Source organism: Pleurodeles waltl, chromosome 6, assembly GCF_031143425.1.
Source record: "Pleurodeles waltl isolate 20211129_DDA chromosome 6, aPleWal1.hap1.20221129, whole genome shotgun sequence".
Lineage (NCBI taxonomy): Eukaryota > Metazoa > Chordata > Amphibia > Caudata > Salamandridae > Pleurodeles > Pleurodeles waltl.
The window spans coordinates 523,640,666-523,711,286 of NC_090445.1; positions in this window are offsets into that span (position 1 = coordinate 523,640,666).

The following is a 70,621-nucleotide window of genomic DNA, read 5'->3' on the forward strand; positions in this document are numbered from 1 at the left end:
GTAGGTTTCCCTAGGTGCCGGTTGAGCTAGAGGCCAAAATCTACAGGTAGGCACTTTGCAAAAAACACCTTTGTTTTCTTCCAAAAAGTTGGATCTGTCCACGTTGCGCTTTGGGGCGTTTCCTGTCGCGGGCGCTAGGCCTACCCACACAAGTGAGGTATCATTTTTATCGGGAGACTTGGGGGAATGCTGGGTGGAAAGAAATTTGTGGCTCCTCTCGGATTCCAGAACTTTCTGCCACAGAAATGTGAGGAACATGTGTTTTTTTAGCCAAATTTTGAGGATTGCAAAGGATTCTGGGTAACTGAACCTGGTCCGAGCCCCACAAGTCACCCCATCTTGGATTCCGCTACGTCTCTAGTTTTCAGAAATGCACAGGTTTGGTAGGTTTCCCTAGGTGCCGGCTGAGCTAGAGGCCAAAATCTACAGGTAGGCACTTCGCAAAAAACACCTCTGTTTTCTTGCAAAAATTTGGATGTGTCCACGTTGCGCTTTGGGGTGTTTCCTGTCGCGGGCGCTAGGCCTACCCACACAAGTGAGTTATCATTTTTATCGGGAGACTTGGGGGAACTCTGGGTGGGAGGAAATTTGTGGCTCCTCTCAGATTCCAGAACTTTCTGCCACATAAATGTGAGGAACATGTGTTTTTTTAGCCAAATTTTGAGGTTTGCAAAGGATTCTGGGAAACAGAACCTGGTCCAAGCCCCGCAAGTCACCCCATCTTGGATTCCCCTAGGTCTCTAGTTTTCAGAAATGCACACGTTTGGTAGGTTTCCCTAGGTGCCGGCTGAGCTAGAGGCCAAAATCTACAGGTAGGCACTTCGCAAAAAACACCTCTGTTTTCTTCCAAAAATTTGGATGTGTCCACGTTGCGCTTTGGGGCGTTTCCTGTCGCGGGCGGTAGGCCTACCCACACAAGTGAGGTATCATTTTTATCGGGAGACTTGGGGGAACGCTGGGTGGGAGGAAATTTGTGGCTCCTCTCAGATTCCAGAACTTTCTGCCACATAAATGTGAGGAACATGTGTTTTTTTAGCCAAATTTTGAGGTTTGCAAAGGATTCTGGGTAACAGAACCTGGTCCGAGCCCCGCAAGTCACCCCATCTTGGATTCCCCTACGTCTCTAGTTTTCAGAAATGCACAGGTTTGGTAGGTTTCCCTAGGTGCCGGTTGAGCTAGAGGCCAAAATCTACAGGTAGGCACTTCGCAAAAAACACCTTTGTTTTCTTCCAAAAAGTTGGATCTGTCCACGTTGCGCTTTGGGGCGTTTCCTGTCGCGGGCGCTAGGCCTACCCACACAAGTGAGGTATCATTTTTATCGGGAGACTTGGGGGAACGCTGGGTGGAAATAAATTTGTGGCACCTCTAAGATTCCAGAACTTTCTGCCACAGAAATGTGAGGAACATGTGTTTTTTTAGCAAAATTTTGAGGTTTGCAAAGGATTCTGGGTAACAGAACCTGGTCCGAGCCCCGCAAGTCACCCCTCCTTAGATTCCCCTAGGTCTCTAGTTTTCAGAAATGCACAGGTTTGGTAGGTATCCCTAGGTGCCGGTTGAGCTAGAGGCCAAAATCTACAGGTAGGCACTTCGCAAAAAACACCTCTGTTTTCTTCCAAAATTTGGATGTGTCCACGTTGCGCTTTGGGGCGTTTCCTGTCGCGGGCGCTAGGCCTACCCACACAAGTGAGGTATCATTTTTATCGGGAGACTTGTGGGAACGCTGGGTGGGAGTAAATTTGTGGCTCCTCTCAGATTCCAGAACTTTCTGCCACATAAATGTGAGGAACATGTGTTTTTTAGCCAAATTTTGAGGTTTGCAAAGGATTCTGGGTAACAGAACCTGGTCCGAGCCCCGCAAGTCACCCCATTCTTGGATTCCCCTAGGTCTCTAGTTTTCAGAAATGCACAGGTTTGGTAGGTTTCCCTAGGTGCCGGTTAAGCTAGAGGGCCAAAATCTACAGGTATGCACTTCGCAAAAAACACCTTTGTTTTCTTCCAAAAAGTTGGATCTGTCCACGTTGCGCTTTGGGGCGTTTCCTGTCGCGGGCGCTAGGCCTACCCACACAAGTGAGGTATCATTTTTATCGGGAGACTTGGGGGAACGGTGGGTGGAATGAAATTTGTGGCTCCTCTCAGATTCCAGAACTTTCTGCCACAGAAATGTGAGGAACATGTGTTTTTTTAGCCAAATTTTGAGGTTTGCAAAGGATTCTAGGTAACAGAACCTTGTCCGAGCCCCGCAAGTCACCCCTCCTTCGATTTCTCTACGTCTCTAGTTTTCAGAAATGCACAGGTTTGGTAGGTTTCCCTAGGTGCCGGCTGAGCTAGAGGCCACAATCTACAGGTAGGCACTTCGCAAAAAACACCTCTGTTTTCTTCCAAAAATGTGGATGTGTCCACGTTGCGCTTTGGGGCATTTCCTGTCGCGGGCGCTGGGCCTACCCACACAAATGAGGTACCATTTTTATCGGGAGAGTTGGGGGAACGCGGGGTAGAAGGAAATTTGTGGCTACCTCTCAGATTCCAGAACTTTCTGCCACAGAAATGTGAGTAACATGAGTTTTTTTAGCCAAATTTTGAGGTTTGCAAAGGAATCTGGGTAACTGAACCTGGTCCGAGCCCCACAAGTCACCCCATCTTGGATTCCGCTACGTCTCTAGTTTTCAGAAATGCACAGGTTTGGTAGGTTTCCCTAGGTGCCGGCTGAGCTAGAGGCCAAAATCTACAGGTAGGCACTTCGCAAAAAACACCTCTGTTTTCTTCCAAAAATTTGGATGTGTCCACGTTGCGCTTTGGGGCGTTTCCTGTCGCGGGCGGTAGGCCTACCCACACAAGTGAGGTATCATTTTTATCGGGAGACTTGGGGGAACGCTGGGTGGGAGGAAATTTGTGGCTCCTCTCAGATTCCAGAACTTTCTGCCACATAAATGTGAGGAACATGTGTTTTTTTAGCCAAATTTTGAGGTTTGCAAAGGATTCTGGGTAACAGAACCTGGTCCGAGCCCCGCAAGTCACCCCATCTTGGATTCCCCTACGTCTCTAGTTTTCAGAAATGCACAGGTTTGGTAGGTTTCCCTAGGTGCCGGTTGAGCTAGAGGCCAAAATCTACAGGTAGGCACTTTGCAAAAAACACCTTTGTTTTCTTCCAAAAAGTTGGATCTGTCCACGTTGCGCTTTGGGGCGTTTCCTGTCGCGGGCGCTAGGCCTACCCACACAAGTGAGGTATCATTTTTATCGGGAGACTTGGGGGAATGCTGGGTGGAAAGAAATTTGTGGCTCCTCTCGGATTCCAGAACTTTCTGCCACAGAAATGTGAGGAACATGTGTTTTTTTAGCCAAATTTTGAGGATTGCAAAGGATTCTGGGTAACTGAACCTGGTCCGAGCCCCACAAGTCACCCCATCTTGGATTCCGCTACGTCTCTAGTTTTCAGAAATGCACAGGTTTGGTAGGTTTCCCTAGGTGCCGGCTGAGCTAGAGGCCAAAATCTACAGGTAGGCACTTCGCAAAAACACCTCTGTTTTCTTGCAAAAATTTGGATGTGTCCACGTTGCGCTTTGGGGTGTTTCCTGTCGCGGGCGCTAGGCCTACCCACACAAGTGAGTTATCATTTTTATCGGGAGACTTGGGGGAACTCTGGGTGGGAGGAAATTTGTGGCTCCTCTCAGATTCCAGAACTTTCTGCCACATAAATGTGAGGAACATGTGTTTTTTTAGCCAAATTTTGAGGTTTGCAAAAGGATTCTGGGAAACAGAACCTGGTCCAAGCCCCGCAAGTCACCCCATCTTGGATTCCCCTAGGTCTCTAGTTTTCAGAAATGCACACGTTTGGTAGGTTTCCCTAGGTGCCGGCTGAGCTAGAGGCCAAAATCTACAGGTAGGCACTTCGCAAAAAACACCTCTGTTTTCTTCCAAAAATTTGGATGTGTCCACGTTGCGCTTTGGGGCGTTTCCTGTCGCGGGCGGTAGGCCTACCCACACAAGTGAGGTATCATTTTTATCGGGAGACTTGGGGGAACGCTGGGTGGGAGGAAATTTGTGGCTCCTCTCAGATTCCAGAACTTTCTGCCACATAAATGTGAGGAACATGTGTTTTTTTAGCCAAATTTTGAGGTTTGCAAAGGATTCTGGGTAACAGAACCTGGTCCGAGCCCCGCAAGTCACCCCATCTTGGATTCCCCTACGTCTCTAGTTTTCAGAAATGCACAGGTTTGGTAGGTTTCCCTAGGTGCCGGTTGAGCTAGAGGCCAAAATCTACAGGTAGGCACTTCGCAAAAAACACCTTTGTTTTCTTCCAAAAAGTTGGATCTGTCCACGTTGCGCTTTGGGGCGTTTCCTGTCGCGGGCGCTAGGCCTACCCACACAAGTGAGGTATCATTTTTATCGGGAGACTTGGGGGAACGCTGGGTGGAAATAAATTTGTGGCACCTCTAAGATTCCAGAACTTTCTGCCACAGAAATGTGAGGAACATGTGTTTTTTTAGCAAAATTTTGAGGTTTGCAAAGGATTCTGGGTAACAGAACCTGGTCCGAGCCCCGCAAGTCACCCCTCCTTAGATTCCCCTAGGTCTCTAGTTTTCAGAAATGCACAGGTTTGGTAGGTATCCCTAGGTGCCGGTTGAGCTAGAGGCCAAAATCTACAGGTAGGCACTTCGCAAAAAACACCTCTGTTTTCTTCCAAAAATTTGGATGTGTCCACGTTGCGCTTTGGGGCGTTTCCTGTCGCGGGCGCTAGGCCTACCCACACAAGTGATGTATCATTTTTATCAGGAGACTTGGGGGAATGCTGGGTGGAAAGAAATTTGTGGCTCCTCTCAGATTCCAGAACTTTCTGCCACAGAAATGTGAGGAACATGTGTTTTTTTAGCCAAATTTTGAGGTTTGCAAAGGATTCTGGGTAACAGAACCTGGTCCGAGCCCCACAAGTCACCCCTTCTTGGATTCCCCTAGGTCTCTAGTTTTCAGAAATGCACAGGTTTGGTCGGTTTCCCTAGGTGCCGGCTGAGCTAGAGGCCAAAATCTACAGGTAGGCACTTCGCAAAAAACACCTCTGTTTTCTTCCAAAAATTTGGATGTGTCCACGTTGAGCTTTGGGGCGTTTCCTGACGCGGGCGCTAGGCCTACCCACACAAGTGAGGTATCATTTTTATCAGGAGACTTGGGGGAACGCTGGGTGGAAAGAAATTTGTGGCTCCTCTCAGATTCCAGAACTTTCTGCCACAGAAATGTGAGGAACATGTGTTTTTTTAGCCAAATTTTGAGGTTTGCAAAGGATTATGGGTAACAGAACCTGGTCCGAGCCCCGCAAGTCACCCCTCCTTAGATTCCCCTAGGTCTCTAGTTTTCAGAAATGCACAGGTTTGGTAGGTATCCCTAGGTGCCGGCTGAGCTAGAGGCCAAAATCTACAGGTAGGCACTTTGCAAAAAACACCTATGTTTTCTTCCAAAAATTTGGATGTGTCCACGTTGCGCTTTGGGGCGTTTCCTGTCGCGGGCGCTAGGCCTACCCACACAAGTGAGGTATCATTTTTATCGGGAGACTTGGGGGAATGCTGGGTGGAAGGAAATGTGTGGCTCCTCTCAGATTCCAGAACTTTCTGCCACATAAATGTGAGGAACATGTGTTTTTTTAGCCAAATTTTGAGGTTTGCAAAGGATTCTGGGTAACAGAACCTGGTCCGAGCCCCGCAAGTCACCCCATCTTGGATTCCCCTAGGTCTCTAGTTTTCAGAAATGCACAGGTTTGGTAGGTTTCCCTAGGTGCCGGTTGAGCTAGAGGCCAAAATCTACAGGTAGGCACTACGCAAAAAACACCTCTGTTTTCTTCCAAAAATGTGGATGTGTCCACGTTGCGCTTTGGGGCGTTTCCTGTCGCGGGCGCTAAGCCTACCCACACAAGTGAGGTATCATTTTTATCGGGAGACTTGGGGGAACGCTGGGTGGAAAGAAATTTGTGGCTCCTCTCAGATTCCAGAACTTTCTGCCACAGAAATGTGAGGAACATGTGTTTTTTTAGCCAAATTTTGAGGTTTGCAAAGGATTCTGGGTAACAGAACCTGGTCCGAGCCCCGCAAGTCACCCCTCCTTGGATTCCCCTAGGTCTCTAGTTTTCAGAAATGCACAGGTTTGGTCGGTTTCCCTAGGTGCCGGCTGAGCTAGAGGCCAAAATCTACAGGTAGGCACTTCGCAAAAAACACCTCTGTTTTCTTCCAAAAATTTGGATGTGTCCACGTTGAGCTTTGGGGCGTTTCCTGACGCGGGCGCTAGGCCTACCCACACAAGTGAGGTATCATTTTTATCAGGAGACTTGGGGGAACGCTGGGTGGAAAGAAATTTGTGGCTCCTCTCAGATTCCAGAACTTTCTGCCACAGAAATGTGAGGAACATGTGTTTTTTTAGCCAAATTTTGAGGTTTGCAAAGGATTCTGGGTAACAGAACCTGGTCCGAGCCCCGCAAGTCACCCCTCCTTAGATTCCCCTAGGTCTCTAGTTTTTAGAAATGCACAGGTTTGGTAGGTATCCCTAGGTGCCGGCTGAGCTAGAGGCCAAAATCTACAGGTAGGCACTTTGCAAAAAACACCTATGTTTTCTTCCCAAAATTTGGATGTGTCCACGTTGCGCTTTGGGGCGTCTCCTGTCGCGGGCGCTAGGCCTACCCACACAAGTGAGGTATCATTTTTATCGGGAGACTTGGGGGAATGCTGGGTGGAAGGAAATGTGTGGCTCCTCTCAGATTCCAGAACTTTCTGCCACATAAATGTGAGGAACATGTGTTTTTTTAGCCAAATTTTGAGGTTTGCAAAGGATTCTGGGTAACAGAACCTGGTCCGAGCCCCGCAAGTCACCCCATCTTGGATTCCCCTAGGTCTCTAGTTTTCAGAAATGCACAGGTTTGGTAGGTTTCCCTAGGTGCCGGTTGAGCTAGAGGCCAAAATCTACAGGTAGGCACTTCGCAAAAAACACCTCTGTATTCTTCCAAAAATTTGGATGTGTCCACGTTGCGCTTTGGGGCGTTTCCTGTCGCGGGCGCTAGGCCTACCCACACAAGTGAGGTATCATTTTTATCGGGAGACTTGGGGGAACGCTGGGTGGAAAGAAATTTGTGGCTCCTCTAAGATTCCAGAACTTTCTGCCACAGAAATGTGAGGAACATGTGTTTTTTTAGCCAAATTTTGAGGTTTGCAAAGGATTCTGGGTAACAGAACCTGGTCCGAGCCCCGCAAGTCACCCCTCCTTGGATTCCCCTAGGTCTCTAGTTTTCAGAAATGCACAGGTTTGGTCGGTTTCCCTAGGTGCCGGCTGAGCTAGAGGCCAAAATCTACAGGTAGGCACTTCGCAAAAAACACCTCTGTTTTCTTCCAAAAATTTGGATGTGTCCATGTTGCGCTTTGGGGCGTTTCCTGTCGCGGGCGCTAGGCCTACCCACACAAGTGAGGTATCATTTTTATCGTGAGACTTGGGGGAACGCTGGGTGGAAGGAAATTTGTGTCTCCTCTCAGATTCCAGAACTTTCTGCCACAGAAATGTGAGGAACATGTGTTTTTTTAGCCAAATTTTGAGGTTTGCAAAGGATTCTGGGTAACAGAACCTGGTCCGAGCCCCGCAAGTCACCCCTCCTTGGATTCCCCTAGGTCTCTAGTTTTCAGAAATGCACAGGTTTGGTCGGTTTCCCTAGGTGCCGGCTGAGCTAGAGGCCAAAATCTACAGGTAGGCACTTCGCAAAAAACACCTCTGTTTTCTTCCAAAAATTTGGATGTGTCCACGTTGAGCTTTGGGGCGTTTCCTGACGCGGGCGCTAGGCCTACCCACACAAGTGAGGTATCATTTTTATCAGGAGACTTGGGGGAACGCTGGGTGGAAAGAAATTTGTGGCTCCTCTCAGATTCCAGAACTTTCTGCCACAGAAATGTGAGGAACATGTGTTTTTTTAGCCAAATTTTGAGGTTTGCAAAGGATTCTGGGTAACAGAACCTGGTCCGAGCCCCGCAAGTCACCCCTCCTTAGATTCCCCTAGGTCTCTAGTTTTTAGAAATGCACAGGTTTGGTAGGTATCCCTAGGTGCCGGCTGAGCTAGAGGCCAAAATCTACAGGTAGGCACTTTGCAAAAAACACCTATGTTTTCTTCCCAAAATTTGGATGTGTCCACGTTGCGCTTTGGGGCGTCTCCTGTCGCGGGCGCTAGGCCTACCCACACAAGTGAGGTATCATTTTTATCGGGAGACTTGGGGGAATGCTGGGTGGAAGGAAATGTGTGGCTCCTCTCAGATTCCAGAACTTTCTGCCACATAAATGTGAGGAACATGTGTTTTTTTAGCCAAATTTTGAGGTTTGCAAAGGATTCTGGGTAACAGAACCTGGTCCGAGCCCCGCAAGTCACCCCATCTTGGATTCCCCTAGGTCTCTAGTTTTCAGAAATGCACAGGTTTGGTAGGTTTCCCTAGGTGCCGGTTGAGCTAGAGGCCAAAATCTACAGGTAGGCACTTCGCAAAAAACACCTCTGTTTTCTTCCAAAAATTTGGATGTGTCCACGTTGCGCTTTGGGGCGTTTCCTGTCGCGGGCGCTAGGCCTACCCACACAAGTGAGGTATCATTTTTATCGGGAGACTTGGGGGAACGCTGGGTGGAAAGAAATTTGTGGCTCCTCTAAGATTCCAGAACTTTCTGCCACAGAAATGTGAGGAACATGTGTTTTTTTAGCCAAATTTTGAGGTTTGCAAAGGATTCTGGGTAACAGAACCTGGTCCGAGCCCCGCAAGTCACCCCTCCTTGGATTCCCCTAGGTCTCTAGTTTTCAGAAATGCACAGGTTTGGTCGGTTTCCCTAGGTGCCGGCTGAGCTAGAGGCCAAAATCTACAGGTAGGCACTTCGCAAAAAACACCTCTGTTTTCTTCCAAAAATTTGGATGTGTCCATGTTGCGCTTTGGGGCGTTTCCTGTCGCGAGCGCTAGGCCTACCCACACAAGTGAGGTATCATTTTTATCGTGAGACTTGGGGGAACGCTGGGTGGAAGGAAATTTGTGTCTCCTCTCAGATTCCAGAACTTTCTGCCACAGAAATGTGAGGAACATGTGTTTTTTTAGCCAAATTTTGAGGTTTGCAAAGGATTCTGGGTAACAGAACCTGGTCCGAGCCCCGCAAGTCACCCCTCCTTGGATTCCCCTAGGTCTCTAGTTTTCAGAAATGTACAGGTTTGGTCGGTTTCCCTAGGTGCCGGCTGAGCTAGAGGCCAAAATCTACAGGTAGGCACTTTGCAAAAAACACCTATGTTTTCTTCCAAAAATTTGGATGTGTCCACGTTGCGCTTTGGGGCGTTTCCTGTCGCGGGCGCTAGGCCTACCCACACAAGTGAGGTATCATTTTTATCGGGAGACTTGGGGGAATGCTGGGTGGAAGGAAATGTGTGGCTCCTCTCAGATTCCAGAACTTTGTGCCACATAAATGTGAGGAACATGTGTTTTTTTAGCCAAATTTTTAGGTTTGCAAATGATTCTGGGTAACAGAACCTGGTCCGAGCCCCGCAAGTCACCCCATCTTGGATTCCCCTAGGTCTCTAGTTTTCAGAAATGCACAGGTTTGGTAGGTTTCCCTAGGTGCCGGTTGAGCTAGAGGCCAAAATCTACAGATAGGCACTTTGCAAAAAACACCTCTGTTTTCTTCCAAAAATTTGGATGTGTCCACGTTGCGCTTTGGGGCGTTTCCTGTCGCGGGCGCTAGGCCTACCCACACAAGTGAGGTATCATTTTTATCGGGAGACTTGGGGGAACGCTGGGTGGAAAGAAATTTGTGGCTCCTCTAAGATTCCAGAACTTTCTGCCACAGAAATGTGAGGAACATGTGTTTTTTTAGCCAAATTTTGAGGTTTGCAAAGGATTCTGGGTAACAGAACCTGGTCCGAGCCCCGCAAGTCACCCCTCCTTGGATTCCCCTAGGTCTCTAGTTTTCAGAAATGCACAGGTTTGGTCGGTTTCCCTAGGTGCCGGCTGAGCTAGAGGCCAAAATCTACAGGTAGGCACTTCGCAAAAAACACCTCTGTTTTCTTCCAAAAATGTGGATGTGTCCACGTTGCGCTTTGGGGCATTTCCTGTCGCGGGCGCTGGGCCTACCCACACAAGTGAGGTATCATTTTTATCGGGAGAGTTGGGGGAACGCTGGGTATAAGGAAATTTGTGGCTCCTCTCAGATTCCAGAACTTTCTGCCACAGAAATGTGAGGAACATGAGTTTTTTTAGTCAAATTTTGAGGTTTGCAAAGGAATCTGGGTAACTGAACCTGGTCCGAGCCCCACAAGTCACCCCATCTTGGATTCCGCTACGTCTCTAGTTTTCAGAAATGCACAGGTTTGGTAGGTTTCCCTAGGTGCCGGCTGAGCTAGAGGCCAAAATCTACAGGTAGGCACTTTGCAAAAAACACCTCTGTTTTCTTCCAAAAATTTGGATGTGTCCACGTTGCGCTTTGGGGCGTTTCCTGTCGCGGGCGGTAGGCCTACCCACACAAGTGAGGTATCATTTTTATCGGGAGTCTTGGGGGAACGCTGGGTGGGAGGAAATTTGTGGCTCCTCTCAGATTCCAGAACTTTCTGCCACATAAATGTGAGGAACATGTGTTTTTTTAGCCAAATTTTGAGGTTTGCAAAGGATTCTGGGTAACAGAACCTGGTCCGAGCCCCGCAAGTCACCCCATCTTGGATTCCCCTAGGTCTCTAGTTTTCAGAAATGCACAGGTTTGGTAGGTTTCCCTAGGTGCCGGTTGAGCTAGAGGCCAAAATCTACAGGTAGGCACTTTGCAAAAAACACCTCTGTTTTCTTCCAAAAATTTGGATGTGTCCACGTTGCGCTTTGGGGCGTTTCCTGTCGCGGGCGCTAGGCCTACCCACACAAGTGAGGTATCATTTTTATCGGGAGACTTGGGGGAACGCTGGGTGGAAAGAAATTTGTGGCTCCTCTCAGATTCCAGAACTTTCTGCCACAGAAATGTGAGGAACATGTGTTTTTTTTGCCAAATTTTGAGGTTTGCAAAGGATTCTGGGTAACAGAACCTGGTCCGAGCCCTGCAAGTCACCCCTCCTTAGATTCCCCTACGTCTCTTGTTTTCAGAAATGCACAGGTTTAATAGGTTTCCCTAGGTGCCGGCTGAGATAGAGGCCAAAATCTACAGGTAGGCACTTCGCAAAAAACACCTCTGTTTTCTTCCAAAAATTTGGATGTGTCCACGTTGCGCTTTGGGGCGTTTCTTGTCGCGAGCGCTAGGCCTACCCACACAAGTGAGGTATCATTTTTATCGGGAGACTTGGGGGAACGCTGGGTGGAAGGAAATTTGTGGCTCCTCTCAGATTCCAGAACTTTCTGCCACAGAAATGTGAGCAACATGTGTTTTTTTAGCCAAATTTTGAGGTTTGCAAAGGATTCTGGGTAACAGAACCTGGCCCGAGCCCCGCAAGTCACCCCATCTTGGATTCCCCTAGGTCTCTAGTTTTCAGAAATGCACAGGTTTGGTAGGTTTCCCTAGGTGCCGGTTGAGCTAGAGGCCAAAATCTACAGGTAGGCACTTCGCAAAAAACACCTCTGTTTTCTTCCAAAAATTTGGATGTGTCACGTTGCGCTTTGGGGCGTTTCCTGTCGCGGGCGCTAGGCCTACCCACACAAGTGAGGTATCATTTTTATCGGGAGACTTGGGGGAACGCTGTGTGGAAAGAAATTTGTGGCTCCTCTAAGATTCCAGAACTTTCTGCCACAGAAATGTGAGGAACATGTGTTTTTTTAGCCAAATTTTGAGGTTTGCAAAGGATTCTGGGTAACAGAACCTGGTCTGAGCCCCGCAAGTCACCCCTCCTTGGATTCCCCTAGGTCTCTAGTTTTCAGAAATGCACAGGTTTGGTCGGGTTCCCTAGGTGCCGGCTGAGCTAGAGGCCAAAATCTACAGGTAGGCACTTCGCAAAAAACACCTCTGTTTTCTTCCAAAAATGTAGATGTGTCCACGTTGCGCTTTGGGGCATTTCCTGTCGCGGGCGCTGGGCCTACCCACACAAGTGAGGTATCATTTTTATCGGGAGAGTTGGGGGAACGCTGGGTAGAAGGAAATTTGTGGCTCCTCTCGGATTCCAGAACTTTCTGCCACAGAAATGTGAGGAACATGTGTTTTTTTAGCCAAATTTTGAGGATTGCAAAGGATTCTGGGTAACTGAACCTGGTCCGAGCCCCACATGTCACCCCATCTTGGATTCCGCTACGTCTCTAGTTTTCAGAAATGCACAGGTTTGGTAGGTTTCCCTAGGTGCCGGCTGAGCTAGAGGCCCAAATCTACAGGTAGGCACTTCGCAAAAAACACCTCTGTTTTCTTCCAAAAATTTGGATGTGTCCACGTTGCGCTTTGGGGCGTTTCCAGTCGCGGGCGCTAGGCCTACCCACACAAGTGAGGTATCATTTTTATCGGGAGACTTGGGGGAACTCTGGGTGGGAGGAAATTTGTGGCTCCTCTCAGATTCCAGAACTTTCTGCCACATAAATGTGAGGAACATGTGTTTTTTTAGCCAAATTTTGAGGTTTGCAAAGGATTCTGGGAAACAGAACCTGGTCCAAGCCCCGCAAGTCACCCCATCTTGGATTCCCCTAGGTCTCTAGTTTTCAGAAATGCACAGGTTTGGTAGGTTTCCCTAGGTGCCGGTTGAGCTAGAGGCCAAAATCTACAGGTAGGCACTTCGCAAAAAACACCTTTGTTTTCTTCCAAAAATTTGGATCTGTCCACGTTGCGCTTTGGGGCGTTTCCTGTCGCGGGCGCTAGGCCTACCCACACAAGTGAGGTATCATTTTTATCGGGAGACTTGGGGGAATGCTGGGTGGAAAGAAATTTGTGGCTCCTCTCAGATTCCAGAACTTTCTGCCACAGAAATGTGAGGAACATGTGTTTTTTTAGCCAAATTTTGAGGTTTGCAAAGGATTCTGGGTAACAGAACCTGATCCGAGCCCCGCAAGTCACCCCATCTTGGATTCCCCTAGGTCTCTAGTTTTCAGAAATGCACAGGTTTGGTAGGTATCCCTAGGTGCCGGCTGAGCTAGAGGCCAAAATCTACATGTAGGCACTTTGCAAAAAACACCTATGTTTTCTTCCAAAAATTTGGATGTGTCCACGTTGCGCTTTGGGGCGTTTCCTGTCGCGGGCGCTAGGCCTACCCACACAAGTGAGGTATCATTTTTATCGGGAGACTTGGGGGAATGCTGGGTGGAAGGAAATGTGTGGCTCCTCTCAGATTCCAGAACTTTCTGCCACATAAATGTGAGGAACATGTGTTTTTTAGCCAAATTTTGAGGTTTGCAAAGGATTCTGGGTAACAGAACCTGATCCGAGCCCCGCAAGTCACCCCATCTTGGATTCCCCTAGGTCTCTAGTTTTCAGAAATGCACAGGTTTGGTAGGTTTCCCTAGGTGCCGGTTGAGCTAGAGGCCAAAATCTACAGGTAGGCACTTCACCAAAAACACCTCTGTTTTCTTCCAAAAATTTGGATGTGTCCACGTTGCGCTTTGGGTCGTTTCCTGTCGCGGGCGCTAGGCCTATCCACACAAGTGAGGTATAATTTTTATCGGGAGACTTGGGGGAACGCTGGTTGGAAAGAAATTTGTGGCTCCTCTAAGATTCCAGAACTTTCTGCCACAGAAATGTGAGGAACATGTGTTTTTTTAGCCAAATTTTGAGGTTTGCAAAGGATTCTGGGTAACAGAACCTTGTCCGAGCCCCGCAAGTCACCCCTCCTTGGATTCCCCTAGGTCTCTAGTTTTCAGAAATGCACAGGTTTGGTCGGTTTCCCTAGGTGCCGGCTGAGCTAGAGGCCAAAATCTACAGGTAGGCACTTCGCAAAAAACACCTCTGTTTTCTTCCAAAAATGTGGATGTGTCCACGTTGCGCTTTGGGGCATTTCCTGTCGCGGGTGCTGGGCCTACCCACACAAGTGAGGTATCATTTTTATCGGGAGAGTTGGGAGAACGCTGGGTAGAACGAAATTTGTGGCTCCTCTCAGATTCCAGAACTTTCTGCCACAGAAATGTGAGGAACATGAGTTTTTTTAGCCAAATTTTGAGGTTTGCAAAGGAATCTGGGTAACTGAACCTGGTCCGAGCCCCACAAGTCACCCCATCTTGGATTCCGCTACGTCTCTAGTTTTCAGAAATGCACAGGTTTTGTAGGTTTCCCTAGGTGCCGGCTGAGCTAGAGGCCAAAATCTACAGGTAGGCACTTCGCAAAAAACACCTCTGTTTTCTTCCAAAAATTTGGATGTGTCCACGTTGCGCTTTGGGGCGTTTCCTGTCGCGGGCGGTAGGCCTACCCACACAAGTGAGGTATCATTTTTATCGGGAGACTTGGGGGAACGCTGGGTGGAAGGAAATTTGTGGCTCCTCTCAGATTCCAGAACTTTCTGCCACAGAAATGTGAGCAACATGTGTTTTTTTAGCCAAATTTTGAGGTTTGCAAAGGATTCTGGGTAACAGAACCTGGCCCGAGCCCCGCAAGTCACCCCATCTTGGATTCCCCTAGGTCTCTAGTTTTCAGAAATGCACAGGTTTGGTAGGTTTCCCTAGGTGCTGGTTGAGCTAGAGGCCAAAATCTACAGGTAGGCACTTCGCAAAAAACACCTCTGTTTTCTTCCAAAAATTTGGATGTGTCACGTTGCGCTTTGGGGCGTTTCCTGTCGCGGGCGCTAGGCCTACCCACACAAGTGAGGTATCATTTTTATCGGGAGACTTGGGGGAACGCTGTGTGGAAAGAAATTTGTGGCTCCTCTAAGATTCCAGAACTTTCTGCCACAGAAATGTGAGGAACATGTGTTTTTTTAGCCAAATTTTGAGGTTTGCAAAGGATTCTGGGTAACAGAACCTGGTCTGAGCCCCGCAAGTCACCCCTCCTTGGATTCCCCTAGGTCTCTAGTTTTCAGAAATGCACAGGTTTGGTCGGGTTCCCTAGGTGCCGGCTGAGCTAGAGGCCAAAATCTACAGGTAGGCACTTCGCAAAAAACACCTCTGTTTTCTTCCAAAAATGTGGATGTGTCCACGTTGCGCTTTGGGGCATTTCCTGTCGCGGGCGCTGGGCCTACCCACACAAGTGAGGTATCATTTTTATCGGGAGAGTTGGGGGAACGCTGGGTAGAAGGAAATTTGTGGCTCCTCTCGGATTCCAGAACTTTCTGCCACAGAAATGTGAGGAACATGTGTTTTTTTAGCCAAATTTTGAGGATTGCAAAGGATTCTGGGTAACTGAACCTGGTCCGAGCCCCACATGTCACCCCATCTTGGATTCCGCTACGTCTCTAGTTTTCAGAAATGCACAGGTTTGGTAGGTTTCCCTAGGTGCCGGCTGAGCTAGAGGCCCAAATCTACAGGTAGGCACTTCGCAAAAAACACCTCTGTTTTCTTCCAAAAATTTGGATGTGTCCACGTTGCGCTTTGGGGCGTTTCCAGTCGCGGGCGCTAGGCCTACCCACACAAGTGAGGTATCATTTTTATCGGGAGACTTGGGGGAACTCTGGGTGGGAGGAAATTTGTGGCTCCTCTCAGATTCCAGAACTTTCTGCCACATAAATGTGAGGAACATGTGTTTTTTTAGCCAAATTTTGAGGTTTGCAAAGGATTCTGGGAAACAGAACCTGGTCCAAGCCCCGCAAGTCACCCCATCTTGGATTCCCCTAGGTCTCTAGTTTTCAGAAATGCACAGGTTTGGTAGGTTTCCCTAGGTGCCGGTTGAGCTAGAGGCCAAAATCTACAGGTAGGCACTTCGCAAAAAACACCTTTGTTTTCTTCCAAAAATTTGGATCTGTCCACGTTGCGCTTTGGGGCGTTTCCTGTCGCAGGCGCTAGGCCTACCCACACAAGTGAGGTATCATTTTTATCGGGAGACTTGGGGGAATGCTGGGTGGAAAGAAATTTGTGGCTCCTCTCAGATTCCAGAACTTTCTGCCACAGAAATGTGAGGAACATGTGTTTTTTTAGCCAAATTTTGAGGTTTGCAAAGGATTCTGGGTAACAGAACCTGATCCGAGCCCCGCAAGTCACCCCATCTTGGATTCCCCTAGGTCTCTAGTTTTCAGAAATGCACAGGTTTGGTAGGTATCCCTAGGTGCCGGCTGAGCTAGAGGCCAAAATCTACATGTAGGCACTTTGCAAAAAACACCTATGTTTTCTTCCAAAAATTTGGATGTGTCCACGTTGCGCTTTGGGGCGTTTCCTGTCGCGGGCGCTAGGCCTACCCACACAAGTGAGGTATCATTTTTATCGGGAGACTTGGGGGAATGCTGGGTGGAAGGAAATGTGTGGCTCCTCTCAGATTCCAGAACTTTCTGCCACATAAATGTGAGGAACATGTGTTTTTTAGCCAAATTTTGAGGTTTGCAAAGGATTCTGGGTAACAGAACCTGATCCGAGCCCCGCAAGTCACCCCATCTTGGATTCCCCTAGGTCTCTAGTTTTCAGAAATGCACAGGTTTGGTAGGTTTCCCTAGGTGCCGGTTGAGCTAGAGGCCAAAATCTACAGGTAGGCACTTCACCAAAAACACCTCTGTTTTCTTCCAAAAATTTGGATGTGTCCACGTTGCGCTTTGGGTCGTTTCCTGTCGCGGGCGCTAGGCCTATCCACACAAGTGAGGTATAATTTTTATCGGGAGACTTGGGGGAACGCTGGTTGGAAAGAAATTTGTGGCTCCTCTAAGATTCCAGAACTTTCTGCCACAGAAATGTGAGGAACATGTGTTTTTTTAGCCAAATTTTGAGGTTTGCAAAGGATTCTGGGTAACAGAACCTTGTCCGAGCCCCGCAAGTCACCCCTCCTTGGATTCCCCTAGGTCTCTAGTTTTCAGAAATGCACAGGTTTGGTCGGTTTCCCTAGGTGCCGGCTGAGCTAGAGGCCAAAATCTACAGGTAGGCACTTCGCAAAAAACACCTCTGTTTTCTTCCAAAAATGTGGATGTGTCCACGTTGCGCTTTGGGGCATTTCCTGTCGCGGGTGCTGGGCCTACCCACACAAGTGAGGTATCATTTTTATCGGGAGAGTTGGGAGAACGCTGGGTAGAAGGAAATTTGTGGCTCCTCTCAGATTCCAGAACTTTCTGCCACAGAAATGTGAGGAACATGAGTTTTTTTAGCCAAATTTTGAGGTTTGCAAAGGAATCTGGGTAACTGAACCTGGTCCGAGCCCCACAAGTCACCCCATCTTGGATTCCGCTACGTCTCTAGTTTTCAGAAATGCACAGGTTTTGTAGGTTTCCCTAGGTGCCGGCTGAGCTAGAGGCCAAAATCTACAGGTAGGCACTTCGCAAAAAACACCTCTGTTTTCTTCCAAAAATTTGGATGTGTCCACGTTGCGCTTTGGGGCGTTTCCTGTCGCGGGCGCTAGGCCTACCCACACAAGTGAGGTATCATTTTTATCGGGAGACTTGTGGGAACGCTGGGTGGGAGTAAATTTGTGGCTCCTCTCAGATTCCAGAACTTTCTGCCACATAAATGTGAGGAACATGTGTTTTTTTAGCCAAATTTTGAGGTTTGCAAAGGATTCTGGGTAACAGAACCTGGTCCGAGCCCCGCAAGTCACCCCATCTTGGATTCCCCTAGGTCTCTAGTTTTCAGAAATGCACAGGTTTGGTAGGTTTCCCTAGGTGCCGGTTAAGCTAGAGGCCAAAATCTACAGGTAGGCACTTCGCAAAAAACACCTTTGTTTTCTTCCAAAAAGTTGGATCTGTCCACGTTGCGCTTTGGGGCGTTTCCTGTCGCGGGCGCTAGGCCTACCCACACAAGTGAGGTATCATTTTTATCGGGAGACTTGGGGGAACGGTGGGTGGAAAGGAATTTGTGGCTCCTCTCAGATTCCAGAACTTTCTGCCACAGAAATGTGAGGAACATGTGTTTTTTTAGCCAAATTTTGAGGTTTGCAAAGGATTCTAGGTAACAGAACCTTGTCCGAGCCCCGCAAGTCACCCCTCCTTCGATTTCTCTACGTCTCTAGTTTTCAGAAATGCACAGGTTTGGTAGGTTTCCCTAGGTGCCGGCTGAGCTAGAGGCCACAATCTACAGGTAGGCACTTCGCAAAAAACACCTCTGTTTTCTTCCAAAAATGTGGATGTGTCCACGTTGCGCTTTGGGGCATTTCCTGTAGCGGGCGCTGGGCCTACCCACACAAGTGAGGTACCATTTTTATCGGGAGAGTTGGGGGAACGCGGGGTAGAAGGAAATTTGTGGCTCCTCTCAGATTCCAGAACTTTCTGCCACAGAAATGTGAGGAACATGAGTTTTTTTAGCCAAATTTTGAGGTTTGCAAAGGAATCTGGGTAACTGAACCTGGTCCGAGCCCCACAAGTCACCCCATCTTGGATTCCGCTACGTCTCTAGTTTTTAGAAATGCACAGGTTTGGTAGGTTTCCCTAGGTGCCGGCTGAGCTAGAGGCCAAAATCTACAGGTAGGCACTTCGCAAAAAACACCTCTGTTTTCTTCCAAAAATTTGGATGTGTCCACGTTGCGCTTTGGGGCGTTTCCTGTCGCGGGCGGTAGGCCTACCCACACAAGTGAGGTATCATTTTTATCGGGAGACTTGGGGGAACGCTGGGTGGGAGGAAATTTGTGGCTCCTCTCAGATTCCAGAACTTTCTGCCACATAAATGTGAGGAACATGTGTTTTTTTAGCCAAATTTTGAGGTTTGCAAAGGATTCTGGGTAACAGAACCTGGTCCGAGCCCCGCAAGTCACCCCATCTTGGATTCCCCTACGTCTCTAGTTTTCAGAAATGCACAGGTTTGGTAGGTTTCCCTAGGTGCCGGTTGAGCTAGAGGCCAAAATCTACAGGTAGGCACTTTGCAAAAAACACCTTTGTTTTCTTCCAAAAAGTTGGATCTGTCCACGTTGCGCTTTGGGGCGTTTCCTGTCGCGGGCGCTAGGCCTACCCACACAAGTGAGGTATCATTTTTATCGGGAGACTTGGGGGAATGCTGGGTGGAAAGAAATTTGTGGCTCCTCTCGGATTCCAGAACTTTCTGCAACAGATATGTGAGGAACATGTGTTTTTTTAGCCAAATTTTGAGGATTGCAAAGGATTCTGGGTAACTGAACCTGGTCCGAGCCCCACAAGTCACCCCATCTTGGATTCCGCTACGTCTCTAGTTTTCAGAAATGCACAGGTTTGGTAGGTTTCCCTAGGTGCCGGCTGAGCTAGAGGCCAAAATCTACAGGTAGGCACTTCGCAAAAAACACCTCTGTTTTCTTCCAAAAATTTGGATGTGTCCACGTTGCGCTTTGGGGCGTTTCCTGTCGCGGGCGCTAGGCCTACCCACACAAGTGAGGTATCATTTTTATCGGGAGACTTGGGGGAACGCTGGGTGGAAGGAAATTTGTGGCTCCTCTCAGATTCCAGAACTTTCTGCCACAGAAATGTGAGGAACATGTGTTTTTTTAGCCAAATTTTGAGGTTTGCAAAGGATTCTGGAAAACAGAACCTGGTCCAAGCCCCGCAAGTCACCCCATCTTGGATTCCCCTAGGTCTCTAGTTTTCAGAAATGCACACGTTTGGTAGGTTTCCCTAGGTGCCGGCTGAGCTAGAGGCCAAAATCTACAGGTAGGCACTTCGCAAAAAACACCTCTGTTTTCTTCCAAAAATTTGGATGTGTCCACGTTGCGCTTTGGGGCGTTTCCTGTCGCGGGCGGTAGGCCTACCCACACAAGTGAGGTATCATTTTTATCGGGAGACTTGGGGGAACGCTGGGTGGGAGCAAATTTGTGGCTCCTCTCAGATTCCAGAACTTTCTGCCACATAAATGTGAGGAACATGTATTTTTTTAGCCAAATTTTGAGGTTTGCAAAGGATTCTGGGTAACAGAACCTGGTCCGAGCCCCGCAAGTCACCCCATCTTGGATTCCCCTACGTCTCTAGTTTTCAGAAATGCACAGGTTTGGTAGGTTTCCCTAGGTGCCGGTTGAGCTAGAGGCCAAAATCTACAGGTAGGCACTTCGCAAAAAACACCTTTGTTTTCTTCCAAAAAGTTGGATCTGTCCATGTTGCGCTTTGGGGCGTTTCCTGTCGCGGGCGCTAGGCCTACCCACACAAGTGAGGTATCATTTTTATCGGGAGACTTGGGGGAACGCTGGGTGGAAAGAAATTTGTGGCTCCTCTAAGATTCCAGAACTTTCTGCCACAGAAATGTGAGGAATATGTGTTTTTTTAGCCAAATTTTGAGGTTTGCAAAGGATTCTGGGTAACAGAAGCTGGTCCGAGCCCCGCAAGTCACCCCTCCTTCGATTCCTCTACGTCTCTAGTTTTCAGAAATGCACAGGTTTGGTAGGTTTCCCTAGGTGCCGGCTGAGCTAGAGGCCAAAATCTACAGGTAGGCACTTCGCAAAAAACACCTCTGTTTTCTTCCAAAAATTTGGATGTGTCCACGTTGCGCTTTGGGGCGTTTCCTGTTGCGGGCGCTAGGCCTACCCACACAAGTGATGTATCATTTTTATCAGGAGACTTGGGGGAATGCTGGGTGGAAAGAAATTTGTGGCTCCTCTCAGATTCCAGAACTTTCTGCCACAGAAATGTGAGGAACATGTGTTTTTTTAGCCAAATTTTGAGGTTTGCAAAGGATTCTGGGTAACAGAACCTGGTCCGAGCCCCACAAGTCACCCCTTCTTGGATTCCCCTAGGTCTCTAGTTTTCAGAAATGCACAGGTTTGGTTGGTTTCCCTAGGTGCCGGCAGAGCTAGAGGCCAAAATCTACAGGTAGGCACGTCGCAAAAAACACCTCTGTTTTCTTCCAAAAATTTGGATGTGTCCACGTTGAGCTTTGGGGCGTTTCCTGACGCGGGCGCTAGGCCTACCCACACAAGTGAGGTATCATTTTTATCAGGAGACTTGGGGGAACGCTGGGTATAAAGAAATTTGTGGCTCCTCTCAGATTCCAGAACTTTCTGCCACAGAAATGTGAGGAACATGTGTTTTTTTAGCCAAATTTTGAGGTTTGCAAAGGATTCTGGGTAACAGAACCTGGTCCGAGACCCGCAAGTCACCCCTCCTTAGATTCCCCTCGGTCTCTAGTTTTCAGAAATGCACAGGTTTGGTAGGTATCCCTAGGTGCCGGCTGAGCTAGAGGCCAAAATCTACAGGTAGGCACTTTGCAAAAAACACCTATGTTTTCTTCCAAAAATTTGGATGTGTCCACGTTGCGCTTTGGGGCGTTTCCTGTCGCGGGCGCTAGGCCTACCCACACAAGTGAGGTATCATTTTTATCGGGAGACTTGGGGGAATGCTGGGTGGAAGGAAATGTGTGGCTCCTCTCAGATTCCAGAACTTTCTGCCACATAAATGTGAGGAACATGTGTTTTTTTAGCCAAATTTTGAGGTTTGCAAAGGATTCTGGGTAACAGAACCTGGTCCGAGCCCCGCAAGTCACCCCATCTTGGATTCCCCTAGGTCTCTAGTTTTCAGAAATGCACAGGTTTGGTAGGTTTCCCTAGGTGCCGGTTGAGCTAGAGGCCAAAATCTACAGGTAGGCACTTCGCAAAAAACACCTCTGTTTTCTTCCAAAAATGTGGATGTGTCCACGTTGCGCTTTGAGGCGTTTCCTGTCGCGGGCGCTACGCCTACCCACACAAGTGAGGTATCATTTTTATCGGGAGACTTGGGGGAACGCTGGGTGGAAAGAAATTTGTGGCTCCTCTCAGATTCCAGAACTTTCTGCCACAGAAATGTGAGGAACATGTGTTTTTTTAGCCAAATTTTGAGGTTTGCAAAGGATTCTGGGTAACAGAACCTGGTCCGAGCCCCGCAAGTCAACCCTCCTTGGATTCCCCTAGGTCTCTAGTTTTCAGAAATGCACAGGTTTGGTCGGATTCCCTAGGTGCCGGCTGAGCTAGAGGCCAAAATCTACAGGTAGGCACTTTGCAAAAAACACCTATGTTTTCTTCCAAAAATTTGGATGTGTCCACGTTGCGCTTTGGGGCGTTTCCTGTCGCGGGCGCTAGGCCTACCCACACAAGTGAGGTATCATTTTTATCGGGAGACTTGGGGGAATGCTGGGTGGAAGGAAATGTGTGGCTCCTCTCAGATTCCAGAACTTTCTGCCACATAAATGTGAGGAACATGTGTTTTTTTAGCCAAATTTTGAGGTTTGCAAAGGATTCTGGGTAACAGAACCTGGTCCGAGCCCCGCAAGTCACCCCATCTTGGATTCCCCTAGGTCTCTAGTTTTCAGAAATGCACAGGTTTGGTAGGTTTCCCTAGGTGCCGGTTGAGCTAGAGGCCAAAATCTACAGGTAGGCACTTCGCAAAAAACACCTCTGTTTTCTTCCAAAAATGTGGATGTGTCCACGTTGCGCTTTGAGGCGTTTCCTGTCGCGGGCGCTAGGCCTACCCACACAAGTGAGGTATCATTTTTATCGGGAGACTTGGGGGAACGCTGGGTGGAAAGAAATTTGTGGCTCCTCTCAGATTCCAGAACTTTCTGCCACAGAAATGTGAGGAACAAAATTTTGAGGTTTGCAAAGGATTCTGGGTAACAGAACCTGGTCCGAGCCCCGCAAGTCAACCCTCCTTGGATTCCCCTAGGTCTCTAGTTTTCAGAAATGCACAGGTTTGGTCGGATTCCCTAGGTGCCGGCTGAGCTAGAGGCCAAAATCTACAGGTAGGCACTTCGCAAAAAACACCTCTGTTTTCTTCCAAAAATTTGGATGTGTCCACGTTGAGCTTTGGGGCGTTTCCTGACGCGGGCGCTAGGCCTACCCACACAAGTGAGGTATCATTTTTATCAGGAGACTTGGGGGAAGGCTGGGTGGAAAGAAATTTGTGGCTCCTCTCAGATTCCAGAACTTTCTGCCACAGAAATGTGAGGAACATGTGTTTTTTTAGCCAAATTTTGAGGTTTGCAAAGGATTCTGGGTAACAGAACCTGGTCCGAGCCCCGCAAGTCACCCCTCATTAGATTCCCCTAGGTCTCTAGTTTTCAGAAATGCACAGGTTTGGTAGGTATCCCTAGGTGCCGGCTGAGCTAGAGGCCAAAATCTACAGGTAGGCACTTTGCAAAAAACACCTATGTTTTCTTCCAAAAATTTGGATGTGTCCACGTTGCGCTTTGGGGCGTTTCCTGTCGCGGGCGCTAGGCCTACCCACACAAGTGAGGTATCATTTTTATCGGGAGACTTGGGGGAATGCTGGGTGGAAGGAAATGTGTGGCTCCTCTCAGATTCCAGAACTTTCTGCCACAGAAATGTGAGGAACATGTGTTTTTTTAGCCAAATTTTTAGGTTTGCAAAGGATTCTGGGTAACAGAACCTGGTCCGAGCCCCGCAAGTCACCCCTCCTTGGATTCCCCTAGGTCTCTAGTTTTCAGAAATGCACAGGTTTGGTCGGATTCCCTAGGTGCCGGTTGAGCTAGAGGCCAAAATCTACAGGTAGGCACTTCGCAAAAAACACCTCTGTTTTCTTCCAAAAATGTGGATGTGTCCACGTTGCGCTTTGAGGCGTTTCCTGTCGCGGGCGCTAGGCCTACCCACACAAGTGAGGTATCATTTTTATCGGGAGACTTGGGGGAACGCTGGGTGGAAAGAAATTTGTGGCTCCTCTCAGATTCCAGAACTTTCTGCCACAGAAATGTGAGGAACATGTGTTTTTTTAGCCAAATTTTGAGGTTTGCAAAGGATTCTGGGTAACAGAACCTGGTCCGAGCCCCGCAAGTCACCCCTCCTTGGATTCCCCTAGGTCTCTAGTTTTCAGAAATGCACAGGTTTGGTCGGATTCCCTAGGTGCCGGCTGAGCTAGAGGCCAAAATCTACAGGTAGGCACTTCGCAAAAAACACCTCTGTTTTCTTCCAAAAATTTGGATGTGTCCACGTTGAGCTTTGGGGCGTTTCCTGACGCGGGCGCTAGGCCTACCCACACAAGTGAGGTATCATTTTTATCAGGAGACTTGGGGGAACGCTGGGTGGAAAGAAATTTGTGGCTCCTCTCAGATTCCAGAACTTTCTGCCACAGAAATGTGAGGAACATGTGTTTTTTTAGCTAAATTTTGAGGTTTGCAAAGGATTCTGGGTAACAGAACCTGGTCCGAGCCCCGCAAGTCACCCCTCCTTAGATTCCCCTAGGTCTCTAGTTTTCAGAAATGCACAGGTTTGGTAGGTATCCCTAGGTGCCGGCTGAGCTAGAGGCCAAAATCTACAGGTAGGCACTTTGCAAAAAACACCTATGTTTTCTTCCAAAAATTTGGATGTGTCCACGTTGCGCTTTGGGGCGTTTCCTGTCGCGGGCGCTAGGCCTACCCACACAAGTGAGGTATCATTTTTATCGGGAGACTTGGGGGAATGCTGGGTGGAAGGAAATGTGTGGCTCCTCTCAGATTCCAGAACTTTCTGCCACATAAATGTGAGGAACATGTGTTTTTTTAGCCAAATTTTGAGGTTTGCAAAGGATTCTGGGTAACAGAACCTGGTCCGAGCCCCGCAAGTCACCCCATCTTGGATTCCCCTAGGTCTCTAGTTTTCAGAAATGCACAGGTTTGGTAGGTTTCCCTAGGTGCCGGTTGAGCTAGAGGCCAAAATCTACAGGTAGGCACTTCGCAAAAAACACCTCTGTTTTCTTCCAAAAATTTGGATGTGTCCACGTTGCGCTTTGGGGCGTTTCCTGTCGCGGGCGCTAGGCCTACCCACACAAGTGAGGTATCATTTTTATCGGGAGACTTGGGGGAACGCTGGGTGGAAAGAAATTTGTGGCTCCTCTAAGATTCCAGAACTTTCTGCCACAGAAATGTGAGGAACATGTGTTTTTTTATCCAAATTTTGAGGTTTGCAAAGGATTCTGGGTAACAGAACCTGGTCCGAGCCCCGCAAGTCACCCCTCCTTGGATTCCCCTAGGTCTCTAGTTTTCAGAAATGCACAGGTTTGGTCGGTTTCCCTAGGTGCCGGCTGAGCTAGAGGCCAAAATCTACAGGTAGGCACTTCGCAAAAAACACCTCTGTTTTCTTCCAAAAATTTGGATGTGTCCACGTTGCGCTTTGGGGCGTTTCCTGTCGCGGGCGCTAGGCCTACCCACACAAGTGAGGTATCATTTTTATCGGGAGACTTGGGGGAACGCTGGGTGGAAGGAAATTTGTGTCTCCTCTCAGATTCCAGAACTTTCTGCCACAGAAATGTGAGGAACATGTGTTTTTTTAGCCAAATTTTGAGGTTTGCATAGGATTCTGGGTAACAGAACCTGGTCCGAGCCCCGCAAGTCACCCCATCTTGGATTCCGCTAGGTCTCTAGTTTTCAGAAATGCACAGGTTTGGTAGGTTTCCCTAGGTGCCGGCTGAGCTAGAGGCCAAAATCTACAGGTAGGCACTTTGCAAAAAATACCTATGTTTTCTCCCAAAAATTTGGATGTGTCCACGTTGCGCTTTGGGGCGTTTCCTGTCGCGGGCGCTAGGCCTACCCACACAAGTGAGGTATCATTTTTATCGGGAGACTTGGGGGAATGCTGGGTGGAAGGAAATGTGTGGCTCCTCTCAGATTCCAGAACTTTCTGCCACATAAATGTGAGGAACATGTGTTTTTTTAGCCAAATTTTTAGGTTTGCAAAGGATTCTGGGTAACAGAACCTGGTCCGAGCCCCGCAAGTCACCCCATCTTGGATTCCCCTAGGTCTCTAGTTTTCAGAAATGCACAGGTTTGGTAGGTTTCCCTAGGTGCCGGTTGAGCTAGAGGCCAAAATCTACAGATAGGCACTTTGCAAAAAACACCTCTGTTTTCTTCCAAAAATTTGGATGTGTCCACGTTGCGCTTTGGGGCGTTTCCTGTCGCGGGCGCTAGGCCTACCCACACAAGTGAGGTATCATTTTTATCGGGAGACTTGGGGGAACGCTGGGTGGAAAGAAATTTGTGGCTCCTTTAAGATTCCAGAACTTTCTGCCACAGAAATGTGAGGAACATGTGTTTTTTTAGCCAAATTTTGAGGTTTGCAAAGGATTCTGGGTAACAGAACCTGGTCCGAGCCCCGCAAGTCACCCCTCCTTGGATTCCCCTAGGTCTCTAGTTTTCAGAAATGCACAGGTTTGGTAGGTTTCCCTAGGTGCCGGTTGAGCTAGAGGCCAAAATCTACAGGTAGGCACTTCGCAAAAAACACCTCTGTTTTCTTCCAAAAATGTGGATGTGTCCACGTTGCGCTTTGAGGCGTTTCCTGTCGCGGGCGCTAGGCCTACCCACACAAGTGAGGTATCATTTTTATCGGGAGACTTGGGGGAACGCTGGGTGGAAAGAAATTTGTGGCTCCTCTCAGATTCCAGAACTTTCTGCCACAGAAATGTGAGGAACATGTGTTTTTTTAGCCAAATTTTGAGGTTTGCAAAGGATTCTGGGTAACAGAACCTGGTCCGAGCCCCGCAAGTCACCCCACCTTGGATTCCCCTAGGTCTCTAGTTTTCAGAAATGCACAGGTTTGGTCGGTTTCCCTAGGTGCCGGCTGAGCTAGAGGCCAAAATCTACAGGTAGGCACTTCGCAAAAAACACCTCTGTTTTCTTCCAAAAATTTGGATGTGTCCACGTTGAGCTTTGGGGCGTTTCCTGACGCGGGCGCTAGGCCTACCCACACAAGTGAGGTATCATTTTTATCAGGAGACTTGGGGGAACGCTGGGTGGAAAGAAATTTGTGGCTCCTCTCAGATTCCAGAACTTTCTGCCACAGAAATGTGAGGAACATGTGTTTTTTTAGCCAAATTGTGAGGTTTGCAAAGGATTCTGGGTAACAGAACCTGGTCCGAGCCCCGCAAGTCACCCCTCCTTAGATTCCCCTAGGTCTCTAGTTTTCAGAAATGCACAGGTTTGGTAGGTATCCCTAGGTGCCGGCTGAGCTAGAGGCCAAAATCTACAGGTAGGCACTTTGCAAAAAACACCTATGTTTTCTTCCAAAAATTTGGATGTGTCCACGTTGCGCTTTGGGGCGTTTCCTGTCGCGGGCGCTAGGCCTACCCACACAAGTGAGGTATCATTTTTATCGGGAGACTTGGGGGAATGCTGGGTGGAAGGAAATGTGTGGCTCCTCTCAGATTCCAGAACTTTCTGCCACATAAAGGTGAGGAACATGTGTTTTTTTAGCCACATTTTGAGGTTTGCAAAGGATTCTGGGTAACAGAACCTGGTCCGAGCCCCGCAAGTCACCCCATCTTGGATTCCCCTAGGTCTCTAGTTTTCAGAAATGCACAGGTTTGGTAGGTTTCCCTAGGTGCCGGTTGAGCTAGAGGCCAAAATCTACAGGTAGGCACTTCGCAAAAAACACCTCTGTTTTCTTCCAAAAATTTGGATGTGTCCACGTTGCGCTTTGGGGCGTTTCCTGTCGCGGGCGCTAGGCCTACCCACACAAGTGAGGTATCATTTTTATCGGGAGACTTGGGGGAACGCTGGGTGGAAAGAAATTTGTGGCTCCTCTAAGATTCCAGAACTTTCTGCCACAGAAATGTGAGGAACATGTGTTTTTTTAGCCAAATTTTGAGGTTTGCAAAGGATTCTGGGTAACAGAACCTGGTCCGAGCCCCGCAAGTCACCCCTCCTTGGATTCCCCTAGGTCTCTAGTTTTCAGAAATGCACAGGTTTGGTCGGTTTCCCTAGGTGCCGGCTGAGCTAGAGGCCAAAATCTACAGGTAGGCACTTCGCAAAAAACACCTCTGTTTTCTTCCAAAAATTTGGATGTGTCCACGTTGCGCTTTGGGGCGTTTCCTGTCGCGGGCGCTAGGCCTACCCACACAAGTGAGGTATCATTTTTATCGGGAGACTTGGGGGAACGCTGGGTGGAAGGAAATTTGTGTCTCCTCTCAGATTCCAGAACTTTCTGCCACAGAAATGTGAGGAACATGTGTTTTTTTAGCCAAATTTTGAGGTTTGCAAAGGATTCTGGGTAACAGAACCTGGTCCGAGCCCCGCAAGTCACCCCTCCTTGGATTCCCCTAGGTCTCTAGTTTTCAGAAATGTACAGGTTTGGTCGGTTTCCCTAGGTGCCGGCTGAGCTAGAGGCTAAAATCTACAGGTAGGCACTTTGCAAAAAACACCTATGTTTTCTTCCAAAAATGTGGATGTGTCCACGTTGCGCTTTGGGGCGTTTCCTGTCGCGGGCGCTAGGCCTACCCACACAAGTGAGGTATCATTTTTATCGGGAGACTTGGGGGAATGCTGGGTGGAAGGAAATGTGTGGCTCCTCTCAGATTCCAGAACTTTCTGCCACAGAAATGTGAGGAACATGTGTTTTTTTAGCCAAATTTTTAGGTTTGCAAAGGATTCTGGGTAACAGAACCTGGTCCGAGCCCCGCAAGTCACCCCATCTTGGATTCCCCTAGGTCTCTAGTTTTCAGAAATGCACAGGTTTGGTAGGTTTCCCTAGGTGCCGGTTGAGCTAGAGGCCAAAATCTACAGATAGGCACTTTGCAAAAAACACCTCTGTTTTCTTCCAAAAATTTGGATGTGTCCACGTTGCGCTTTGGGGCGTTTCCTGTCGCGGGCGCTAGGCCTACCCACACAAGTGAGGTATCATTTTTATCGGGAGACTTGGGGGAACGCTGGGTGGAAAGAAATTTGTGGCTCCTCTAAGATTCCAGAACTTTCTGCCACAGAAATGTGAGGAACATGTGTTTTTTTAGCCAAATTTTGAGGTTTGCAAAGGATTCTGGGTAACAGAACCTGGTCCGAGCCCCGCAAGTCACCCCTCCTTGGATTCCCCTAGGTCTCTAGTTTTCAGAAATGCACAGGTTTGGTCGGTTTCCCTAGGTGCCGGCTGAGCTAGAGGCCAAAATCTACAGGTAGGCACTTCGCAAAAAACACCTCTGTTTTCTTCCAAAAATGTGGATGTGTCCACGTTGCGCTTTGGGGCATTTCCTGTCGCGGGCGCTGGGCCTACCCACACAAGTGAGGTATCATTTTTATCGGGAGACTTGGGGGAATGCTGGGTGGAAGGAAATGTGTGGCTCCTCTCAGATTCCAGAACTTTCTGCCACAGAAATGTGAGGAACATGTGTTTTTTTAGCCAAATTTTGAGGTTTGCAAAGGATTCTGGGTAACAGAACCTGGTCCGAGCCCCGCAAGTCACCCCTCCTTGGATTCCCCTAGGTCTCTAGTTTTCAGAAATGCACAGGTTTGGTCGGATTCCCTAGGTGCCGGTTGAGCTAGAGGCCAAAATCTACAGGTAGGCACTTCGCAAAAAACACCTCTGTTTTCTTCCAAAAATGTGGATGTGTCCACGTTGCGCTTTGAGGCGTTTCCTGTCGCGGGCGCTAGGCCTACCCACACAAGTGAGGTATCATTTTTATCGGGAGACTTGGGGGAACGCTGGGTGGAAAGAAATTTGTGGCTCCTCTCAGATTCCAGAACTTTCTGCCACAGAAATGTGAGGAACATGTGTTTTTTTAGCCAAATTTTGAGGTTTGCAAAGGATTCTGGGTAACAGAACCTGGTCCGAGCCCCGCAAGTCACCCCTCCTTGGATTCCCCTAGGTCTCTAGTTTTCAGAAATGCACAGGTTTGGTCGGATTCCCTAGGTGCCGGCTGAGCTAGAGGCCAAAATCTACAGGTAGGCACTTCGCAAAAAACACCTCTGTTTTCTTCCAAAAATTTGGATGTGTCCACGTTGAGCTTTGGGGCGTTTCCTGACGCGGGCGCTAGGCCTACCCACACAAGTGAGGTATCATTTTTATCAGGAGACTTGGGGGAACGCTGGGTGGAAAGAAATTTGTGGCTCCTCTCAGATTCCAGAACTTTCTGCCACAGAAATGTGAGGAACATGTGTTTTTTTAGCTAAATTTTGAGGTTTGCAAAGGATTCTGGGTAACAGAACCTGGTCCGAGCCCCGCAAGTCACCCCTCCTTAGATTCCCCTAGGTCTCTAGTTTTCAGAAATGCACAGGTTTGGTAGGTATCCCTAGGTGCCGGCTGAGCTAGAGGCCAAAATCTACAGGTAGGCACTTTGCAAAAAACACCTATGTTTTCTTCCAAAAATTTGGATGTGTCCACGTTGCGCTTTGGGGCGTTTCCTGTCGCGGGCGCTAGGCCTACCCACACAAGTGAGGTATCATTTTTATCGGGAGACTTGGGGGAATGCTGGGTGGAAGGAAATGTGTGGCTCCTCTCAGATTCCAGAACTTTCTGCCACATAAATGTGAGGAACATGTGTTTTTTTAGCCAAATTTTGAGGTTTGCAAAGGATTCTGGGTAACAGAACCTGGTCCGAGCCCCGCAAGTCACCCCATCTTGGATTCCCCTAGGTCTCTAGTTTTCAGAAATGCACAGGTTTGGTAGGTTTCCCTAGGTGCCGGTTGAGCTAGAGGCCAAAATCTACAGGTAGGCACTTCGCAAAAAACACCTCTGTTTTCTTCCAAAAATTTGGATGTGTCCACGTTGCGCTTTGGGGCGTTTCCTGTCGCGGGCGCTAGGCCTACCCACACAAGTGAGGTATCATTTTTATCGGGAGACTTGGGGGAACGCTGGGTGGAAGGAAATGTGTGGCTCCTCTCAGATTCCAGAACTTTCTGCCACATAAATGTGAGGAACATGTGTTTTTTTAGCCAAATTTTGAGGTTTGCAAAGGATTCTGGGTAACAGAACCTGGTCCGAGCCCCGCAAGTCACCCCATCTTGGATTCCCCTAGGTCTCTAGTTTTCAGAAATGCACAGGTTTGGTAGGTTTCCCTAGGTGCCGGTTGAGCTAGAGGCCAAAATCTACAGGTAGGCACTTCGCAAAAAACACCTCTGTTTTCTTCCAAAAATTTGGATGTGTCCACGTTGCGCTTTGGGGCGTTTCCTGTCGCGGGCGCTAGGCCTACCCACACAAGTGAGGTATCATTTTTATCGGGAGACTTGGGGGAACGCTGGGTGGAAAGAAATTTGTGGCTCCTCTAAGATTCCAGAACTTTCTGCCACAGAAATGTGAGGAACATGTGTTTTTTTAGCCAAATTTTGAGGTTTGCAAAGGATTCTGGGTAACAGAACCTGGTCCGAGCCCCGCAAGTCACCCCTCCTTGGATTCCCCTAGGTCTCTAGTTTTCAGAAATGCACAGGTTTGGTCGGTTTCCCTAGGTGCCGGCTGAGCTAGAGGCCAAAATCTACAGGTAGGCACTTCGCAAAAAACACCTCTGTTTTCTTCCAAAAATTTGGATGTGTCCACGTTGCGCTTTGGGGCGTTTCCTGTCGCGGGCGCTAGGCCTACCCACACAAGTGAGGTATCATTTTTATCGGGAGACTTGGGGGAACGCTGGGTGGAAGGAAATTTGTGTCTCCTCTCAGATTCCAGAACTTTCTGCCACAGAAATGTGAGGAACATGTGTTTTTTTAGCCAAATTTTGAGGTTTGCATAGGATTCTGGGTAACAGAACCTGGTCCGAGCCCCGCAAGTCACCCCATCTTGGATTCCGCTAGGTCTCTAGTTTTCAGAAATGCACAGGTTTGGTAGGTTTCCCTAGGTGCCGGCTGAGCTAGAGGCCAAAATCTACAGGTAGGCACTTTGCAAAAAATACCTATGTTTTCTCCCAAAAATTTGGATGTGTCCACGTTGCGCTTTGGGGCGTTTCCTGTCGCGGGCGCTAGGCCTACCCACACAAGTGAGGTATCATTTTTATCGGGAGACTTGGGGGAATGCTGGGTGGAAGGAAATGTGTGGCTCCTCTCAGATTCCAGAACTTTCTGCCTCATAAATGTGAGGAACATGTGTTTTTTTAGCCAAATTTTTAGGTTTGCAAAGGATTCTGGGTAACAGAACCTGGTCCGAGCCCCGCAAGTCACCCCATCTTGGATTCCCCTAGGTCTCTAGTTTTCAGAAATGCACAGGTTTGGTAGGTTTCCCTAGGTGCCGGTTGAGCTAGAGGCCAAAATCTACAGATAGGCACTTTGCAAAAAACACCTCTGTTTTCTTCCAAAAATTTGGATGTGTCCACGTTGCGCTTTGGGGCGTTTCCTGTCGCGGGCGCTAGGCCTACCTACACAAGTGAGGTATCATTTTTATCGGGAGACTTGGGGGAACGCTGGGTGGAAAGAAATTTGTGGCTCCTCTAAGATTCCAGAACTTTCTGCCACAGAAATGTGAGGAACATGTGTTTTTTTAGCCAAATTTTGAGGTTTGCAAAGGATTCTGGGTAACAGAACCTGGTCCGAGCCCCGCAAGTCACCCCTCCTTGGATTCCCCTAGGTCTCTAGTTTTCAGAAATGCACAGGTTTGGTAGGTTTCCCTAGGTGCCGGTTGAGCTAGAGGCCAAAATCTACAGGTAGGCACTTCGCAAAAAACACCTCTGTTTTCTTCCAAAAATGTGGATGTGTCCACGTTGCGCTTTGAGGCGTTTCCTGTCGCGGGCGCTAGGCCTACCCACACAAGTGAGGTATCATTTTTATCGGGAGACTTGGGGGAACGCTGGGTGGAAAGAAATTTGTGGCTCCTCTCAGATTCCAGAACTTTCTGCCACAGAAATGTGAGGAACATGTGTTTTTTTAGCCAAATTTTGAGGTTTGCAAAGGATTCTGGGTAACAGAACCTGGTCCGAGCCCCGCAAGTCACCCCACCTTGGATTCCCCTAGGTCTCTAGTTTTCAGAAATGCACAGGTTTGGTCGGTTTCCCTAGGTGCCGGCTGAGCTAGAGGCCAAAATCTACAGGTAGGCACTTCGCAAAAAACACCTCTGTTTTCTTCCAAAAATTTGGATGTGTCCACGTTGAGCTTTGGGGCGTTTCCTGACGCGGGCGCTAGGCCTACCCACACAAGTGAGGTATCATTTTTATCAGGAGACTTGGGGGAACGCTGGGTGGAAAGAAATTTGTGGCTCCTCTCAGATTCCAGAACTTTCTGCCACAGAAATGTGAGGAACATGTGTTTTTTTAGCCAAATTTTGAGGTTTGCAAAGGATTCTGGGTAACAGAACCTGGTCCGAGCCCCGCAAGTCACCCCTCCTTAGATTCCCCTAGGTCTCTAGTTTTCAGAAATGCACAGGTTTGGTAGGTATCCCTAGGTGCCGGCTGAGCTGGAGGCCAAAATCTACAGGTAGGCACTTTGCAAAAAACACCTATGTTTTCTTCCAAAAATTTGGATGTGTCCACGTTGCGCTTTGGGGCGTTTCCTGTCGCGGGCGCTAGGCCTACCCACACAAGTGAGGTATCATTTTTATCGGGAGACTTGGGGGAATGCTGGGTGGAAGGAAATGTGTGGCTCCTCTCAGATTCCAGAACTTTCTGCCACATAAAGGTGAGGAACATGTGTTTTTTTAGCCAAATTTTGAGGTTTGCAAAGGATTCTGGGTAACAGAACCTGGTCCGAGCCCCGCAAGTCACCCCATCTTGGATTCCCCTAGGTCTCTAGTTTTCAGAAATGCACAGGTTTGGTAGGTTTCCCTAGGTGCCGGTTGAGCTAGAGGCCAAAATCTACAGGTAGGCACTTCGCAAAAAACACCTCTGTTTTCTTCCAAAAATTTGGATGTGTCCACGTTGCGCTTTGGGGCGTTTCCTGTCGCGGGCGCTAGGCCTACCCACACAAGTGAGGTATCATTTTTATCGGGAGACTTGGGGGAACGCTGGGTGGAAAGAAATTTGTGGCTCCTCTAAGATTCCAGAACTTTCTGCCACAGAAATGTGAGGAACATGTGTTTTTTTAGCCAAATTTTGAGGTTTGCAAAGGATTCTGGGTAACAGAACCTGGTCCGAGCCCCGCAAGTCACCCCTCCTTGGATTCCCCTAGGTCTCTAGTTTTCAGAAATGCACAGGTTTGGTCAGTTTCCCTAGGTGCCGGCTGAGCTAGAGGCCAAAATCTACAGGTAGGCACTTCGCAAAAAACACCTCTGTTTTCTTCCAAAAATTTGGATGTGTCCACGTTGCGCTTTGGGGCGTTTCCTGTCGCGGGCGCTAGGCCTACCCACACAAGTGAGGTATCATTTTTATCGGGAGACTTGGGGGAACGCTGGGTGGAAGGAAATTTGTGTCTCCTCTCAGATTCCAGAACTTTCTGCCACAGAAATGTGAGGAACATGTGTTTTTTTAGCCAAATTTTGAGGTTTGCAAAGGATTCTGGGTAACAGAACCTGGTCCGAGCCCCGCAAGTCACCCCTCCTTGGATTCCCCTAGGTCTCTAGTTTTCAGAAATGTACAGGTTTGGTCGGTTTCCCTAGGTGCCGGCTGAGCTAGAGGCCAAAATCTACAGGTAGGCACTTTGCAAAAAACACCTATGTTTTCTTCCAAAAATTTGGATGTGTCCACGTTGCGCTTTGGGGCGTTTCCTGTCGCGGGCGCTAGGCCTACCCACACAAGTGAGGTATCATTTTTATCGGGAGACTTGGGGGAATGCTGGGTGGAAGGAAATGTGTGGCTCCTCTCAGATTCCAGAACTTTCTGCCACAGAAATGTGAGGAACATGTGTTTTTTTTAGCCAAATTTTTAGGTTTGCAAAGGATTCTGGGTAACAGAACCTGGTCCGAGCCCCGCAAGTCACCCCATCTTGGATTCCCCTAGGTCTCTAGTTTTCAGAAAAGCACAGGTTTGGTAGGTTTCCCTAGGTGCCGGTTGAGCTAGAGGCCAAAATCTACAGATAGGCACTTTGCAAAAAACACCTCTGTTTTCTTCCAAAAATTTGGATGTGTCCACGTTGCGCTTTGGGGCGTTTCCTGTCGCGGGCGCTAGGCCTACCCACACAAGTGAGGTATCATTTTTATCGGGAGACTTGGGGGAACGCTGGGTGGAAAGAAATTTGTGGCTCCTCTAAGATTCCAGAACTTTCTGCCACAGAAATGTGAGGAACATGTGTTTTTTTAGCTAAATTTTGAGGTTTGCAAAGGATTCTGGGTAACAGAACCTGGTCCGAGCCCCGCAAGTCACCCCATCTTGGATTCCCCTAGGTCTCTAGTTTTCAGAAATGCACAGGTTTGGTCGGTTTCCCTAGGTGCCGGCTGAGCTAGAGGCCAAAATCTACAGGTAGGCACTTCGCAAAAAACACCTCTGTTTCTTCCAAAAATGTGGATGTGTCCACGTTGCGCTTTGGGGCATTTCCTGTCGCGGGCGCTGGGCCTACCCACACAAGTGAGGTATCATTTTTATCGGGAGAGTTGGGGGAACGCTGGGTATAAGGAAATTTGTGGCTCCTCTCAGATTCCAGAACTTTCTGCCACAGAAATGTGAGGAACATGAGTTTTTTTAGTCAAATTTTGAGGTTTGCAAAGGAATCTGGGTAACTGAACCTGGTCCGAGCCCCACAAGTCACCCCATCTTGGATTCCGCTACGTCTCTAGTTTTCAGAAATGCACAGGTTTGGTAGGTTTCCCTAGGTGCCGGCTGAGCTAGAGGCCAAAATCTACAGGTAGGCACTTTGCAAAAAACACCTCTGTTTTCTTCCAAAAATTTGGATGTGTCCACGTTGCGCTTTCGGGCGTTTCCTGTCGCGGGCGGTAGGCCTACCCACACAAGTGAGGTATCATTTTTATCGGGAGACTTGGGGGAACGCTGGGTGGGAGGAAATTTGTGGCTCCTCTCAGATTCCAGAACTTTCTGCCACATAAATGTGAGGAACATGTGTTTTTTTAGCCAAATTTTGAGGTTTGCAAAGGATTCTGGGTAACAGAACCTGGTCCGAGCCCCGCAAGTGACCCCATCTTGGATTCCCCTAGGTCTCTAGTTTTCAGAAATGCACAGGTTTGGTAGGTTTCCCTAGGTGCCGGTTGAGCTAGAGGCCAAAATCTACAGGTAGGCACTTTGCAAAAAACACCTCTGTTTTCTTCCAAAAATTTGGATGTGTCCACGTTGCGCTTTGGGGCGTTTCCTGTCGCGGGCGCTAGGCCTACCCACACAAGTGAGGTATCATTTTTATCGGGAGACTTGGGGGAACGCTGGGTGGAAAGAAATTTGTGGCTCCTCTAAGATTCCAGAACTTTCTGGCACAGAAATGTGAGGAACATGTGTTTTTTTAGCCAAATTTTGAGGTTTGCAAAGGATTCTGGGTAACAGAACCTGGTCCGAGCCCCGCAAGTCACCCCTCCTTGGATTCCCCTAGGTCTCTAGTTTTCAGAAATGCACAGGTTTGGTCGGTTTCCCTAGGTGCCGGCTGAGCTAGAGGCCAAAATCTACAGGTAGGCACTTCGCAAAAAACACCTCTGTTTTCTTCCAAAAATGTGGATGTGTCCACGTTGCGCTTTGGGGCATTTCCTGTCGCGGGCGCTGGGCCTACCCACACAAGTGAGGTATCATTTTTATCGGGAGAGTTGGGGGAATGCTGGGTATAAGGAAATTTGTGGCTCCTCTCAGATTCCAGAACTTTCTGCCACAGAAATGTGAGGAACATGAGTTTTTTTAGTCAAATTTTGAGGTTTGCAAAGGAATCTGGGTAACTGAACCTGGTCCGAGCCCCACAACTCACCCCATCTTAGATTCCGCTACGTCTCTAGTTTTCAGAAATGCACAGGTTTGGTAGGTTTCCCTAGGTGCCGGCTGAGCTAGAGGCCCAAATCTACAGGTAGGCACTTCGCAAAAAACACCTTTGTTTTCTTCCAAAAATTTGGATGTGTCCACGTTGCGCTTTGGGGCGTTTCCTGTCGCGGGCGGTAGGCCTACCCACACAAGTGAGGTATCATTTTTATCGGGAGACTTGGGGGAACGCTGGGTGGGAGGAAATTTGTGGCTCCTCTCAGATTCCAGAACTTTCTGCCACATAAATGTGAGGAACATGTGTTTTTTTAGCCAAATTTTGAGGTTTGCAAAGGATTCTGGGTAACAGAACCTGGTCCGAGCCCCGCAAGTCACCCCATCTTGGATTCCCCTAGGTCTCTAGTTTTCAGTAATGCACAGGTTTGGTAGGTTTCCCTAGGTGCCGGTTGAGATAGAGGCCAAAATCTATAGGTAGGCACTTCGCAAAAAACACCTTTGTTTTCTTCCAAAAAGTTGGATCTGTCCACGTTGCGCTTTGGGGCGTTTCCTGTCGCGGGCGCTAGGCCTACCCACACAAGTGAGGTATCATTTTTATCGGGACACTTGGGGGAACGCTGGGTGGAAAGAAATTTGTGGCTCCTCTCAGATTCCAGAACTTTCTGCCACAGAAATGTGAGGAACATGTGTTTTTTTAGCCAAATTTTGAGGTTTGCAAAGGATTCTAGGTAACAGAACCTTGTCCGAGCCCCGCAAGTCACCCCTCCTTAGATTCCTCTATGTCTCTAGTTTTCAGAAATGCACAGGTTTGGTAGGTTTCCCTAGGTGCCGGCTGAGCTAGAGGCCAAAATCTACAGGTCGGCACTTCGCAAAAAACACCTCTGTTTTCTTCCAAAAATTTGGATGTGTCCACGTTGCGCTTTGGGGCGTTTCCTGTCGCGGGCGCTAGGCCTACCCACACAAGTGAGGTATCATTTTTATCGTGAGACTTGGGGGAACGCTGGGTGGAAGGAAATTTGTGGCTCCTCTCAGATTCCAGAACTTTCTGCCACAGAAGTGTGAGGAACATGTGTTTTTTTAGCCAAATTTTGAGGTTTGCAAAGGATTCTGGGTAACAGAACCTGGTCCGAGCCCCGCAAGTCACCCCTCCTTGGATTCCCCTAGGTCTCTAGTTTTCAGAAATGCACAGGTTTCGTCGGTTTCCCTAGGTGCCGGCTGAGCTAGAGGCCAAAATCTACAGGTAGGCACTTCGCAAAAATGACCTCTGTTTTCTTACAAAAATGTGGATGTGTCCACGTTGCGCTTTGGGGCGTTTCCTGTCGCGGGCTCTAGGCCTACCCACACAAGTGAGGTATCATTTTTATCGGGAGACTTGGGGGAACGCTGGGTGGAAAGAAATTTGTGGCTCCTCTCAGATTCCAGAACTTTCTGCCACAGAAATGTGAGGAACATGTGTTTTTTTAGCCAAATTTTGAGGTTTGCAAAGGATTCTGGGTAACAGAACCTGGTCCGAGCCCTGCAAGTCACCCCTCCTTAGATTCCCCTACGTCTCTTGTTTTCAGAAATGCACAGGTTTGATAGGTTTCCCTAGGTGCCGGCTGAGATAGAGGCCAAAATCTACAGGTAGGCACTTCGCAAAAAACACCTCTGTTTTCTTCCAAAAATTTGGATGTGTCCACGTTGCGCTTTGGGGCGTTTCCTGTCGCGAGCGCTAGGCCTACCCACACAAGTGAGGTATCATTTTTATCGGGAGACTTGGGGGAACGCTGGGTGGAAGGAAATTTGTGGCTCCTCTCAGATTCCAGAACTTTCTGCCACAGAAATGTGAGGAACATGTGTTTTTTTAGCCAAATTTTGAGGTTTGCAAAGGATTCTGGGTAACAGAACCTGGCCCGAGCCCCGCAAGTCACCCCATCTTGGATTCCCCTAGGTCTCTAGTTTTCAGAAATGCAAAGGTTTGGTAGGTTTCCCTAGGTGCCGGTTGAGCTAGAGGCCAAAATCTACAGGTAGGCACTTCGCAAAAAACACCTCTGTTTTCTTCCAAAAATTTGGATGTGTCCACGTTGCGCTTTGGGGCGTTTCCTGTCGCAGGCGCTAGGCCTACCCACACAAGTGAGGTATCATTTTTATCGGGAGACTTGGGGGAACGCTGTGTGGAAAGAAATTTGTGGCTCCTCTAAGATTCCAGAACTTTCTGCCACAGAAATGTGAGGAACATGTGTTTTTTTAGCCAAATTTTGAGGTTTGCAAAGGATTCTGGGTAACAGAACCTGGTCCGAGCCCCGCAAGTCACCCCTCCTTGGATTCCCCTAGGTCTCTAGTTTTCAGAAATGCACAGGTTTGGTCGGTTTCCCTAGGTGCCGGCTGAGCTAGAGGCCAAAATCTACAGGTAGGCACTTCGCAAAAAACACCTCTGTTTTCTTCCAAAAATGTGGATGTGTCCACGTTGCGCTTTGGGGCATTTCCTGTCGCGGGCCCTGGGCCTACCCACACAAGTGAGGTATCATTTTTATCGGGAGAGTTGGGGGAACGCTGGGTAGAAGGAAATTTGTGGCTCCTCTCGGATTCCAGAACTTTCTGCCACAGAAATGTGAGGAACATGTGTTTTTTTAGCCAAATTTTGAGGATTGCAAAGGATTCTGGGTAACTGAACCTGGTCCGAGCCCCACAAGTCACCCCATCTTGGATTCCGCTACGTCTCTAGTTTTCAGAAATGCACAGGTTTGGTAGGTTTCCCTAGGTGCCGACTGAGCTAGAGGCCAAAATCTACAGGTAGGCACTTCGCAAAAAACACCTCTGTTTTCTTCCAAAAATTTGGATGTGTCCACGTTGCGCTTTGGGGCGTTTCCTGTCGCGGGCGCTAGGCCTACCCACACAAGTGAGGTATCATTTTTATCGGGAGACTTGGGGGAACTTTGGGTGGGAGGAAATTTGTGGCTCCTCTCAGATTCCAGAACTTTCTGCCACATAAATGTGAGGAACATGTGTTTTTTTAGCCAAATTTTGAGGTTTGCAAAGGATTCTGGGAAACAGAACCTGGTCCAAGCCCCGCAAGTCATCCCATCTTGGATTCCCCTAGGTCTCTAGTTTTCAGAAATGCACAGGTTTGGTAGGTTTCCCTAGGTGGCGGCTGAGCTAGAGGCCAAAATCTACAGGTAGGCACTTCGCAAAAAACACCTTTGTTTTCTTCCAAAAATTTGGATCTGTCCACGTTGCGCTTTGGGGCGTTTCCTGTCGCGGGCGCTAGGCCTACCCACACAAGTGAGGTATCATTTTTATCGGGAGACTTGGGGGAACGCTGGGTGGAAAGAAATTTGTGGCTCCTCTCAGATTCCAGAACTTTCTGCCACAGAAATGTGAGGAACATGTGTTTTTTTAGCCAAATTTTGAGGTTTGCAAAGGATTCTGGGTAACAGAACCTGGTCCAAGCCCCGCAAGTCACCCCTCCTTGGATTCCCCTAGGTCTCTAGTTTTCAGAAATGCACAGGTTTGGTCGGTTTCCCTAGGTGCCGGCTGAGCTAGAGGCCAAAATCACACAGGTAGGCACTTCGCAAAAAACACCTCTGTTTTCTTCCAAAAATGTGGATGTGTCCACGTTGCGCTTTGGGGCATTTCCTGTCGCGGGCGCTGGGCCTACCCACACAAGTGAGGTATCATTTCTATCGGGAGAGTTGGGGGAACGCTGGGTAGAAGGAAATTTGTGGCTCCTCTCGGATTCCAGAACTTTCTGCCACAGAAATGTGAGGAACATGTGTTTTTTTAGCCAAATTTTGAGGATTGCAAAGGATTCTGGGTAACTGAACCTGGTCCGAGCCCCACAAGTCACCCCATCTTGGATTCCGCTACGTCTCTAGTTTTCAGAAATGCACAGGTTTGGTAGGTTTCCCTAGGTGCCGGCTGAGCTAGAGGCCAAAATCTACAGGTAGGCACTTCGCAAAAAACACCTCTGTTTTCTTCCAAAAATGTGGATGTGTCCACGTTGCGCTTTGGGGCGTTTCCTGTCGCGGGCGCTAGGCCTACCCACACAAGTGAGGTATCATTTTTATCGGGAGACTTGGGGGAACGCTGGGTGGAAAGAAATTTGTGGCTCCTCTCAGATTCCAGAACTTTCTGCCACAGAAATGTGAGGAACATGTGTTTTTTTAGCCAAATTTTGAGGTTTGCAAAGGATTCTGGGTAACAGAACTTGGTCCGAGCCCCGCAAGTCACCCCTCCTTAGATTCCCCTAGGTCTCTAGTTTTCAGAAATGCACAGGTTTGGTAGGTATCCCTAGGTGCCGGCTGAGCTAGAGGCCAAAATCTACATGTAGGCACTTTGCAAAAAACACCTATGTTTTCTTCCAAAAATTTGGATGTGTCCACGTTGCGCTTTGGGGCGTTTCCTGTCGCGGGCGCTAGGCCTACCCACACAAGTGAGGTATCATTTTTATCGGGAGACTTGGGGGAATGCTGGGTGGAAGGAAATGTGTGGCTCCTCTCAGATTCCAGAACTTTCTGCCACATAAATGTGAGGAACATGTGTTTTTTTAGCCAAATTTTGAGGTTTGCAAAGGATTCTGGGTAACAGAACCTGGTCCGAGCCCCGCAAGTCACCCCATCTTGGATTCCCCTAGGTCTCTAGTTTTCAGAAATGCACAGGTTTGGTAGGTTTCCCTAGGTGCCGGTTGAGCTAGAGGCCAAAATGTACAGGTAGGCACTTCGCAAAAAACACCTCTGTTTTCTTCCAAAAATTTGGATGTGTCCACATTGCGCTTTGGGGCGTTTCCTGTCGCGGGCTCTAGGCCTACCCACACAAGTGAGGTATCATTTTTATCGGGAGACTTGGGGGAACGCTGGGTGGAAAGAAATTTGTGGCTCCTCTAAGATTCCAGAACTTTCTGCCACAGAAATGTGAGGAACATGTGTTTTTTTAGCCAAATTTTGAGGTTTGCAAAGGATTCTGGGTAACAGAACCTGGTCCGAGCCCCGCAAGTCACCCCTCCTTGGATTCCCCTAGGTCTCTAGCTTTCAGAAATGCACAGGTTTGGTCGGTTTCCCTAGGTGCCGGCTGAGCTAGAGGCCAAAATCTACAGGTAGGCACTTCGCAAAAAACACCTCTGTTTTCTTCCAAAAATGTGGATGTGTCCACGTTGCGCTTTGGGGCATTTCCTGTCGCGGGCGCTGGGCCTACCCACACAAGTGAGGTATCATTTTTATCGGGAGAGTTGGGAGAACGCTGGGTAGAAGGAAATTTGTGGCTCCTCTCAGATTCCAGAACTTTCTGCCACAGAAATGTGAGGAACATGAGTTTTTTTAGCCAAATTTTGAGGTTTGCAAAGGATTCTGGGTAACTGAACCTGGTCCGAGCCCCACAAGTCACCCCATCTTGGATTCCGCTACGTCTCTAGTTTTCAGAAATGCACAGGTTTGGTAGGTTTCCCTAGGTGCCGGCTGAGCTAGAGGCCAAAATCTACAGGTAGGCACTTCGCAAAAAACACCTCTGTTTTCTTCCAAAAATGTGGATGTGTCCACGTTGCGCTTTGAGGCGTTTCCTGTCGCGGGCGCTAGGCCTACCCACACAAGTGAGGTATCATTTTTATCGGGAGACTTGGGGGAACGCTGGGTGGAAAGAAATTTGTGGCTCCTCTCAGATTCCAGAACTTTCTGCCACAGAAATGTGAGGAACATGTGTTTTTTTAGCCAAATTTTGAGGTTTGCAAAGGATTCTGGGTAACAGAACCTGGTCCGAGCCCCGCAAGTCACCCCTCCTTGGATTCCCCTAGGTCTCTAGTTTTCAGAAATGCACAGGTTTGGTCGGATTCCCTAGGTGCCGGCTGAGCTAGAGGCCAAAATCTACAGGTAGGCACTTCGCAAAAAACACCTCTGTTTTCTTCCAAAAATTTGGATGTGTCCACGTTGAGCTTTGGGGCGTTTCCTGACGCGGGCGCTAGGCCTACCCACACAAGTGAGGTATCATTTTTATCAGGAGACTTGGGGGAACGCTGGGTGGAAAGAAATTTGTGGCTCCTCTCAGATTCCAGAACTTTCTGCCACATAAATGTGAGGAACATGTGTTTTTTTAGCCAAATTTTGAGGTTTGCAAAGGATTCTGGGTAACAGAACCTGGTCCGAGCCCCGCAAGTCACCCCATCTTGGATTCCCCTAGGTCTCTAGTTTTCAGAAATGCACAGGTTTGGTAGGTTTCCCTAGGTGCCGGCTGAGCTAGAGGCCACAATCTACAGGTAGGCACTTCGCAAAAAACACCTCTGTTTTCTTCCAAAAATGTGGATGTGTCCACGTTGCGCTTTGGGGCTTTTCCTGTCGCGGGCGCTGGGCCTACCCACACAATTGAGGAATCATTTTTATCGGGAGAGTTGGGGGAACGCTGGGTAGAAGGAAATTTGTGGCTCCTCTCAGATTCCAGAACTTTCTGCCACAGAAATGTGAGGAACATGAGTTTTTTTAGCCAAATTTTGAGGTTTGCAAAGGAATCTGGGTAACTGAACATGGTCCGAGCCCCACAAGTCACCCCATCTTGGATTCCGCTACGTCTCTAGTTTTCAGAAATGCACAGGTTTGGTAGGTTTCCCTAGGTGCCGGCTGAGCTAGAGGCCAAAATCTACAGGTAGGCACTTCGCAAAAAACACCTCTGTTTTCTTCCAAAAATTTGGATGTGTCCACGTTGCGCTTTGGGGCGTTTCCTGTCGCGGGCGGTAGGCCTACCCACACAAGTGAGGTATCATTTTTATCGGGAGACTTGGGGGAACGCTGGGTGGGAGGAAATTTGTGGCTCCTCTCAGATTCCAGAACTTTCTGCCACAGAAATGTGAGGAACATGTGTTTTTTTAGCCAAATTTTGAGGTTTGCAAAGGATTCTGGGTAACAGAACCTGGTCCGAGCCCCGCAAGTCACCCCATCTTGCATTCCCCTCCGTCTCTAGTTTTCAGAAATGCACAGGTTTGGTAGGTTTCCCTAGGTGCCGGTTGAGCTAGAGGCCAAAATCTACAGGTAGGCACTTCGCAAAAAACACCTTTGTTTTCTTCCAAAAAGTTGGATCTGTCCACGTTGCGCTTTGGGGCGTTTCCTGTCGCGGGCGCTAGGCCTACCCACACAAGTGAGGTATCATTTTTATCGGGAGACTTGGGGGAACGCTGGGTGGAAAGAAATTTGTGGCTCCTCTAAGATTCCAGAACTTTCTGCCACAGAAATGTGAGGAACATGTGTTTTTTTAGCCAAATTTTGAGGTTTGCAAAGGATTCTGGGTAACAGAACCTGGTCCGAGCCCCGCAAGTCACCCCATCTTGGATTCCCCTAGGTCTCTAGTTTTCAGAAATGCACAGGTTTGGTAGGTTTCCCTAGTTGCCGGCTGAGCTAGAGGCCAAAATCTACAGGTAGGCACTTCGCAAAAAACACCTCTGTTTTCTTCCAAAAATGTGGATGTGTCCACGTTGCGCTTTGGGGCGTTTCTTGTCGCGGGCGCTAGGCCTACCCACACAAGTGATGTATCATTTTTATCAGGAGACTTGGGGGAACGCTGGGTGGAATGAAATTTGTGGCTCCTCTCAGATTCCAGAACTTTCTGCCACAGAAATGTGAGGAACATTTGTTTTTTTAGCCAAATTTTGAGGTTTGCAAAGGATTCTGGGTAACAGAACCTGGTCCGAGTCCCACAAGTCACCCCTTCTTGGATTCCCCTAGGTCTCTAGTTTTCAGAAATGCACAGGTTTGGTCGGTTTCCCTAGGTGCCGGCTGAGCTAGAGGCCAAAATCTACAGGTAGGCACTTCGCAAAAAACACCTCTGTTTTCTTCCAATAATTTGGATGTGTCCACGTTGAGCTTTGGGGCGTTTCCTGACGCGGGCGCTAGGCCTACCCACACAAGTGAGGTATCATTTTTATCAGGAGACTTGGGGGAACGCTGGGTGGAAAGAAATTTGTGGCTCCTCTCAGATTCCAGAACTTTCTGCCACAGAAATGTGAGGAACATGTGTTTTTTTAGCCAAATTTTGAGGTTTGCAAAGGATTCTGGGTAACAGAACCTGGTCCGAGCCCCGCAAGTCACCCCTCCTTAGATTCCCCTAGGTCTCTAGTTTTCAGAAATGCACAGGTTTGGTAGGTATCCCTAGGTGCCGGCTGAGCTAGAGGCCAAAATCTACAGGTAGGCACTTCGCAAAAAACACCTCTGTTTTCTTCCAAAAATTTGGATGTGTCCACATTGCGCTTTGGGGCGTTTCCTGTCGCGGGCGCTAGGCCTACCCACACAAGTGAGGTATCATTTTTATCGGGAGACTTGGGGGAACTCTGGGTGGGAGGAAATTTGGGGCTCCTCTCAGATTCCAGAACTTTCTGCCACATAAATGTGAGGAACATGTGTTTTTTTAGCCAAATTTTGAGGTTTGCAAAGGATTCTGGGAAACAAAACCTGGTCCGAGCCCCGCAAGTCACCCCATCTTGGATTCCCCTAGGTCTCTAGTTTTCAGAAATGCACAGGTTTGGTAGGTTTCCCTAGGTGCCGGTTGAGCTAGAGGCCAAAATCTACAGGTAGGCACTTCGCAAAAAACACCTTTGTTTTCTTCCAAAAATGTGGATCTGTCCACGTTGCGCTTTGGGGCGTTTCCTGTCGCGGGCGCTAGGCCTACCCACACTAGTGAGGTATCATTTTTATCGGGAGATTTGGGGGAACGCTGGGTGGAAAGAAATTTGTGGCTTCTCTCAGATTCCAGAACTTTCTGCCACAGAAATGTGAGGAACATGTGTTTTTTTAGCCAAATTTTGAGGTTTGCAAAGGATTCTAGGTAACAGAACCTTGTCCGAGCCCCGCAAGTCACCCCTCCTTAGATTCCTCTACGTCTCTAGTTTTCAGAAATGCACAGGTTTGTTAGGTTTCCCTAGGTGCCGGCTGAGCTAGAGGCCAAAATCTACAGGTAGGCACTTCTCAAAAAACACCTCTGTTTTCTTCCAAAAATTTGGATGTGTCCACGTTGCGCTTTGGGGCGTTTCCTGTCGCGGGCGCTAGGCCTACCCACACAAGTGAGGTATCATTTTTATCGTGAGACTTGGGGGAACGCTGGGTGGAAGGAAATTTGTGGCTCCTCTCAGATTCCAGAACTTTCTGCCACAGAAATGTGAGGAACATGTGTTTTTTTAGCCAAATTTTGAGGTTTGCAAAGGATTCTGGGTAACAGAACCTGGTCCGAGCCCCGCAAGTCACCCCTCCTTGGATTCCCCTATGTCTCTAGTTTTCAGAAATGCACAGCTTTGGTCGGTTTCCCTAGGTGCCGGCTGAGCTAGAGGCCAAAATCTACAGGTAGGCACTTCGCAAAAAACACCTCTGTTTTCTTCCAAAAATGTGGATGTGTCCACGTTGCGCTTTGGGGCGTTTCCTGTCGCGGGCTCTAGGCCTACCCACACAAGTGAGGTATCATTTTTATCGTGAGACTTGGGGGAACGCTGGGTGGAAGGAAATTTGTGGCTCCTCTCAGATTCCAGAACTTTCTGCCACAGAAATGTGAGGAACATGTGTTTTTTTAGCCAAATTTTGAGGTTTGCAAAGGATTCTGGGTAACAGAACCTGGTCCGAGCCCCGCAAGTCACGCCTCCTTGGATTCCCCTATGTCTCTAGTTTTCAGAAATGCACAGGTTTGGTAGGTTTCCCTAGGTGCCGGCTGAGCTAGAGGCCAAAATCTACAGGTAGGCACTTCGCAAAAAACACCTCGGTTTTCTTCCAAAAATTTGGATGTGTGCACGTTGCGCTTTGGGGCGTTTCCTGTCACGAGCGCTAGGCCTACCCACACAAGTGAGGTATCATTTTTATCGGGAGACTTGGGGGAACGCTGGGTGGAAGGAAATTTGTGGCTCCTCTCAGATTCCAGAACTTTCTGCCACAGAAATGTGAGGAACATGTGTTTTTTTAGCCAAATTTTGAGGTTTGCAAAGGATTCTGGGTAACAGAACCTGGTCCGAGCCCCGCAAGTCACCCCATCTTGGATTCCCCTAGGTCTCTAGTTTTCAGAAATGCACAGGTTTGGTAGGTTTCCCTAGGTGCCGGTTGAGGTAGAGGCCAAAATCTACAGGTAGGCACTTTGCAAAAAACACCTCTGTTTTCTTCCAAAAATTTGGATGTGTCCACGTTGCGCTTTGGGGCGTTTCCTGTCGCGGGCGCTAGGCCTACCCACACAAGTGAGGTATCATTTTTATCGGGAGACTTGGGGGAACGCTGGGTGGAAAGAAATTTGTGGCTCCTCTAAGATTCCAGAACTTTCTGCCACAGAAATGTGAGGAACATGTGTTTTTTTAGCCAAATTTTGAGGTTTGCAAAGGATTCTGGGTAACAGAACCTGGTCCGAGCCCCGCAAGTCACCCCTCCTTGGATTCCCCTAGGTCTCTAGTTTTCAGAAATGCACAGGTTTGGTCGGGCTAGGTCGCGCTAGGCCTACCCACACAAGTGAGGTATCATTTTTATCGGGAGACATGGGGGAACGCTGGGTGGAAAGAAATTTGTGGCTTCTCTCAGATTCCAGAACTTTCTGCCACAGAAATGTGAGGAACATGTGTTTTTTTAGCCAAATTTTTAGGTTTGCAAAGGATTCTGGGTCACAGAACCTGTCCGAGCCCCGCAAGTCACGCCTCCTTGGATTCCCCTATGTCTCTAGTTTTCAGAAATGCACAGGTTTGGTAGGTTTCCCTAGGTGCCGGCTGAGCTAGAGGCCAAAATCTACAGGTAGGCACTTCGCAAAAAACACCTCGGTTTTCTTCCAAAAATTTGGATGTGTCCACGTTGCGCTTTGGGGCGTTTCCTGTCGCGGGCGCTAGGCCTACCCACACAAGTGAGGTATCATTTTTATCGGGAGACTTGGGGGAACGCTGGGTGGAAGGAAATTTGTGGCTCCTCTCAGATTCCAGAACTTTCTGCCACAGAAATGTGAGGAACATGTGTTTTTTTAGCCAAATTTTGAGGTTTGCAAAGGATTCTGGGTAACAGAACCTGGTCCGAGACCCGCAAGTCACCCCTCCTTGGATTCCCCTAGGTCTCTAGTTCTCAGAAATGCACAGGTTTGGTCGGTTTCCCTAGGTGCCGGCTGAGCTAGAGGCCAAAATCTACAGGTAGGCACTTTGCAAAAAACACCTATGTTTTCTTCCAAAAATTTGGAAGTGTCCACGTTGCGCTTTGGGGCATTTCCTGTCGCGGGCGCTAGGCCTACCCACACAAGTGAGGTATCATTTTTATCGGGAGACGTGGGGGAATGCTGGGTGGAAGGAAATGTGTGGCTCCTCTCAGATTCCAGAACTTTCTGCCACATAAATGTGAGGAGCATGTGTTTTTTTAGCCAAATTTTGAGGTTTGCAAAGGATTCTGGGAAACAAAACCTGGTCCGAGCCCCGCAAGTCACCCCATCTTGGATTCCCCTAGGTCTCTAGTTTTCAGAAATGCACAGGTTTGGTAGGTTTCCCTAGGTGCCGGTTGAGCTAGAGGCCAAAATCTACAGGTAGGCACTTTGCAAAAAACACCTTTGTTTTCTTCCAAAAATGTGGATCTGTACACGTTGCGCTTTGGGGCGTTTCCTGTCGCGGGCGCTAGGCCTACCCACACTAGTGAGGTATCATTTTTATCGGGAGATTTGGGGGAACGCTGGGTGGAAAGAAATTTGTGGCTTCTCTCAGATTCCAGAACTTTCTGCCACAGAAATGTGAGGAACATGTGTTTTTTTAGCCAAATTTTGAGGTTTGCAAAGGATTCTAGGTAACAGAACCTTGTCCGAGCCCCGCAAGTCACCCCTCCTTAGATTCCTCTACGTCTCTAGTTTTCAGAAATGCACAGGTTTGTTAGGTTTCCCTAGGTGCCGGCTGAGCTAGAGGCCAAAATCTACAGGTAGGCACTTCTCAAAAAACACCTCTGTTTTCTTCCAAAAATTTGGATGTGTCCACGTTGCGCTTTGGGGCGTTTCCTGTCGCGGGCGCTAGGCCTACCCACACAAGTGAGGTATCATTTTTATCGTGAGACTTGGGGGAACGCTGGGTGGAAGGAAATTTGTGGCTCCTCTCAGATTCCAGAACTTTCTGCCACAGAAATGTGAGGAACATGTGTTTTTTTAGCCAAATTTTGAGGTTTGCAAAGGATTCTGGGTAACAGAACCTGGTCCGAGCCCCGCAAGTCACCCCTCCTTGGATTCCCCTATGTCTCTAGTTTTCAGAAATGCACAGCTTTGGTCGGTTTCCCTAGGTGCCGGCTGAGCTAGAGGCCAAAATCTACAGGTAGGCACTTCGCAAAAAACACCTCTGTTTTCTTCCAAAAATGTGGATGTGTCCACGTTGCGCTTTGGGGCGTTTCCTGTCGCGGGCTCTAGGCCTACCCACACAAGTGAGGTATCATTTTTATCGTGAGACTTGGGGGAACGCTGGGTGGAAGGAAATTTGTGGCTCCTCTCAGATTCCAGAACTTTCTGCCACAGAAATGTGAGGAACATGTGTTTTTTTAGCCAAATTTTGAGGTTTGCAAAGGATTCTGGGTAACAGAACCTGGTCCAAGCCCCGCAAGTCACGCCTCCTTGGATTCCCCTATGTCTCTAGTTTTCAGAAATGCACAGGTTTGGTAGGTTTCCCTAGGTGCCGGCTGAGCTAGAGGCCACAATCTACAGGTAGGCACTTCGCAAAAAACACCTCGGTTTTCTTCCAAAAATTTGGATGTGTCCACGTTGCGCTTTGGGGCGTTTCCTGTCACGAGCGCTAGGCCTACCCACACAAGTGAGGTATCATTTTTATCGGGAGACTTGGGGGAACGCTGGGTGGAAGGAAATTTGTGGCTCCTCTCAGATTCCAGAACTTTCTGCCACAGAAATGTGAGGAACATGTGTTTTTTTAGCCAAATTTTGAGGTTTGCAAAGGATTCTGGGTAACAGAACCTGGTCCGAGCCCCGCAAGTCACCCCTCCTTGGATTCCCTAGGTCTCTAGTTTTCAGAAATGCACAGGTTTGGTCGGTTTCCCTAGGTGCCGGCTGAGCTAGAGGCCAAAATCTACAGGTAGGCACTTTGCAAAAAACACCTATGTTTTCTTCCAAAAATTTGGATGTGTCCACGTTGCGCTTTGGGGCATTTCCTGTCGCGGGCGCTAGGCCTACCCACACAAGTGAGGTATCATTTTTATCGGGAGACTTGGGGGAATGCTGGGTGGAAGGAAATGTGTGGCTCCTCTCAGATTCCAGAACTTTCTGCCACATAAATGTGAGGAACATGTGTTTTTTTAGCCAAATTTTGAGGTTTGCAAAGGATTCTGGGTAACAGAACCTGGTCCGAGCCCCGCAAGTCACCCCATCTTGGATTCCCCTAGGTCTCTAGTTTTCAGAAATGCACAGGTTTGGTAGGTTTCCCTAGGTGCCGGTTGAGGTAGAGGCCAAAATCTACAGGTAGGCACTTTGCAAAAAACACCTCTGTTTTCTTCCAAAAATTTGGATGTGTCCACGTTGCGCTTTGGGGCGTTTCCTGTCGCGGGCGCTAGGCCTACCCACACAAGTGAGGTATCATTTTTATCGGGAGACTTGGGGGAACGCTGGGTGGAAAGAAATTTGTGGCTCCTCTAAGATTCCAGAACTTTCTGCCACAGAAATGTGAGGAACATGTGTTTTTTTAGCCAAATTTTGAGGTTTGCAAAGGATTCTGGGTAACAGAACCTGGTCCGAGCCCCGCAAGTCACCCCTCCTTGGATTCCCCTAGGTCTCTAGTTTTCAGAAATGCACAGGTTTGGTCGGGCTAGGTCGCGCTAGGCCTACCCACACAAGTGAGGTATCATTTTTATCGGGAGACATGGGGGAACGCTGGGTGGAAAGAAATTTGTGGCTTCTCTCAGATTCCAGAACTTTCTGCCACAGAAATGTGAGGAACATGTGTTTTTTTAGCCAAATTTTTAGGTTTGCAAAGGATTCTGGGTCACAGAACCTGTCCGAGCCCCGCAAGTCACGCCTCCTTGGATTCCCCTATGTCTCTAGTTTTCAGAAATGCACAGGTTTGGTAGGTTTCCCTAGGTGCCGGCTGAGCTAGAGGCCAAAATCTACAGGTAGGCACTTCGCAAAAAACACCTCTGTTTTCTTCCAAAAATGTGGATGTGTCCACGTTGCGCTTTGGGGCGTTTCCTGTCGCGGGCGCTAGGCCTACCCACACAAGTGATGTATCATTTTTATCAGGAGACTCGGGGGAACGCTGGGTGGAAAGAAATTTGTGGCTCCTCTCAGATTCCAGAACTTTCTGCCACAGAAATGTGAGGAACATGTGTTTTTTTAGCCAAATTTTGAGGTTTGCAAAGGATTCTGGGTAACAGAACCTGGTCCGAGACCCACAAGTCACCCCTTCTTGGATTCCCCTAGGTCTCTAGTTTTCAGAAATGCACAGGTTTGGTCGGTTACCCTAGGTGCCGGCTGAGCTACAGGCCAAAATCTACAGGTAGGCACTTCGCAAAAAACACCTCTGTTTTCTTCCAAAAATTTGGATGTGTCCACGTTGCGCTTTGGGGCGTTTCCTGTCGCGGGCGCTAGGCCTACCCACACAAGTGAGGTATCATTTTTATCGGGAGACTTGGGGGAAAGCTGGGTGGAAGGAAATTTGTGGCTCCTCTCAGATTCCAGAACTTTCTGCCACAGAAATATGAGGAACATGTGTTTTTTTAGCCAAATTTTGAGGTTTGCAAAGGATTCTTGGTAACTGAACCTGGTCCGAGCCCCACTAGTCACCCCATCTTGGATTCCGCAAGGTCTCTAGTTTTCAGAAATGCACAGGTTTGGTAGGTTTCCCTAGGTGCCGGCTGAGCTAGAGGCCAAAATCTACAGGTAGGCACTTCGCAAAAAACACCTCTGTTTTCACCCAAAAATGTGGATGTGTCCACGTTGCGCTTTGGGGCGTTTCCTGTCGCGGGCTCTAGGCCTACCCACACAAGTGAGGTATCATTTTTATCGTGAGACTTGGGGGAACGCTGGGTGGAAGGAAATTTGTGGCTCCTCTCAGATTCCAGAACTTTCTGCCACAGAAATGTGAGGAACATGTGTTTTTTTAGCCAAATTTTGAGGTTTGCAAAGGATTCTGGGTAACAGAACCTAGTCCGAGCCCCGCAAGTCACGCCTCCTTGGATTCCCCTATGTCTCTAGTTTTCAGAAATGCACAGCTTTGGTAGGTTTCCCTAGGTGCCGGCTGAGCTAGAGGCCACAATCTACAGGTAGGCACTTCGCAAAAAACACCTCTGTTTTCTTCCAAAAATTTGGATGTGTCCACGTTGCGCTTTGGGGCGTTTCCTGTCGCGGGCGCTAGGCCTACCCACACAAGTGAGGTATCATTTTTATCGGGAGACTTGGGGGAACGCTGGGTGGAAGGAAATTTGTGGCTCCTCTCAGATTCCAGAACTTTCTGCCACAGAAATGTGAGGAACATGTGTTTTTTTAGCCAAATTTTGAGGTTTGCAAAGGATTCTGGGTAACAGAACCTAGTCCGAGCCCCGCAAGTCACCCCATCTTGATTTCCCTAGGTCTCTAGTTTTCAGAAATGCACAGGTTTGGTAGGTTTCCCTAGGTGCCGGCTGAGCTAGAGGCCCAAATCTACAGGTAGGCACTTCGCAAAAAACACCTCTGTTTTCTTCCAAAAATTTGGATGTGTCCACGTTGCGCTTTGGGGCGTTTCCTGTCGCGGGCGCTAGGCCTACCCACACAAGTGATGTATCATTTTTATCAGGAGACTTGGGGGAACGCTGGGTGGAAAGAAATTTGTGGCTCCTCTCAGATTCCAGAACTTTCTGCCACAGAAATGTGAGGAACATGTGTTTTTTTAGCCAAATTTTGAGGTTTGCAAAGGATTCTGGGTAACAGAACCTGGTCCGAGCCCCGCAAGTCACCCCATCTTGGATTCCCCTAGGTCTCTAGTTTTCAGAAATGCACAGGTTTGGTAGGTTTCCCTAGATGCCGGTTGAGCTAGAGGCCAAAATCTACAGGTAGGCACTTCGCAAAAAACACCTCTGTTTTCTTCCAAAAATTTGGATGTGTCCATGTTGCGCTTTGGGGCGTTTCCTGTCGCGGGCGCTAGGCCTACCCACACAAGTGATGTATCATTTTTATCAGGAGACTTGGGGGAACGCTGGGTGGAAAGAAATTTGTGGCTCCTCTCAGATTCCAGAACTTTCTGCCACAGAAATGTGAGGAACATGTGTTTTTTTAGCCAAATTTTGAGGTTTGCAAAGGATTCTGGGTAACAGAACCTGGTCCGAGACCCACAAGTCACCCCTCCTTGGATTCCGCTAGGTCTCTAGTTTTCAGAAATGCACAGGTTTGGTCGGTTACCCTAGGTGCCGGCTGAGCTAGAGGCCAAAATCTACAGGTAGGCACTTCGCAAAAAACACCTCTGTTTTCTTCCAAAAATTTGGATGTGTCCACGTTGCGCTTTGGGGCGTTTCCTGTCGCGGGCGCTAGGCCTACCCACACAAGTGAGGTATCATTTTTATCGGGAGACTTGGGGGAACGCTGGGTGGAAGGATATTTGTGGCTCCTCTCAGATTCCAGAACTTTCTGCCACAGAAATATGAGGAACATGTGTTTTTTTAGCCAAATTTTGAGGTTTGCAAAGGATTCTGGGTAACAGAACCTGGTCCGAGCCCCGCAAGTCACCCCTCCTTGGATTCCCCTAGGTCTCTAGTTTTCAGAAATGCACAGGTTTGGTCGGTTTCCCTAGGTGCCGGCTGAGCTAGAGGCCAAAATCTACAGGTAGGCACTTCGCAAAAAACACCTCTGTTTTCTTCCAAAAATTTGGATGTGTCCACGTTGCGCTTTGGGGCGTTTCCTGTCGCGGGCGCTAGGCCTACCCACACAAGTGAGGTATCATTTTTATCGTGAGACTTGGGGGAACGCTGGGTGAAAAGAAATTTGTGGCTCCTCTCAGATTCCAGAACTTTCTGCCACAGAAATTTGAGGAACATGTGTTTTTTTAGCCAAATTTTGAGGTTTGCAAACGATTCTGGGTAACAGAACCTGGTCCGAGCCCCGCAAGTCACCCCTCCTTGGATTCCCCTAGGTCTCTAGTTTTCAGAAATGCACAGGTTTGGTCGGTTTCCCTAGGTGCCGGCTGAGCTAGAGGCCAAAATCTACAGGTAGGCACTTCGCAAAAAACACCTCTGTTTTCTTCCAAAAATGTGGATGTGTCCACGTTGCGCTTTGGGGCGTTTCCTGTCGCGGGCTCTAGGCCTACCCACACAAGTGAGGTATCATTTTTATCGGGAGACTTGGGGGAACGCTGGGTGGAAAGAAATTTGTGGCTCCTCTCAGATTCCAGAACTTTCTGCCACAGAAATGTGAGGAACATGTGTTTTTTTAGCCAAATTTTGACGTTTGCAAAGGATTCTGGGTAACAGAACCTGGTCCGAGCCCTGCAAGTCACCCCTCCTTAGATTCCCCTACGTCTCTTGTTTTCAGAAATGCACAGGTTTATTAGGTTTCCCTAGGTGCCGGCTGAGATAGAGGCCAAAATCTACAGGTAGGCACTTCGCAAAAAACACATTTGTTTTCTTCCAAAAATGTGGATGTGTCCACGTTGCGCTTTGGGGCGTTTCTTGTCGCGAGCGCTAGGCCTACCCACACAAGTGAGGTATCATTTTTATCGGGAGACTTGGGGGAACGCTGGGTGGAAGGAAATTTTTGGCTCCTCTCAGATTCCAAAACTTTCTGCCACAGAAATGTGAGGAACATGTGTTTTTTTAGCCAAATTTTGAGGTTTGCAACGGATTCTGGGTAACAGAACCTGGCCCGAGCCCCGCAAGTCACCCCATCTTGGATTCCCCTAGGTCTCTAGTTTTCAGAAATGCACAGGTTTGGTAGGTTTCCCTAGGTGCCGGCTGAGCTAGAGGCCAAAATCTACAGGTAGGCACTTCGCAAAAAACACCTCTGTTTTCTTCCAAAAATTTGGATGTGTCCACGTTGCGCTTTGGGGCGTTTCCTGTCGCGGGCGCTAGGCCTACCCACACAAGTGAGGTATCATTTTTATCGGGAGCTTGGGGGAACGCTGGGTGGAAAGAAATTTGTGGCTCCTCTAAGATTCCAGAACTTTCTGCCACAGAAATGTGAGGAACATGTATTTTTTTAGCCTAATTTTGAGGTTTGCAAAGGATTCTGGGTAACAGAACCTGGTCCGAGCCCCGCAAGTCACCCCTCCTTGGATTCCCCTAGGTCTCTAGTTTTCAGAAATGCACAGGTTTGGTCGGTTTCCCTAGGTGCCGGCTGAGCTAGAGGCCAAAATCTACAGGTAGGGACTTTGCCAAAAACACCTCTGTTTTCTTCCAAAAATGTGGATGTGTCCACGTTGCGCTTTGGGGCATTTCTTGTCGCGGGCGCAGGGCCTACCCACACAAGTGAGGTATCATTTTTATCGGGAGAGTTGGCGGAACGCTGGGTAGAAGGAAATTCGTGGCTCCTCTCAGATTCCAGAACTTTCTGCCACAGAAATGTGAGGAACATGAGTTTTTTCAGCCAAATTTTGAGGTTTGCAACGGATTCTGGGTAACTGAACCTGGTCCGAGTCCCACAAGTCACCCCATCTTGGATTCCGCTACATCTCTAGTTTTCAGAAATGCACAGGTTTGGTAGGTTTCCCTGGGTGCCGGCTGAGCTAGAGGCCAAAATCTACAGGTAGTCACTTCGCAAAAAACACCTCTGTTTTCTTCTAAAAATTTGGATGTGTCCACGTTGCGCTTTGGGGCGTTTCCTGTCGCGGGCGCTAGGTCTACCCACACAAGTGAGGTATCATTTTTATCGGGAGACTTGGAGGAACGCTGGGTGGGAGGAAATTTGTGGCTCCTCTCAGATTCCAGAACTTTCTGGGTAACAGAACCTGGTCCGAGCCCCGCAAGTCACCCCATCTTGGATTCCCCTAGGTCTCTAGTTTTCAGAAATGCACAGGTTTGGTAGGTTTCCCTAGGTGCCGGTTGAGCTGGAGGCCAAAATCTACAGGTAGGCACTTCGCAAAAAACACCTTTGTTTTCTTCCAAAAATTTGGATCTGTCCACATTGCGCTTTGGGGCGTTTCCTGTCGCGGGCGCTAGGCCTACCCACACAAGTGAGGTATCATTTTTATCGGGAGACTTGGGGGAACGCTGGGTGGAAAGAAATTTGTGGCTCCTCTCAGATTCCAGAACTTTCTGCCACAGAAATGTGAGGAACATGTGTTTTTTTAGCCAAATTTTGAGGTATGCAAAGGATTCTAGGTAACAGAACCTTGTCCGAGCCCCGCAAGTCACCCCTCCTTAGATTCCTCTACGTCTCTAGTTTTCAGAAATGCACAGGTTTGGTAGGTTTCCCTAGGTGCCGGCTGAGCTAGAGGCCAAAATCTACAGGTAGGCACTTCGCAAAAAACACCTCTGTTTTCTTCCAAAAATTTGGATGTGTCCACGTTGCGCTTTGGGGCGTTTCCTGTCGCGGGCGCTAGGCCTACCCACACAAGTGAGGTATCATTTTTATCGGGAGACTTGGGGGAACGCTGGGTGGAAGGAAATTCGTGGCTCCTCTCAGATTCCAGAACTTTCTGCCACAGAAATGTGAGGAACATGTGTTTTTTTAGCCAAATTTTGAGGTTTGCAAAGGATTCTGGGTAACTGAACCTGGTCCGAGCCCCACAAGTCACCCCATCTTGGATTCCACAAGGTCTCTAGTTTTCAGAAATGCACAGGTTTGGTAGGTTTCCCTAGGTGCCTGCTGAGCTAGAGGGCAAAATCTACAGGTAGGCACTTCGCAAAAAACACCTCTGTTTTCTTCCAAAAATTTGGATGTGTCCACGTTGCGCTTTGGGGCGTTTCCTGACGCGGGCGCTAGGCCTACCCACACAAGTGAGGTATCATTTTTATCAGGAGACTTGGGGGAACGCTGGGTGGAAAGAAATTTGTGGCTCCTCTCAGATTCCAGAACTTTCTGCCACAGAAATGTGAGGAACATGAGTTTTTTTAGCCAAATTTTGAGGTTTGCAAAGGAATCTGGGTAACTGAACCTGGTCCGAGCCCCACAAGTCACCCCATCTTGGATTCCGCTACGTCTCTAGTTTTCAGAAATGCACATGTTTGGTAGGTTTCCCTAGGTGCCGGCTGAGCTAGAGGCCAAAATCTACAGGTAGGCACTTCGCAAAAAACACCTCTGTTTTCTTCCAAAAATTTGGATGTGTCCACGTTGCGCTTTTGGGCGTTTCCTGTCGCGGGCGCTAGGCCTACCCACACAAGTGAGGTATCATTTTTATCGGGAGACTTGGGGGAACGCTGGGTGGGAGGAAATTTGTGGCTCCTCTCAGATTCCAGAACTTTCTGCCACATAAATGTGAGGAACATGTGTTTTTTTAGCCAAATTTTGAGGTTTGCAAAGGATTCTGGGTAACAGAACCTGGTCCGAGACCCGCAAGTCACCCCATCTTGGATTCCCCTAAGTCTCTAGTTTTCAGAAATGCACAGGTTTGGTAGGTTTCCCTAGGTGCCGGTTGAGCTAGAGGCCAAAATCTACAGGTAGGCACTTCGCAAAAAACACCTTTGTTTTCTTCCAAAAAGTTGGATCTGTCCACGTTGCGCTTTGGGGCGTTTCCTGTCGCGGGCGCTAGGCTTACCCACACAAGTGAGGTATCATTTTTATCGGGAGACTTGGGGGAACGCTGGGTGGAAAGAAATTTGTGGCTCCTCTCAGATTCCAGAACTTTCTGCCACAGAAATGTGAGGAACATGTGTTTTTTTAGCCAAATTTTGAGGTTTGCAAAGGATTCTAGGTAACAGAACCTTATCCGAGCCCCGCAAGTCACCCCTCCTTAGATTCCTCTATGTCTCTAGTTTTCAGAAATACACAGGTTTGGTAGGTTTCCCTAGGTGCCGGCTGAGCTAGAGGCCAAAATCTACAGGTCGGCACTTCGCAAAAAACACCTCTGTTTTCTTCCAAAAATTTGGATGTGTCCACGTTGCGCTTTGGGGCGTTTCCTGTCGCGGGCGCTAGGCCTACCCACACAAGTGAGGTATCATTTTTATCGTGAGACTTGGGGGAACGCTGGGTGGAAGGAAATTTGTGGCTCCTCTCAGATTCCAGAACTTTCTGCCACAGAAATGTGAGGAACATGTGTTTTTTTAGCCAAATTTTGAGGTTTGCAAAGGATTCTGGGTAACAGAACCTGGTCCGAGCCCCGCAAGTCACCCCTCGTTGGATTCCCCTAGGTCTCTAGTTTTCAGAAATGCACAGGTTTGGTCGGTTTCCCTAGGTGCCGGCTGAGCTAGAGGCCAAAATCTACAGGTAGGCACTTCGCAAAAAACACCTTTGTTTTCTTCCAAAAATGTGGATGTGTCCACGTTGCGCTTTGGGGGGTTTCCTGTCGCGGGCTCTAGGCCTACCCACACAAGTGAGGTATCATTTTTATCGGGAGACTTGGGGGAACGCTGGGTGGAAATAAATTTGTGGCTCCTCTCAGATTCCAGAACTTTCTGCCACAGAAATGTGAGGAACATGTGTTTTTTTAGCCAAATTTTGAGGTTTGCAAAGGATTCTGGGTAACAGAACCTGGTCCGAGCCCTGCAAGTCACCCCTCCTTAGATTCCCCTACGTCTCTTGTTTTCAGAAATGCACAGGTTTAATAGGTTTCCCTAGGTGCCGGCTGAGATAGAGGCCAAAATCTACAGGTAGGCACTTCGCAAAAAACACCTCTGTTTTCTTCCAAAAATTTGGATGTGTCCACGTTGCGCTTTGGGGCGTTTCTTGTCGCGAGCGCTAGGCCTACCCACACAAGTGAGGTATCATTTTTATCGGGAGACTTGGGGGAACGCTGGGTGGAAGGAAATTTGTGGCTCCTCTCAGATTCCATAACTTTCTGCCACAGAAATGTGAGGAACATGTGTTTTTTTAGCCAAATTTTGAGGTTTGCAAAGGATTCTGGGTAACAGAACCTGGCCCGAGCCCCGCAAGTCACCCCATCTTGGATTCCCCTAGGTCTCTAGTTTTCAGAAATGCACAGGTTTGGTAGGTTTCCCTAGGTGCCGTTTGGCTAGAGGCCAAAATCTACAGGTAGGCACTTCGCAAAAAACACCTCTGTTTTCTTCCAAAGATTTGGATGTGTCCACGTTGCGCTTTGGGGCGTTTCCTGTCGCGGGCGCTAGGCCTACCCACACAAGTGAGGTATCATTTTTATCGGGAGACTTGGGGGAACGCTGGGTGGAAAGAAATTTGTGGCTCCTCTAAGATTCCAGAACTTTCTGCCACAGAAATGTGAGGAACATGTGTTTTTTTAGCCAAATTTTGAGGTTTGCAAAGGATTCTGGGTAACAGAACCTGGTCCGAGCCCCGCAAGTCACCCCTCCTTGGATTCCCCTAGGTCTCTAGTTTTCAGAAATGCACAGGTTTGGTCGGTTTCCCTAGGTGCCGGCTGAGCTAGAGGCCAAAATCTACAGGTAGGCACTTCGCAAAAAAACACCTCTGTTTTCTTCCAAAAATGTGGATGTGTCCACGTTGCGCTTTGGGGCATTTCCTGTCGCGGGCGCTGGGCCTACCCACACAAGTGAGGTATCATTTTTATCGGGAGAGTTGGGGGAACGCTGGGTAGAAGGAAATTTGTGGCTCCTCTCGGATTCCAGAACTTTCTGCCACAGAAATGTGAGGAACATGTGTTTTTTAGCCAAATTTTGAGGTTTGCAAAGGATTCTGGGTAACTGAACCTGGTCCGAGCCCCACAAGTCACCCCATCTTGGATTCCGCTACGTCTCTAGTTTTCAGAAATGCACAGGTTTGGTAGGTTTCCCTAGGTGCCGGCTGAGCTAGAGGCCAAAATCTACAGGTAGGCACTTCGCAAAAAATACCTCTGTTTTCTTCCAAAAATTTGGATGTGTCCACGTTGCGCTTTGGGGCGTTTCCTGTCGCGGGCGCTAGGCCTACCCACACAAGTGAGGTATCATTTTTATCGGGAGACTTGGGGGAACTCTGGGTGGGAGGAAATTTGTGGCTCCTCTAAGATTCCAGAACTTTTTGCCACATAAATGTGAGGAACATTTCTTTTTTTAGCCAAATTTTAAAGTTTGCAAAGGATTCTGGGAAACAGAAACTGGTCCGAGCCCCGCAAGTCACCCCATCTTGGATTCCCCTAGGTCTCTAGTTTTCAGAAATGCACAGGTTTGGTAGGTTTCCCTAGGTGCCGGTTGAGCTAGAGGCCAAAATCTACAGGTAGGCACTTCGCAAAAAACACCTTTGTTTTCTTCCAAAAATTTGGATCTGTCCACGTTGCGCTTTGGGGCGTTTGCTGTCGCGGGCGCTTGGCCTACCCACACAAGTGAGGTATCATTTTTATCGGGAGACTTGGGGGAACGCTGGGTGGAAAGAAATTTGTGGCTCCTCTCAGATTCCAGAACTTTCTGCCACAGAAATGTGAGGAACATGTGTTTTTTTAGCCACATTTTGAGGTTTGCAAAGGATTCTGGGTAACAGAACCTGGTCCGAGCCCTGCATGTCACCCCTCCTTAGATTCCCCTACGTCTCTTGTTTTCAGAAATGCACAGGTTTAATAGGTTTCCCTAGGTGCCGGCTGAGATAGAGGCCAAAATCTACAGGTAGGCACTTCGCAAAAAACACCTCTGTTTTCTTCCAAAAATTTGGATGTGTCCACGTTGCGCTTTGGGGCGTTTCGTGTCGCGAGCGCTAGGCCTACCCACACAAGTGAGGTATCATTTTTATCGGGAGACTTGGGGGAACGCTGGGTGGAAAGAAATTTGTGGCTCCTCTCAGATTCCAGAATTTTTTGCCACAGAAATGTGAGGAACAGGTGTTTTTTTAGCCAAATTTTGAGGTTTGCAAAGGATTCTGGGTAACAGAACCTGGCCCGAGCCCCGCAAGTCACCCCATCTTGGATTCCCCTAGGTCTCTAGTTTTCAGAAATCCACAGGTTTAGTAGGTTTCCCTAGGTGCTGGCTGAGCTAGAGGCCAAAATCTACAGGTAGGCACTTCGCAAAAAACACCTCTGTTTTCTTCCAAAAATTTGGATGTGTCCACGTTGCGCTTTGGGGCGTTTCCTGTCGCGAGCGCTAGGCCTACCCACACAAGTGAGGTATCATTTTTATCAGGAGACTTGGGGAAACACTGGGTGGAAAGAAATTTGTGGCTCCTCTCAGATTCCAGAACTTTCTGCCACAGAAATGTGAGGAACATGTGTTTTTTTAGCCAAATTTTGAGGTTTGCAAAGGATTCTGGGTAACAGAACCTGGTCCGAGCCCTGCAAGTCACCACTCCTTAGATTCCCCTACGTCTCTTGTTTTCAGAAATGCACAGGTTTGGTAGGTTTCCCTAGGTGCCGGCTGAGCTAGAGGCCAAAATCTACAGGTTGGCACTTCGCAAAAAACACCTCTGTTTTCTTCCAAAAATTTGGATGTGTCCACGTTGCGCTTTGGGGCGTTTCTTGTCGCCGGCGCTAGGCCTACCCACACAAGTGAGGTATCATTTTTATCGGGAGACTTGGGGGAATGCTGGGTGGAAGGACATTTGTGGCTCCTCTCAGATTCCAGAACTTTCTGCCACAGAAATGTGAGGAACATGTGTTTTTTTAGCCACATTTTGAGGTTTGCAAAGGATTCTGGGTAACAGAACCTGGTCCGAGCCCCGCAAGTCACCCCATCTTGGATTCTCCTAGGTCTCTAGTTTTCAGAAATCCACAGGTTTGGTAGGTTTCCCTAGGTGCCGGCTGAGCTAGAGGCCAAAATCTACAGGTAGGCACTTCGCAAAAAACACCTCTGTTTTCTTCCAAAAATTTGGATGTGTCCACGTTGCGCTTTGGGGCGTTTCCTGTCGCAGGCGCTAGGCCTACCCACACAAGTGAGGTATCATTTTTATCGGGAGACTTGGGGGAACGCTGGGTGGAAAGAAATTTGTGGCTCCTCTCACATTCCAGAACTTTCTGCCACAGAAATGTGAGGAACATGTGTTTTTTTAGCCAAATTTTGAGGTTTGCAAAGGATTCTGGGTAACAGAACCTGGTCCGAGCACCGCAAGTCACCCCATCTTGGATTTCCCTAGGTCTCTAGTTTTCAGAAATGCACAGGTTTGGTAGGTTTCCCTAGGTGCCGGCTGAGCTAGAGGCCAAAATCTACAGGTAGGCACTTCTCAAAAAACACCTCTGTTTTCTTCCAAATATTTGGATGTGTCCACGTTGCGCTTTGGGGCGTTTCCTGTCGCGGGCGCTAGGCCTACCCACACAAGTGAGGTATCATTTTTATCGGGAGACTTGGGGGAACGCTGGGTGGAAAGAAATTTGTGGCTCCTCTCAGATTCCAGAATTTTCTGGCACAGAAATGTGAGGAACATGTGTTTTTTTAGCCAAATTTTGAGGTTTGCAAAGGATTCTGGGTAACAGAACCTGGTCCGAGCCTTGCAAGTCACCCCTCCTTAGATTCCCCTAGGTCTCTTGTTTTCAGAAATGCACAGGTTTGGTAGGTTTCCCTAGGTGCCGGCTGAGCTAGAGGCCAAAATCTACAGGTAGGCACTTCGCAAAAAACACCTCTGTTTTCTTCCAAAAATTTGGATGTGTCCACGTTGCGCTACGGGGCGTTTCTTGTCGCAGGCGCTAGGCCTACCCACACAAGTGAGGTATCATTTTTATCGGGAGACTTGGGGGAAGGCTGGGTGGAAGGAAATTTGTGGCTCCTCTCAGATTCCAGAACTTTCTGCCACAGAAATGTGAGGAACATGTGTTTTTTTAGCCAAATTTTGAGGTTTGCAAAGGATTCTGGGTAACAGAACCTGGTCCGAGCCTTGCAAGTCACCCCTCCTTAGATTCCCCTAGGTCTCTTGTTTTCAGAAATGCACAGGTTTGGTAGGTTTCCCTAGGTGCCGGCTGAGATAGAGGCCAAAATCTACAGGTAGGCACTTCGCAAAAAACACCTCTGTTTTCTTCCAAAAATTTGGATGTGTCCACGTTGCGCTTTGGGGCGTTTCTTGTCGCGAGCGCTAGGCCTACCCACACAAGTGAGGTATAATTTTTATCGGGAGACTTGGGGGAACGCTGGGTGGAAAGAAATTTGTGGCTCCTCTCAGATTCCAGAACTTTCTGCCACAGAAATGTGAGGAACATGTGTTTTTTTAGCCAAATTTTGAGGTTTGCAAAGGATTCTGGGTAACAGAACCTGGTCCGAGCCATGCAAGTCACCACTCCTTAGATTCCCCTACGTCTCTTGTTTTCAGAAATGCACAGGTTTGGTAGGTTTCCCTAGGTGCCGGCTGAGCTAGAGGCCAAAATCTACAGGTTGGCACTTCGCAAAAAACACCTCTGTTTTCTTCCAAAAATTTGGATGTGTCCACGTTGCGCTTTGGGGCGTTTCTTGTCGCGGGCGCTAGGCCTACCCACACAAGTGGGGTATCATTTTTATCGGGAGACTTGGGGGAATGCTGGGTGGAAGGAAATTTGTGGCTCCTCTCAGATTCCAGAACTTTCTGCCACAGAAATGTGAGGAACATGTGTTTTTTTAGCCACATTTTGAGGTTTGCAAAGGATTCTGGGTAACAGAACCTGGTCCGAGCCCCGCAAGTCACCCCATCTTGGATTCCCCTAGGTCTCTAGTTTTCAGAAATCCACAGGTTTGGTAGGTTTCCCTAGGTGCCGGCTGAGCTAGAGGCCAAAATCTACAGGTAGGCACTTCGCAAAAAACACCTCTGTTTTCTTCCAAAAATTTGGATGTGTCCACGTTGCGCTTTGGGGCGTTTCCTGTCGCAGGCGCTAGGCCTACCCACACAAGTGAGGTATCATTTTTATCGGGAGACTTGGGGGAACGCTGGGTGGAAAGAAATTTGTGGCTCCTCTCACATTCTAGAACTTTCTGCCACAGAAATGTGAGGAACATGTGTTTTTTTAGCCAAATTTTGAGGTTTGCAAAGGATTCTGGGTAACAGAACCTGGTCCGAGCACAGCAAGTCACCCCATCTTGGATTTCCCTAGGTCTCTAGTTTTCAGAAATGCACAGGTTTGGTAGGTTTCCCTAGGTGCCGGCTGAGCTAGAGGCCAAAATCTACAGGTAGGCACTTCTCAAAAAACACCTCTGTTTTCTTCCAAATATTTGGATGTGTCCACGTTGCGCTTTGGGGCGTTTCCTGTCGCGGGCGCTAGGCCTACCCACACAAGTGAGGTATCATTTTTATCGGGAGACTTGGGGGAACACTGGGTGGAAAGAAATTTGTGGCTCCTCTCAGATTCCAGAATTTTCTGGCACAGAAATGTGAGGAACATGTGTTTTTTAGCCTAATTTTGAGGTTTGCAAAGGATTCAGTGTAACAGAACCTGGTCCGAGCCCCGCAAGTCACCCCTCTTTAGATTCCGCTAGGTCTCTAGTTTTCAGAAATGCACAGGTTTGGTAGGTTTCCCTAGGTGCCGGCTGAGCTAGAGGCCAAAATCTACAGGTAGGCACTTCGCAAAAAACACCTCTGTTTTCTTCCAAAAATTTGGATGTGTCCACGTTGCGCTACGGGGCGTTTCTTGTCGCGGGCGCTAGGCCTACCCACACAAGTGAGGTATAATTTTTATCGGGAGACTTGGGGGAAGGCTGGGTGGAAGGAAATTTGTGGCTCCTCTCAGATTCCAGAACTTTCTGCCACAGAAATGTGAGGAACATGTGTTTTTTTAGCCAAATTTTGAGGTTTGCAAAGGATTCTGGGTAACAGAACCTGGTCCGAGCCTTGCAAGTCACCCCTCCTTAGATTCCCCTAGGTCTCTTGTTTTCAGAAATGCACAGGTTTGGTAGGTTTCCCTAGGTGCCGGCTGAGATAGAGGCCAAAATCTACAGGTAGGCACTTCGCAAAAAACACCTCTGTTTTCTTCCAAAAATTTGGATGTGTCCACGTTGCGCTTTGGGGCGTTTCCTGTCGCGGGCGCTAGGCCTACCCACAGAAGTGAGGTATAATTTTTATCAGGAGACTTGGGGGAACGCTGGGTGGAAAGAAATTTGTGGCTCCTCTCAGATTCCAGAACTTTCTGCCACAGAAATGTGAGGAACATGTGTTTTTTTAGCCAAATTTTGAGGTTTGCAAAGGATTCTGGGTAACATAACCTGGTCCGAGCCCCGCAAGTCACCCCTCCTTAGATTCCCCTACGTCTCTAGTTTTCAGAAATGCACAGGTTTGGTAGGTTTCCCTTGGTGCCGGCTGAACTAGAGGCCAAAATCTACAGGTAGGCACTTCGCAAAAAACACCTCTGTTTTCTTCCAAAAATTTGGATGTGTCCACGTTGCGCTTTGGGGCGTTTCCTGTCGCAGGCGCTAGGCCTACCCACACAAGTGAGGTATCATTTTTATCGGGAGACTTGGGGGAACGCTGGGTGGAAAGAAATTTGTGGCTCCTCTCATATTCCAGAACTTTCTGCCACAGAAATGTGAGGAACATGTGTTTTTTTAGCCAAATTTTGAGGTTTGCAAAGGATTCTGGGCAACAGAACCTGGTCCGAGCACCGCAAGTCACCCCATCTTGGATTTCCCTAGGTCTCTAGTTTTCAGAAATGCACAGGTTTGGTAGGTTTCCCTAGGTGCCGGCTGAGCTAGAGGCCAAAATCTACAGGTAGGCACTTCGCAAAAAACACCTCTGTTTTCTTCCAAATATTTGGATGTGTCCACGTTGCGCTTTGGGGCGTTTCCTGTCGCGGGCGCTAGGCCTACCCACACAAGTGAGGTATCATTTTTATCGTGAGACTTGGGGGAACGCTGGGTGGAAAGAAATTTGTGGCTTCTCTCAGATTCCAGAACTTTCTGGCACAGAAATGTGAGGAACATGTGTTTTTTAGCCAAATTTTGAGGTTTGCAAAGGATTCTGTGTAACAGAACCTGGTCCGAGCCCCGCAAGTCACCCCTCTTTAGATTCCCCTACGTCTCTAGTTTTCAGAAATGCACAGGTTTGGTAGGTTTCCCTAGGTGCCGGCTGAGCTAGAGGCCAAAATCTACAGGTAGGCACTTCGCAAAAAACACCTCTGTTTTCTTCCAAAAATTTGGATGTGTCCACGTTGCGCTTCGGGGCGTTTCTTGTCGCGGGCGCTAGGCCTACCCACACAAGTGAGGTATCATTTTTATCGGGAGACTTGGGGGAAGGCTGGGTGGAAGGAAATTTGTGGCTCCTCTCAGATTCCAGAACTTTCTGCCACAGAAATGTGAGGAACATGTGTTTTTTTAGCCAAATTTTGAGGTTTGCAAAGGATTCTGGGTAACAGAACCTGGTCCGAGCCCCGCAAGTCACCCCATCTTGGATTCCCCTAGGTCTCTAGTTTTCAGAAATGCACAGGTTTGGTAGGTTTCCCTAGTTGCCGGCTGAGCTAGAGGCCAAAATCTACAGGTAGGCCCTTCGCAAAAAACACCTCTGTTTTCTTCCAAAAATTTTGATGTGTCCACGTTGCGCTTTGGGGCGTTTCCTGTCGCGGGCGCTAGGCCTACCCACACAAGTGAGGTATCATTTTTATCAGGAGACTTGGGGGAAAGCTGGGTGGAAAGAAATTTGTGGCTCCTCTCAGATTCCAGAACTTTCTGCCACAGAAATGTGAGGAACATGTGTTTTTTTAGCCAAATTTTGAGGTTTGCAAAGGATTCTGGGTAACAGAACCTGGTCCGAGCCCCGCAAGTCACCCCTCCTTGGATTCCCCTAGGTCTCTAGTTTTCAGAAATGCACAGGTTTGGTCGGTTTCCCTAGGTGCCGGCTGAGCTAGAGGCCAAAATCTACAGGTAGGGACTTCGCAAAAAACACCTCTGTTTTCTTCCAAAAATTTGGATGTGTCCACGTTGCGCTTTGGGGCGTTTCCTGTCGCGGGCTCTAGGCCTACCCACACAAGTGAGGTATAATTTTTATCGTGAGACTTGGGGGAACGCTGGGTGGAAGGAAATTTGTGGCTCCTCTCAGATTCCAGAACTTTCTGCCACAGAAATGTGAGGAACATGTGTTTTTTTAGCCAAATTTTGAGGTTTGCAAAGGATTCTGGGTAACAGAACCTGGTCTGAGCCCCGCAAGTCACGCCTCCTTGGATTCCCCTATGTCTCTAGTTTTCAGAAATGCACAGGTTTGGTAGGTTTCCCTAGGTGCCGGCTGAGCTAGAGGCCAAAATCTACAGGTAGGCACTTCGCAAAAAACACCTCTGTTTTCTTCCAAAAATTTGGATGTGTCCACGTTGCGTTTTGGGGCGTTTCCTGACGCGGGCGCTAGGCCTACCCACACAAGTGAGGTATCATTTTTATCAGGAGACTTGGGGGAACGCTGGGTGGAAAGAAATTTGTGGCTCCTCTCAGATTCCAGAACTTTCTGCCACAGAAATGTGAGGAACATGTGTTTTTTTAGCCAAATTTTGAGGTTTGCAAAGGATTCTAGGTAACAGAACCTTGTCCGAGCCCCGCAAGTCACCCCTCCTTAGATTCCTCTACGTCTCTAGTTTTCAGAAATGCACAGGTTTGGTAGGTTTCCCTAGGTGCCGGCTGAGCTAGAGGCCAAAATCTACAGGTAGGCACTTCGCAAAAAACACCTCTGTTTTCTTCCAAAAATTTGGATCTGTCCACGTTGCGCTTTGGGGCGTTTCCTGTCGCGGGCGCTAGGCCTACCCGCACAAGTGAGGTATTATTTTTATCGTGAGACTTGGGGGAACGCTGGGTGGAAGGAAATTTGTGGCTCCTCTCAGATTCCAGAACTTTCTGCCACAGAAATGTGAGGAACATGTGTTTTTTTAGCCTAATTTTGAGGTTTGCAAAGGATTCTGGGTAACAGAACCTGGTCCGAGCCCCGCAAGTCACGCCTCCTTGGATTCCCCTACGTCTCTAGTTTTCAGAAATGCACAGGTTTGGTAGGTTTCCCTAGGTGCCGGCTGAGTTAGAGGCCAAAATCTACAGGTAGGCACTTCGCAAAAAACACCTCTGTTTTCTTCCAAAAATGTGGATGTGTCCACGTTGCGCTTTGGGGCGTTTCCTGTCGCGGGCGCTAGGCCTACCCACACAAGTGAGGTATCATTTTTATCAGGAGACTTGGGGGAAAGCTGGGTGGAAAGAAATTTGTGGCTCCTCTCAGATTCCAGAACTTTCTGCCACAGAAATGTGAGGAACATGTGTTTTTTTTGCCAAATTTTGAGGTTTGCAAAGGATTCTGGGTAACAGAACCTGGTCCGAGCCCCGCAAGTCACCCCTCCTTGGATTCCCCTAGGTCTCTAGTTTTCAGAAATGCACAGGTTTGGTCGGTTTCCCTAGGTGCCGGCTGAGCTAGAGGCCAAAATCTACAGGTAGGGACTTCGCAAAAAACACCTCTGTTTTCTTCCAAAAATATGGATGTGTCCACGTTGCGCTTTGGGGCGTTTCCTGTCGCGGGCTCTAGGCCTACCCACACAAGTGAGGTATAATTTTTATCGGGAGACTTGGGGGAAGGCTGGGTGGAAGGAAATTTGTGGCTCCTCTCAGATTCCAGAACTTTCTGCCACAGAAATGTGAGGAACATGTGTTTTTTTAGCCAAATTTTGAGGTTTGCAAAGGATTCTGGGTAACAGAACCTGGTCCGAGCCTTGCAAGTCACCCCTCCTTAGATTCCCCTAGGTCTCTTGTTTTCAGAAATGCACAGGTTTGGTAGGTTTCCCTAGGTGCCGGCTGAGATAGAGGCCAAAATCTACAGGTAGGCACTTCGCAAAAAACACCTCTGTTTTCTTCCAAAAATTTGGATGTGTCCACGTTGCGCTTTGGGGCGTTTCCTGTCGCGGGCGCTAGGCCTACCCACAGAAGTGAGGTATAATTTTTATCAGGAGACTTGGGGGAACGCTGGGTGGAAAGAAATTTGTGGCTCCTCTCAGATTCCAGAACTTTCTGCCACAGAAATGTGAGGAACATGTGTTTTTTTAGCCAAATTTTGAGGTTTGCAAAGGATTCTGGGTAACATAACCTGGTCCGAGCCCCGCAAGTCACCCCTCCTTAGATTCCCCTACGTCTCTAGTTTTCAGAAATGCACAGGTTTGGTAGGTTTCCCTTGGTGCCGGCTGAACTAGAGGCCAAAATCTACAGGTAGGCACTTCGCAAAAAACACCTCTGTTTTCTTCCAAAAATTTGGATGTGTCCACGTTGCGCTTTGGGGCGTTTCCTGTCGCAGGCGCTAGGCCTACCCACACAAGTGAGGTATCATTTTTATCGGGAGACTTGGGGGAACGCTGGGTGGAAAGAAATTTGTGGCTCCTCTCATATTCCAGAACTTTCTGCCACAGAAATGTGAGGAACATGTGTTTTTTTAGCCTAATTTTGAGGTTTGCAAAGGATTCTGGGCAACAGAACCTGGTCCGAGCACCGCAAGTCACCCCATCTTGGATTTCCCTAGGTCTCTAGTTTTCAGAAATGCACAGGTTTGGTAGGTTTCCCTAGGTGCCGGCTGAGCTAGAGGCCAAAATCTACAGGTAGGCCCTTCGCAAAAAACACCTCTGTTTTCTTCCAAAAATTTTGATGTGTCCACGTTGCGCTTTGGGGCGTTTCCTGTCGCGGGCGCTAGGCCTACCCACACAAGTGAGGTATCATTTTTATCAGGAGACTTGGGGGAAAGCTGGGTGGAAAGAAATTTGTGGCTCCTCTCAGATTCCAGAACTTTCTGCCACAGAAATGTGAGGAACATGTGTTTTTTTAGCCAAATTTTGAGGTTTGCAAAGGATTCTGGGTAACAGAACCTGGTCCGAGCCCCGCAAGTCACCCCTCCTTGGATTCCCCTAGGTCTCTAGTTTTCAGAAATGCACAGGTTTGGTCGGTTTCCCTAGGTGCCGGCTGAGCTAGAGGCCAAAATCTACAGGTAGGGACTTCGCAAAAAACACCTCTGTTTTCTTCCAAAAATGTGGATGTGTCCACGTTGCGCTTTGGGGCGTTTCCTGTCGCGGGCTCTAGGCCTACCCACACAAGTGAGGTATAATTTTTATCGTGAGACTTGGGGGAACGCTGGGTGGAAGGAAATTTGTGGCTCCTCTCAGATTCCAGAACTTTCTGCCACAGAAATGTGAGGAACATGTGTTTTTTTAGCCAAATTTTGAGGTTTGCAAAGGATTCTGGGTAACAGAACCTGGTCTGAGCCCCGCAAGTCACGCCTCCTTGGATTCCCCTATGTCTCTAGTTTTCAGAAATGCACAGGTTTGGTAGGTTTCCCTAGGTGCCGGCTGAGCTAGAGGCCAAAATCTACAGGTAGGCACTTCGCAAAAAACACCTCTGTTTTCTTCCAAAAATTTGGATGTGTCCACGTTGCGTTTTGGGGCGTTTCCTGACGCGGGCGCTAGGCCTACCCACACAAGTGAGGTATCATTTTTATCAGGAGACTTGGGGGAACGCTGGGTGGAAAGAAATTTGTGGCTCCTCTCAGATTCCAGAACTTTCTGCCACAGAAATGTGAGGAACATGTGTTTTTTTAGCCAAATTTTGAGGTTTGCAAAGGATTCTAGGTAACAGAACCTTGTCCGAGCCCCGCAAGTCACCCCTCCTTAGATTCCTCTACGTCTCTAGTTTTCAGAAATGCACAGGTTTGGTAGGTTTCCCTAGGTGCCGGCTGAGCTAGAGGCCAAAATCTACAGGTAGGCACTTCGCAAAAAACACCTCTGTTTTCTTCCAAAAATTTGGATCTGTCCACGTTGCGCTTTGGGGCGTTTCCTGTCGCGGGCGCTAGGCCTACCCACACAAGTGAGGTATTATTTTTATCGTGAGACTTGGGGGAACGCTGGGTGGAAGGAAATTTGTGGCTCCTCTCAGATTCCAGAACTTTCTGCCACAGAAATGTGAGGAACATGTGTTTTTTTAGCCTAATTTTGAGGTTTGCAAAGGATTCTGGGTAACAGAACCTGGTCCGAGCCCCGCAAGTCACGCCTCCTTGGATTCCCCTACGTCTCTAGTTTTCAGAAATGCACAGGTTTGGTAGGTTTCCCTAGGTGCCGGCTGAGTTAGAGGCCAAAATCTACAGGTAGGCACTTCGCAAAAAACACCTCTGTTTTCTTCCAAAAATGTGGATGTGTCCACGTTGCGCTTTGGGGCGTTTCCTGTCGCGGGCGCTAGGCCTACCCACACAAGTGAGGTATCATTTTTATCAGGAGACTTGGGGGAAAGCTGGGTGGAAAGAAATTTGTGGCTCCTCTCAGATTCCAGAACTTTCTGCCACAGAAATGTGAGGAACATGTGTTTTTTTTGCCAAATTTTGAGGTTTGCAAAGGATTCTGGGTAACAGAACCTGGTCCGAGCCCCGCAAGTCACCCCTCCTTGGATTCCCCTAGGTCTCTAGTTTTCAGAAATGCACAGGTTTGGTCGGTTTCCCTAGGTGCCGGCTGAGCTAGAGGCCAAAATCTACAGGTAGGGACTTCGCAAAAAACACCTCTGTTTTCTTCCAAAAATG